The sequence below is a fragment of the Apodemus sylvaticus genome, chromosome 1 (genome assembly GCF_947179515.1).
Source record: "Apodemus sylvaticus chromosome 1, mApoSyl1.1, whole genome shotgun sequence".
Taxonomy (NCBI): domain Eukaryota; kingdom Metazoa; phylum Chordata; class Mammalia; order Rodentia; family Muridae; genus Apodemus; species Apodemus sylvaticus.
In genome coordinates, this window is record NC_067472.1 from 34804306 (window position 1) to 34875957 (window position 71652).

Consider the following 71652-nt stretch of genomic DNA (forward strand, 5'->3'; position numbering starts at 1 on the left):
TTAAAGAAAAGTCTGATATTAAATGAAATAAAGTGACCTCAGGGCAAGACCCCACCCAGGTAAGCCTTCAACTTGTGAAAAGGAATTAAAGAAAAGTTTAAGTCCAGGTCTAGTGGTATATGCCTTTAATCCTAGCACTTGAGAGGCAGAGACTGTTCGATCGATCTCTGAGTTCAAGGTGTGCCTAGTTTTCAGAGCAAGTTCCTGCCCAGCCAAGCTTAGGCAGTGAAGAGAACCATTAAACCAAGAATCTAGGGCGTATATAATCTGGTGAGGAGGCCATGTTTCAGCCCAGCGAGCAGTAGAACTTGACAGGTTTGGCCAAGCGGTTCCAGCTTTAGATTCAAGGATATAAGAAAGGGACAATGGAATCTTTCTCCACAAAAGCTGCTGAGGCCAGGTGTGTCCCTGCATGGAGGCCCAGAAAAACCAGTTTGAAGCTGGGAAGGTGAAGCCTGGATTGCCTTTGAGACACCTAGATATTGGAGATGCCACAGTTGAGGGATATCTGCCAGGGAGAGCTGCTAACAGGGAGTGGAGCCAGCTCAAGAAAAGACGTGTGCTGTAGTCAACAAAGCTGAATGGAGTTGAAATCTGAAGAGCTCTTTGACATCAGACATGGAGATGTAGAGTTTGGGGTTTGCCCGGCTGGTTGTTTGCCTTGCTTTGGCCCAGTGTTTCCTCCCTAGGTCCCCTTTCCTCCCTTGGGAGTGGCAATGTATAATCTGTGCCATCGTATGTTGGAAGGATATGATATGTCTTTTCAGTTTTAAGTTACAGTTAAGACTTTGCATGGTCTCAGAACAGACTTTGAAGTTTGGGGTTTTAAACAAGTTTGAGACTGTGGTAGACTATGGGAACTTGAACTTTGAAGCTGGACTAAATGCATTTTGCTTTACGATAGAGCTACAAGCCAATGAGGGCCAGTGAGTGGAATGTGGTGGCTTGAACAGGAAAGGCCCCCATAGACTCGTGTGTTTGAATGCTTGGCTCATGGGAAGTGGCACTCTTAGGAGGTGTGGCCTTGTTGGAGGAAGTGTATCACTGAGGGTGAGCTATGAGGTCTCCTATGCTCAATCAGACCCAGTGTGGCATTGCCTTTCCCTGTTGCCTGCCAATCTAGATGTAGAACTTCTCCATCCCCATTTCTGCTTGCGTGCTGCCATGGTTTCTGCTATGACAATAATGGGCTACATTTCTGAAGCTGTAAGCCAGACCCAGTTAACACAACTCAAGAGTTGCCTTGGCCATGCTGTCTCTTCATAGCCACAGAAACCCTGAGGCAGACAGGTGTGTTCTGTTCTTTTCCTTCTGGGGAGCTTTGCTTGTCAGGGGTTTCTAAGTGCTCAATAGACACTGAAAACCAGGCTCTTGTGGGCCTTGAATTCTGGTTCCTTATTCTTTCTTTGACATTTGTCAAATTACTAAATTCCAGTTAAAAAAGCAGTCCAGAGGCAGCCCATTGAATTTGTAATCTGACTCTTGGAACCAAAGCTAGTGCTTCTCCTTCCTGAGGAGAAAAAAGTCACCTTAAAAATTCCTATTTAATTCATTTCTTTTTAAGCTATCATAGAAACTAACTTGTTTCATTGTGAAATTTTAATACATATGTGTATATATTTATACTTTGTTCCTATGTGCCCCCCTTGGTGTTCTTCCCACCCCACCCCCCACGTTCTCTTTCCTCTCTTCAAATATTACTTCTTTCTGTTTTCATGTCACAGTTATCTTTTGTTCCCCTCTCCCTGCAAAGCTCTGTGCCCCATCAGCCTTCTCTGGTATCATGCCACACACACAGGGGCAGCAGGGAACGTGAATATATTTGTCACAATAAAGGCAGACAAGTATTGATGAAATCTGTGTGCACAGCAGTGGAATGAATACCTGAGAAGTAAGTGTGGCTTCTAAACTAGCAAACTGCACCATCTTATATATTACCCTTTGGAAGCTGAACATCTTAAAGAGAAAACACTGAGTTCAAAGATAAGACAATCTTAAGGTCAGTGTCTTAGTCACCATGCAGACACAAGCTGTGAAGACACGCCATGACCAAGGCAACTATTAGAAACAAAAGCATTGAATCAGGGGCCTGCTTACAGGTTCAGACATTTCGTCCTTTATCATCACAGCGGGCAGCACAGCAGAAGCATGACAGCACTCGTAACTAGAGAAGTAGCTGAGAGCTATGTCCTTGTTCTCAGGCAAAGAAAAGGAGAGAAAATGGCTTGGGCTTTTGAAACCTCCAGGCCTATCCCTCAGTGACACACTTGCTCCAACAAGGTCATACCTACTTCAGCAAGGCACACCTCCTAGTCTTTTTCAAACAGTATTCCCTTTTCCTTGACTAAACATTCAAATATATGTGTTTATAAGGACCATTCTCATTCAAACCACCAGTCAGTACACCAGGGATCAAGAACTAAATGTTCATCTTTTCCAGATGTAGTTGGCAGGTCTCTGTCAAAGATATCCAGACTTTAATCCATAGAATATGTAAATATGTATTTGGATAAAAAGGTCTTTGCAGGTATAATTAGGGACTAGAATATTATCCTGTTGGGTTTTAAAACAAGATGAGTTCCCTTTGTAGGTTCTTGGTCTTATAGACGAAAAAAATTGAAACTCAGACTCAAAAGAGAAGAACTCAAGGACAATTTTATTGGAGTTTGCTTCTATTGATTTTTAAGGGTGCTTTTCAAAAATCATATTGTGTGTGTACTTACAGTTTTGCATGTGTGGAAGTCAGAGGACAAGTTGGGTTCCAAGGATTAAATCATGTCTGTCCTCCAACTTGGGGCAAGCACCATCACCTGCTGAGCTATCTTAACAGCAGTGTGTGTGTGTGTGTGTGTGTGTGTGTGTTGTGTTGTGTTGTGTTGTATGTTTGAGAAAACAAAAGGGCCAGCAAGCTAGAGATTTTGACCTCTTCCAGTAAGAGGGAGCTTGGTTTGCTTTTCAAATTATTAGTCAAGAAAGTAGGCAGGATCACTGTATTAGTTTGGGTTCTCTAGAGTCACAGAACGTATGGATAGTCTTTATATAGTTAGGGAATTTGTCAATGACTTACAGTCTATAGTCCAACTCCCCAACAATGATCAGCAGCAGCTGTGGATGGAAGTCCAAGGATCTAGCAGTTTCTCAGTCCCACGAGGCAAGCAGGCAAGGAAGAGTGAGAGAGAATCTTCCTTCTTCCAATGTCCTTATATATCTCCAGCAGAGGGTGTAGCCCAGATTAAAGGCTGTAGGTCTCCAACAGAGGGTGTGGCCCAGATTATTGGCCTGTGGGTCTCCAGCAGAGGGTGTGGCCCAGATTAAAGGCGTGTGCATCCATGCCTTTAATCCCAAATGATCTTGAACTCGGAGATCTCCTTGTCTTAGCCACTATGCTTCAAGGTCTCCATGCCAAGATCCAGATCAGAAACTTACATCTCTGAGCTTCCAAATTAGGATCATAGGTGAGCCTTCCAATTCTAGACTGTAGTTCATTCCAGATATAGTCAAGTTGACAACCAGGAAGAGCCATCACAATCACTAACATTAGAGCCTAGTGCATGGCGAGGGGAGGGATCTTCAGAGAAAACAAATGTCCAGGCAGTGAAAGGTCATCTAGTCTGGGGTTGTGCTGTTCCAAACTAGGGAGATATGAAGAGGGCAGTGGAAAAGTTGGAGTCAGTTGTAATTCAGACAGCAAGAGTGCAGAGGAGAGAGCATCTGTAAGTGACTGCCTTGTGAGAGAAGCTTCAGGGATATTCATAAGCACAGGGTTCATTGAGGAGACAATCATGCCTCCTATCTTAACATGCTTTTAAGTTTATTATATTTTGTAAGGTTTGTAGAACATTTCCTGCCCAGATGTTTGACAGACTGATTTGGATTAACTGGAGGGTCTAATATGTTTTTGTAATTTTATCTTTTGATCAGTTTAGCATATATGTGTCTCCAACCATCAATGGAGGTATGACTCGGGTCTCATTTTTTTTCATTAAAAAAACCCTGAAGATATCTTTAAAATTAAAGTAAAACAAAATAATAAAATAGCCATACTTTATCAGGATATTTATAGCCTTTCCTTGATGGGTCACAATAAAGCCCCTCGACTCCACCCCTTTCATGGAGTATTTATGGATTTTGTTTTCATAAGCCTCTTGTAACTTCATAATATTATATATTGAGGGCCAGTTGTAATACACCCTTCATAGGGTACTTCTAAAAATGATCAACTGTGGTATCTTCCACTTCATTAAAATAGATATTATTGGCTATTTACACCAACTCAAGCAACAGGAGGCTTTTTCTGTCATGGCTTTCCTTTGTAAAGATTGTATACTTAGTAAACCCTCAAGGCACAGAAGTGGCCAGGCCCTGACCTCAAGAGCTCCATCAGCAAGAGTGTAACAGCTAAAACAGCTTACCTGCCTTTCCAGTTCTTCAAGACAGGGAAGTGGCCAGACCCTGCCCCATGCCCCCTTGACTTCCCTAATGGACATTTTCTAAAGGCTGTAATAGCCTTTCCACCAGAGGTGGAAAAATGGCCAGGTCTCATCCTATAAGGAAAAAAAAAATCCCAGGCCACCCTGGAAAGCCCCCCCCCCCCCCAGAAACCTGATCTATCTCCCCATCCCCCCAATCCTGCCTAGTTCTCTGCTGCTTCTCATCCAAGCAGAGGCAGCCACCCTCCTTACCTTTTCCCTCCAAATTAATCCCTTGCCTGAGGTTAGTTTTGCGGTGAGACTTTGTGGTGTTCCTTGGCTCTTGACTGCCAGGATACCTTTTGGAGCAGAGCTGTCACAGGGGAAATTTTCTCTGAGCCAGAGCAAAGCTTTAACACTTGCATCAAGGAAACTCTCCCAGCAGCCGGAGCAGAACTTCTGGAGCGGAAGGAAGCCTTCCCTACAGAGCCTCAACACCTAAAGATGTCTCAACACCTAAAGATGTGTTACCAGAGACACAAGAGGCAGGGTCCACAGGGAATTATAGTCTCTAAGCTTTATTTGCGAACTATCTAACATATTGACAAGTGTTCTTACAACAAATACAGAGGAGAAGGAAAGGCAGGGGCAGGAGGCAGGTAATCATAAGCCAAGGAACGCCTGAAGCACCAGAAACTTAAGATATATGGGAAGTTCACTCCTTGTTGCTTCAAAAGGGGGCCCCCCGCTCAATCAACTAACAACTGCATTTCAGAACTGTTAGGCAATAAGGCTCTGTTGTTTGGTGTGACGTGGGATCCGCTGGAACGGAGTTTACAGTAAGTGGACAGGAAGGTGCTAGGAATTGAACCCAAGCCCTCTCCAAGAGCAGAAAACAGCTTAGCCATCTCTGCAGCCCTCAAGAGCAAGTTTACTATCTCTATTACTTCCTCGGCAAAATAGAGTAATACCTTAAATATATATTCTGAAGTGGAAACATGGGGAAATGAATGCCCAAGAATGGGCCGACATTACAAAACGCCGCACATTTATGGAGAAAGCTTTTCACAATAATTCACTGTGCACCGTTCTTTACACTTAGGATTCCTGAGGGATCAAATATATCCAGAGATCCACAGCTAGGGTGGGAAATAAGGGAGACATGGGAGTTGGCAAACAGAACAGACTGCGGTACAGTTTTTATCCTCCTGGCTAGAAACCGACGCAATGAACACACTAACAAGCGAGCTGTCCCAACGCTAATCCAGACAGCTGACTGGTTTTTTAACTCCTTCAGGAACTGGGCGGCCCTCGCGAGAACCTGCGTTGTTCCCAGAAATCTGCAGGCTCAAGCGTCACTTTTCCGAGCCACTGACGCGTCTCCCTTCGGACGGATCCCTTCAAGGGCCAAAACTCACGCAGCCCTCTCGCGAAAATGGACCAATAGAAACTACGGATTTCTAGTTCTATTTCTAAGCTCCACCCCTTGACCCCAGTACTAGGACGGAACAATACAATCAGAAGATCCGGGGCGGGACAGAACGCGGAAGCGGAAGCGGAAGCTGCGGCGCGTGGGGGAACTCCGCGAGCTTCGGCCCCACGTGTGCGGTGAGTATTATGGAGAGTTTGGTGCGGGTTGTGCGGGGCAAGTGTCCGCCGGCAGCTCAGGAGCGGGGAGTTCTGCGGGGTGGTGGGCGAGCAGCGTCTGCAGACCCGCCTCCGCAACAGTCTACCCGGCCGCTTCGATGGCTCGGAGTTGGAGGATCCTGCCAGGGCTTAAGCCCTCTCTACTAAGTTCATTATTGTAGAACTAGAGGAACTAGTTTCGCTTTCAGACGGCCAGTGCGAGTCTCAGTCACTCCGCTCGTCCCGTGACAGACATTGAACTTCGGAGCAATGCAGGAGAACTGAAGTGATCCATAAACCGAGACCTAAAGCATGTTGGGAGGCAAGAGTTATTTTAAACAGAGGCGGTGGGCTGTCCCGGAGTGGGAGTTAGGAGTACGGAGCGGACTGGACAAAGAGGAGGGTAGAACTTTGGAGCCATGGTGTCGAGTTTCTTTATTTTTGTGTAGTGGGAAGCATTTTTCTTTGTGTTCCTATGCATATAAAATATCGAAGGAATATTAGAAAAAATTGGGAGGCTCATAGTAGGTCCTGGTTTTCTTAAGGAGTTTTTTGATGATTGCATTGCGTGTTGGTAATAGAGACAGGTATCTTTAAGGAGATTGCAGGCTAACTTACTGATTGGTACAAGATAACTGACAAAGTGAACATCAGAAGCAGTGCTCCAGTTTTCTCCCTGCGAAGTGGAGTAGATGACCCCCGCTGGCTACAGCAAGAATAGGCAGGGAGATGAAGATGATAATTTGTCGTGGAAATGCAGAGGATTATGTCTCAGACGTTAAGCATAAGATGCCAGTTATATACATAAGAAGTGTTAAGGACTCAGGTCTACAAGTGTAGGAAGTTGTCTTGGGGTCTGAAGACACTCTTGGCCCAAGGCTCCATGGTCTAGAAAACCTAATTTGCTTGTCTTGCTCTTGGGTTAGCCATTCATTTGATAGTGAAGTAACTTGGCAAAGAGTGCTTTAAGTGATCAGGGTTAACATCATCATGACTGCCACATAGCTTTGTCACTGTGAGAACAGCACTTTGCTATCACGTGCCACCCCCTGGCTCAAGCATAACCTCAATCTAATGATGAAAATCTTAAAGGGGATATAACCTGTAAAAAACGGACATGTGATGGCTGCATTAACTGTATCTTGGAATAGGAAGGACAGGAATGAGAAACTTGATTTCCAAATAAACCCTGTGCTATACTAGTGTTATTTTCGTAAGTATAATTATACTGTCTTATTAGGTTGTCAGCGGGGAAGCTGGGTAACAGATCTATAGGTTCTATATCATTCTAACTCTAATGTAAGATGCATAGTTTCAAAAAGAGTATGTAAATAAAGATATCTATAGAATACCTTTACACGTGAGGGCCATTGGCACAATTGCTTAGCATGTGGTAGTATATGAAGCCTACATGCAGAAATGCAAATGTGATGTCTTCCCAAGTGATAGAATGACTGTAAAAGCAAAATGCCCAGCAGGAGGCAGAACAGTTCCTATGCTGGCATTATAGATGTGTACCTTTTATGTACACTGCTGGGCATCAAACCCACCGCATTTTCCACAGTGTTTGCTGGAGAAATTTGGTTCTATTAGGTTTATGAAGTCTTGTGCAATGGGTATTTCATAGTAGCAAATTAAAGAATTTGAGAAACCTTTCTTTACTTGCTGACTATTGCTGTTTGATTTACTGTTTCTCAGTCTCAAATACAACCTGGAACCCTGCCCAAGATGTTCCAGTGTCCTGAGGATTTAATCCTGTTTTGTTTTGAGTTTTGAAACAGTATCTCCATGATATAGCCCAGACTGGCCTCTAGTTTATGTTGCCCAGCGTAGCCTTGGACTCATAGTGATCCTTCTGCCTCAGTCTAGGTGCTAGGATTACAACTGTGTGTCAACACAGCCAACAAGAAATTCACTCTTGAGTGTAAGTTTCTAATCTTTAAACACTGTCTAGGAATTCCTACAGGTGACTCTTGAGGTCATTTAGATATGGGTGAGCACGTCACTTTGGGGACTGTAGTCATGAGCCTGGTGATGCTTGTCTTTTGTCCATACGTGTTCTTCTTGCAGAGTTCTTAAATCAGGTGTCAGTATTGCAGAGTCGAAACATCCAGGCCACTTTCCTAAGTGGTCATATGATTCCCCTTGTAATGGTCTTAAGTTAGCTATTGTTATTGACATTTTGTTTGTTAGGTTTATGTAAGCTTTATGACTAAAAATTTTAACCAAACCAAATTACCTATGCTCAATGAAGGTCACTGGACCCAACAGGTGACATGTTAGGCAGATCCTTTGAAAGAAAGTATTACATAACTGTGTGTAAGTTAGAGGTCAGCCAGATATTTGGCTGCCTCTAAAACAGTTGGCCTTTCTTTTAGCTTTCTTGTGTTTTTGGTTGTTTTTGTTTTTCCGTTAAATTGCAGTATGTGCTGAGTGTAGCCCGTTGCTGGTTCCTGCTTTGTAACCTGATGCAGAGAAATTCAGTGGCAACATTGCTAATACTCATCCCCCAGGCTTTCTAGGTTAGAAGCTGCAGACAGTGGTATTTACTCTTACAGTGCTCTGTATTTAGCCAGTGCAGTTGCTTAAGTGTTGCCCCCAGCTGTGTCACGCACTAGCCAGGGTGTGCTTGGAAGGGGATCTTTTTTTGCCCTTCGTTTTAATGTCTTAGAGTATATAACTATATACTCAGTAGACTTGAAAGCCTCCAGGCTGTGCCTGGATACTTTATACTGCATCTGAACTCAAGGACTAAACGCTGTGCCAACTACTTAATGACTCTTATTGGATGAGCAATTCAGTGATTTCTTTGTGGTTTTGGGTTTTGTTTTTCAGAAGTACTATGATGGAAGTCAAAGGGAAGAAAAAGTTTACAGGAAAGAGTCGACAGACACCACAAGGAAAGAATAGATTTCATAAAAACAGTGGTAAGAAGGCCTTCCTCAAGGGCCCTTCTGGTGACTACTTAGATTAGGGAGGGTAGGTGGTATTTATGGGAGGTGCTGCTTTGTTCGTGGGTTGGGATTACATTAAATGTGGTAGAGAGAGGCCACTGTTATTGTCCATAAATTAACCTGTTCCTCATGGAACTTCTATGAGATTGCTAGAAGAATAGAGGAATTTTTTTATTTCTAAAAGATCCTTTGTGTCAGCAGTTGATGTGGCCTCATTCTCTGTACAATTCATTTTAATATTGGTGAGTTGGAGCTAGCTGATTCACAGCTTTTGCTTTCTGAATTCCTAATAGTGATGCCTCTGTTATTCCATCAGGTGTCAGTATTGCAGAGTCGAAACATCCAGGCCACTTTCCTAAGTGGTCATATGATTCCCCTTGTAATGGTCTTAAGTTAGCTATTGTTATTGACACTTTGTTTGTTAGGTTTATGTAAGCTTTATGACTAAAAATTTTAACCAAATAATTTTATTATAGGTGTTAAAATTTTTTCCAGAATTAGACCTTTTCAGAAATACACTTTAACTCATTTTTATGATATACTTTTTTTAACTTCAGTGATACTCATTTTGTTCTTAGACTCTTAAAGAACCACTGATTGAGATTTTTGTATAAATACTAATGGTAGAGCCAATAACCTCAAACATATGCTTAAAACAGCAGAAATATGCCAGGGTAACAATAGTGGTTGTTTCTAGGAGGTAAATTATAGTTTATTATGAATTCCTCTACTTTTTGGGGCTTACATCACTAGTCTATACTACAGTTTTATAATCAGAAAGTTTTTCTTTTGTTCTAATTGTTTAAATCCTAATCTATTCCAAAGGGTTAATGTCTGTTTGTACAGAGTAAGACTGTCTGTTCTACTACAGAGCACGCCATTCTCTGCAGCGTGCAGTTGAGTGGATGCTGGTGAAGGCTCAGGGTCAGTGAACTAACCTGTTCATTGTTACTGCCAGAGCCTAGTTCTTCAAAGACATTCCCAAGGAAAGCTGTTAAGGAAGGCGGACCTAAAGTCACATCTAAGAACTTTGAGAAAGGTGCCACAAAACCCGGCAAGAAGGGTGCGAAGCAGTTCAAGAACAAGCCACAAGGGGGCAAAGGACCAAAGGACAAATTTCAGAAGGCAAATAAATTCAACAAGAAGCGGAAATTCCAGCCGGATGGCAAAAGCGATGGTAAGCGACTCCTAGAGGCATTGCAGAAGCCTCCTGTGCAGAGTGAGTGGTGACTGAGCCGACGCGCAGGTCCTCCGCCTCCATAGAGGCCACCTGCCTTACTCTAAGCAGGCAGCATTTGAAGTAAAGGAAGGAAGCACATAAGGGTTTAAGTAAACAACAGCATGTTTCCTAACCAAAATCTCTCTTACTGGGGCTAGAGGGTTGGCTCCGCAGATAAGAGCGCTTGTTCTTAGAGGACCCAAGTTGGGTTGTCAGCACCATGTGGTCACACACACCCATCCAGAATTCCAGTTCAAGAGGATCAGTGTCCTCTTCTGACCTCCTCAGGCGCCAAGCACACGTGCTATGCACAGATATGCATGTAAGCAAAACATTCATGAATGTAAAAATAACTGGTATTTATACTTAGGTGTTGTTATGACTCAGTTTACTTTTTATTCTTTAGTTTTTTGCAGTGAGTCAATTTTATAATCAGAATGAGAGATATTTAGAAATAACTAATTTCTAAAGGACTTGGGGGAGATACTCGTGTAAATAATACTCATTTCATTTTTCTCACTGATCAGTATTACTGTTGTGTAACTGATCACATAAGCAGATTTTAAAGATTGCTATACAGGTCTAGGTAGAAAGGAAACTTAGAAACTTGCTGTGTATTGTCAGGAGTGAAAGGTGACTGTGGGTTGTCCTGGATTTGTATCTTGTTTCTGCCATGAGGCGGGTGTGAGGGGGGGCTTTGGACAAGGCACTTAATGTGTGGTACCTGCTTCCCTAGAGTGGAGGGGGTGATTAAAGTTACATCCTCTAAGAATTGAATAATGCATGACAGCTCTCGGAGCATGGAGATTTATTTTGTTTTTGATGTTTTGGTTGAATGAGGAATCCCACGCATGCAAGTGCCCCACCCCTGAGCTTCACTCGCTTTAGAACAGTGGATTTCTCAAATTGTTTCTCCTGTTCTAATCTGGACTGACTTGTTTCCATTGAGTGCTCTGACTTAGGCAGTTGTCTGTGCTCTGAGGTGGAGTGTTGTTTCACAGTTGAAGATGCTGCTTCACATTTGGAGGCACTTTTCATATTCCATTTTCTCACTAGGTCTCCTATTAAGAATAATAAGCCATTAAAATGGCTGGGCTGAACCCAGCCAGGGTAGTACCTGCACTTACTGAGTTTGAAGCTAGCTTGTGAGACCCTTGTTTTTTGTGAAGCTATTAAATAAATTGGTTTAGATACATTTTAAATGTATAGACTGGCTAAAAATTGTGATCAAATGTAAAATTTCTGGGAAATTATGTTTTCCTCTTGTAGCTTCTAGAATCAGTATTGGTTCTGGTGATTGCCCTTTGTACTAACTTCATACTCACTAATGCTAAACACATTGACTCTGGATCTAGAATCAGCTGCCAAGAAACCCAAGTGGGATGACTTCAAAAAGCAGAAGAAAGAGCTGAAGCAGAGCAGGCAGCTCAATGATAAAACCAACTATGACATCGTGGTCCGAGCAAAGCACATTTGGGAGAGCTTGAGAAGGTACTGCTGCCACGCTGCTTCTTAGCATCCTGTCCGAGACAAGGGCGGCAGGAAGGGGTGCCCTGCGGACAGACAGCATCCTGTCCGAGACAAGGGCGGCAGGAAGGGGTGCCCTGCGGACAGACCGTGCTCTAGGCATCAAAGAGAGCACCTGGTTTCTTTGTTGCATGTACACAGTCTGCTGTCACAGCAGCAGGATGGCTATCTGTTCAGTGCAGACATGTGTGAAATCATTAGGGTAGTGTCAGATAGCTTTATGGAAATGGAGAGAGTCTAATAGATTTGATATCTATCCTGACCGATTTCTTAGAAAATGAAGGACAATTTCTTATCAGCTAGGTTTTGAGATGTTGAAGTATTTGCCATCTGAGATTGTTTTATTATTTTTCTTTGCTTCTGAAGACTGGCTGTTAAGATTTAGACTGATGCATAAAATTATACCTTGTGAGATGAGTTTCTGTCTCTGAGAAAATTGCTTTTGTCTGGCTGCTCCAGAATAATAATTTTAATGTCAGAGATTTTGCTGTCTTCAAAGGCAAAACCATACTGAACTGGTGATCATATATTGCCTGGCGTTTGGTTTTCATGTTTAAAATAACTTCATCTATCCTTCATCTGCAGAAAAGATTGTGACAAAGAAAAACGAACGAAGCTCATGGGTGATTTGCAGAAGTTGATTCAAGGGAAAATTAAAACTGTGAGTAGTATCGCTTCTCGGCCTTTTGGCTAAGATCAAGTGTAAAACTGTGAGTAGTGTGTACTTACTATTCCATTAAAACAACGACAACAACAAAACCCTAGTTGCCTTTGCTCTTAGGAAAGAGTAGTTGGCTGTGACAGAGGCCCAACACATAGGCAAGTACTGTTTCAGTAGACCCAAGTGTAAATGAAATCTTTTATTTCATGAATACCTTATGTCTCGACACTGCTTCAGCTGTCTTTATATATTTTATTTTTAGTGTGCTTGAGTGTTGACTGTGACTCATGGCTCCCCATGTCCAGGTGTGAAAAATTTCCCCTTTTGGCATCATGTTAGTGTTCACAGCTTTGAGATTCTGGAACAACAGATATTAATGAGAAATGCCAGTCCAAACTGAGGGGCCATAACGCTGTAGAATTGTGACCAGATTCAAAAGCCAGTCAGCTGAGCTTTCTTCTCCCTGTGATTGTCGGTGCGCTGTTTGTATGTTATGGTTATGGTTACTGGTACAGCAATACTTCGGCATTGGCCAGTCCCATGTCAGAACCTGTTAATGTTCAGGAAATGACACTTTAGTCCATGCAGTCCTGTGGGTGTGGTTTTAGTTAGGATTGGAATTTGAAAGGTGGTGGAATCTTCCCATCTCTTGAATTTATTTTAGCTATCAAATATGATAAGCAAAGCCAAATAATAGTATCCTATATAATATCATAATATTGTTGGGATTTTTTGCCTCAAACAAAAATTTGAATAGTTTAAGTGCAGTTTAAACTGAGAAAAGTATAAATTATAAGAAACTGTAAATTGTAAGAAACATTATTGCTCAGAAATTTTGAGTTGAGAAAGCTCCAACCATTCTCCTCCAGATTGCCTTTGCACATGACTCAACTCGAGTGATCCAGTGCTTCATTCAGTATGGGAATGAGGAGCAGAGGAAGCAGGCTTTCGAAGAATTGCGAGGTATTGTCAATAGCCAGTTTGTTCACCCTGTAATAAAGTCACTTGTTTTCTCTTGGAATACATAGAGAGTAGTTAGTTCCATGTGTTCTGGGAGACAATTTTCCTGCTGTTTCTTTGCCTGGGGCTGGGACGAGGAGAGGTGGCCCTCCTCAGAGGCTTGCATGAGCTTGTCCCTGTGGGGTCTGCAGTGAGACCTCAGAGCACTGAGAGGCTTTGTTTTCCCTTGCAGGTGACTTGGTTGAATTAAGTAAAGCCAAATATTCCAGGAATATTGTTAAGAAATTTCTCATGTATGGGTAAGTTGTAATGTGTTGCTGTTGGTGGTGGTGGTTTTTAACTTTTAGTTTTATGGATTTTCCTTTTGTCTAAATGTTACTTTAAAATCTTTTGTCTTGGTGATCACCTCCAGAGACTTGTGGTCTTCCTAGGGCATGGCAACTTAAAACAGTAATTGAAATTAACTTAAAAAAGAAATGGTGCTGCCTTCTCTGTAGTTACATAGTAACTTACAGAACAAAGCATTGGAATACTGTTGGTTAATAGTATTTCTTAGTTGGTAGTTATTGGAATAATTTCAGTCAACAGTATTTAGAGGGTAGAAGGTGAAGAGGGGCAGATAAACTGACTGAATACTGCTTGAGACAGAAATAGGTTTAATTATTGTCCTTTGTTAGTATCTGCTGCTTTAGAGTAACTGTTTTTGAGACAGTTGAAGTTTATTTTTTCTCTGTCTGTCCCTTCTCCCCTTACTTTCCTTGTGGTCTAGTTGAAGGAACTGACTCCTGGCCACTGCTCTAGGTGTATTGTAGTTCCTCTAGTTTTCCTAGCAATTGTGTTTCTGATTTTTTTATTGAAGGTGAGACACTGAGAAGTTAAAGACTTCAGGGCTGGGGCTATAACTTGGTGGTAGAGCATTTGCATTGCATTCATGAGGTTCTAGGTTCTGTTTTAAAATTAAAAAAAAAAATAGCTCTAGGGGCTGATGAGCAGAGCCAGGCTTTCTTACTAAAGGCTGCAGCCTGCTTTGTCTTCTAAGTGTTAAAGTTCAAATACAGGGAGATTGATTTTTCCCCGCTCACAAGCTTTCCTGCATAGAGAGTTCCCCAGACACTGGTGGGTTGGCCTTTGGAGAAGTTGTAGGTTCATTGTCACCCAACGTCCTCCTGCTGTCATTTACTTTTTCTGTGCTCTTTGTGACTTTAGAAGTAAACCCCAGGTTGCGGAGATAATCAGAAGTTTTAAAGGTCATGTGAGGAAGATGCTACGGCATTCAGAGGCCTCGGCCATTGTGGAGTATGCGTACAACGACAAAGCCATTTTGGAACAGAGGAACATGCTGACAGAGGAGCTCTACGGGAACACGTTTCAGCTTTACAAGGTGGCACATTCGTTCCCAGTGTGTTTGTTTTTCTGTGGGGTCTCAGTTTCAGGGTGCTATATTTAGGATGAGATTTTACCAGGTGGTCCTCCAGGACACATCTCACATCCTAGTTATCTTAGATGATCTGTCTCTGCAATAGGAGCAAGTCATTCTGTGCTCTCACCTCAGAATGTTGCCTTTAAGTTCCCTCTGGATCTGTCCATTTTGTCCCTTCCCCCGCTGTGTGTGTAATGCCTCAGCACTGGTCTCTGTAGTCAGACTAAAGACTGCAGCAGTGAGCGGAACTTTTCTGCTCCATAGCCACCTCTGACTGGGGAGCACTTGAAGTCCTTCCTGCCTGGTCTCATGTTTATTCCTGGTTTTGCCTGGTGTTGGACCTGGAGAGGAAGGGGACCTGGCAATGGATAATGATAGAAGTCTGATGCTGGCCAGAGATGGGACTGGGACTGTGCTAGGACCTGTTGTCAACTCTGGGATAGAGTGTCCATGTGATATGAAAGGATACGGATTACAGTAGGGTTATCTCCAGTAGCTTCAATTCTTGAGTTTAATTGCTTTAGCATTTCTATTGTGACACCTAACCTTGGCAATATCCAGCCAATTATAAAACCTACTAAGGCAAGGATTTGTAATTAGGTACATGCTAAGTCCCTAATTTGTTAGTGGTTAGCCTGGCTCTTAAAGTACAGCCAGCTACCTCCAAACTGTTTTCCATGGCTTCTACATCCTTGGACTCAGCCAACCAAAACCATTAAGAAAAACCTATGTCTGTGTTGGACAAGAATAAATTTTGTTCGTATTGTTCTTTATAGTATAATCTATTTGTAGAACATTTCTGCTTTGTTAGGTGATGTAAGTAGCCTTGAGATGATTTAAAATATGCTGAAGGATCATGTGGGTTATGTATGAATATGTTGCTGTTTCTCTATGAGAGTCTTAAGCACCATCAAGTTTTTGTGTCCTTGGAGGTTGCTAGGGCCAGTCCTCCATAGGGATCACCACACGTGGGCAGATTATAAACAGGGAATCAGATCGTGAAGAACTTTTGGTACATGGTGGATATTTGTTCTATAAATGTGAGACATCGCAAATTTATTTTAAACTCAAGTTACCATGGCTGTAATTTGTGCTTGTTTTGAAGTGATTATGTTTGGAGGTGTTTGATTTTTCTTTCATTTCAGTCAGCAGATCACCCAACTCTGGACAAGGTGCTAGAGGCGCAGCCAGGAAAGCTGGAGCTTATCATGGACGAGATGAAGCAGATTCTGACTCCGATGGCCCAGAAGTAAGGACAGAGCTTTATTTATTTATTAACAGGTTGATGGGCATTTGAGGGAGCCACAGGTTATGTCATCCTTGCCAGAAAGGGAGCGTGTTTGCTCCTTCTGTTAGCCATGTGTCATAAGTAAGAGCATAAAACTTTGTTTGAAACCATTCTTGATGCAGGTAGACATTGTTCTTGTTGATACTATCTTTTTTTTGTTTGTTTGTTTTGGTTTGTTTTTTGTTGTTTTTGTTTGTTTGTTTTTGTTTTGTTTTTTTGTTGTTTTTTTGTTTTTTTGGTTTTTTTTTTGAGACAGGGTTTCTCTATGTAGCCCTGGCTGTCCTGGAACTCACTCTGTAGACCAGGCTGGCCTTGAACTCAGAAATCCACCTGCCTCTGCCTCCCAAGTGCTGGGATTAAAGGTGTGCGCCACCACTGCCTGGCTTGATATTGTATCTTATTGGCTAAAGTGTAATAGTGATTATAAACTTTCTTAAAGTGATAAAACCATTTTTTTCCAAAATAAAGTGCTATATTGAACCCTTATATGTTAAATAGTTTTATAAGTTCAACTGATTATTTATACCACACTAGTTTGAAGTTGTTGCCTTCATGCCTTTGTACCCTAACAAAATGGTTGAGCACAAAGCTTATGTGGCTAGGGAGGATGGGTGGGACTTGTGATGTCTCTATGAGCGTGGACAGCTTCACTTCTCTGGGCCTGGTTTCTGGACCTGTGGAATTGAGGTCATAGTAGCATATCCTCTGTAGAGTCTTATGAAGATGAACTGGGTTAATGTTTGCAAAGCCCTTAGGAGTGCCATGTGCATCAGGGTGTTCATTTCTGCTCTGTGTTTGCATGTTCCCTGTGAATGTTTAGGTCCTTGATCTTGGACACTGGCCTGCACTGAACTCCTGAGTTCACACATCACGTTAGAGGGGTATATATTAAGTAGGAGTTGTTGCTCCTGGTGGCACTGTTGTAGTCCATTCAAATCATAGTGCTGCTAAAATAATTTCTGGTTCTGAGACATTTCGAAGAATGCTTGACAGAAAATAACCATTAGGACTTAGGTCTACGTGTGAGTTTTTTAATGCAATGTCTGGTACTTGGGGAGGGGGTGCAGCTGATAAAACCTGGGGTAGAACATAGTGGTACTAGGGTATCAATCATCCTGCTAGAGAGCCTGGAAATTTGTATCCTAGTCTAGCTCATGGTGAAACTAAACCAGTATCACAGGCTCAAATTACTTAACCTCTTAGTACTGCTGAAAGATGCAATTGATTTATGACAGAGTATATTTAGTAAAAACTATTTCATTGTTAGATGATCTTAGGACTGACAAGGTTACCTGTCTTTGTGTGACTGTTTTGCTAGATCTGATTTTTGTTTGTTTCTTTTGTTCCCCACAGGGAAGCTGTGATTAAACATTCACTGGTTCATAAAGTATTCTTGGACTTTTTTACCTATGCACCCCCAAAACTTCGATCAGTAAGTTCTTTTTTGTTTGTTTGTTTGGTTGGTTGGTTCCCCCTTCCCCACCCCCACCCCCACCCCCAGGCAGGTTTTTTCTGTGTAGCCCTGGCTGCCCTGGAGCTCTCTCTCTAGACCAAGCTGATCTCGAACTCAGAAATCCACCTGCCTCTGCTTCCCAAGTGCTGGGATTAAAGGTGTGCGCTACCACCGCCTGGCCAGTAAGTTCTTGGTTTCTGCTTTTGCATCACTGTAAAGCCAGCTCGGTGGCACACCGAGTTTGGCACTTAGGGGCCTGAGACAGGAAGAGAACCACTAGTTCAAGGTTATCTTGGACTCCATAGTAAGTTCCAAGCCAGTGTGGACTGTAGTGTGAGGTTGTGTGTCAAAAAGCCAGTGTGGACTGTAGTGTGATGTTGTGTCCCTTATGACACCATAAGGGAAAGCAAGGCTGCTCTGATGTCCACAATCCTTTAGAATACCAGGCTTCCCTTCTCACTTAGGTAACCCACTAAACAGGCACTGAGCAAATCTGCTAAATCTCTTTAACGTTTTCTCCCCAGAAAATAATAGAATTGACCCTGGTTTTATTAACGCCACTGAATTTTTACATTTTAGTTGCAATCAGGAGAGTGTCCTCTAAATAATCCAAAAGGTAACTTACATTTGAACATTACTCAGTGTTCCAATAGTTTTAAATTAAAAAGAAAAAAAAGCCTGCTTTAAAAGGTTAAGGGAAGATACTTAATGTAGAACTAAATGGCCTGTGAAAACCTGGACCTTATCTGACGGAAGGCAGAGGAGCAGTGAAGGTAACTGCGCCGTCCTTCCAGGCAGTGGTGCGAATACAGATGAGGGCTGATACCTCAGCTCCCTGACCTTCGCTCGCCTCATCAAGCCGTGAGCTGGTGTCCATTGCTCTCATTGTGTGATCCCAAGGGCTGCCTAAATCACGCATCTGATTTCTCTGAATGAATATGCCTGTCCTGTCACACATTCCTGGGAATGTTGAAGCCCTCCAATTAGCATGTAGAATAATTTCTCTGAAGCAGTCCCCAAAGTTTGTGATGAGTTCAGCACTTCCTCTCAGGGATTTTCCTCTTCCCTGCTGAAATCAGTATCTTAGGGTTTCTCATGGTTAGTGTGTTTTGGTGACAGTTGAAGGCAGCATTCAGCTACAGCCAGGATTTGGGGTGGGTATAAAGTGACAAGGCTTCTGGAGATCCTGGAAACATAATTGGAACCTATGTTGTCCTCTAGCCCCATAGCTTTCTGTTAATTCTTTGAGAATTCCATACTTGTATATAATGTCTTTTGGCCATATTTCTCCCCCTAATTCCTTCCAGATCCACCTCCCAATTTTTTGTCACCCTTTTTAAAACAAATGAATAAATAACCCATGAGTTCAGTTTGTGCCACCATACGTTCACAGTTGTGGGGTCATCCTTGACATACTAGTACAGAGCAACTGTTAGTGGGGGGGAAGGCTAGTGACCCCTCCCCCCATGCTTTAGTTTTGACCGGCAGCCACACTACTGTAAGTTTGTGGATGCAGTGATCCTGTTCAGTCATGTGCACTCCAGTCCAGAGGACTGTTGGACCTCAGTTCTTTAAGCTGTGGCTCTTAGAGGCTTTCACAGTGTCCCCTAAGCTCTAAGGAGGGGAGCTGTGATTTAAATGCCCCATTTATGGTGGAACACTTTTAGAGAAACTCTTAAGCTTACATGTGTGGCCCGAAATCTGTCCTTGAGGTGTTCATCCCTGTAGAGAATGGTACTTTTCAGGTGAAGTGCAGTCTGCTGTATATGTTCACCTACTGTAAAATTTTAATTTGGGTCTCTGTAGTTCCTAGGTTACAGAACTCATCCATATGACTTGTGGATATCCAATCCTATGCTCTATTAACCACAGACACTTGAGTCAGGGGGAGGTTTGATTGTGTTTGTATATGCACCAGTAGGGGAGCAGTTTCTTTTCCCAGCTGTTCTATTAAACACTCCTCAGCACCACTACCCCCTGACTTCTTTTCCTATATTCATTAGAATATATCACATGCCACCTGTGAGCACCTTTAAAAATAGGGGAAGAAGTGGTTATGCTGTTTATTAGACGTTAGCTATGAGCTGTATTTGTTGATTTTGACTGTGCCAAGAAAGCGCCTGTCTGTAGAATTAAAGCCACAGTGTTTGCTGCTTGGGCTCACTCCTTTTCATTCTCCGCCTTGCTGTTCTCATGTACACAGAGAAGAAATTCCAACTGACCTCTTGTGTTCTCTAGGAACTAATTGAAGCCATCCGGGAAGCAGTAGTGTACCTGGCCCACACACACGATGGTGCCCGGGTGGCCATGCACTGCTTGTGGCATGGTACACCCAAGGTAGGTGTCAGACTTTGGGTCCCAGTTGACATAAGCGCTGTCTTCTGGAGGTTGTGTCTTGGGGCCCCCAGGGCGTTGGCATCTTCCAGCTTTGTGTTCTCTGCTTCAGCAATGCAAGGTTCACAGAAGGTTAGGACGAGATCATCTGTGCTCAGCTTTGGCTTCCGGGCCGTGGGCACTTGTGTTCTTGTACTCTACGTTTAGTGGTCGTTCCGAGGGGGAGAAAGAAAGGGCTAATTAGTGAGTACACCATACTCACCATTAGTGAGTTCTTGTGTATATTAAGTACTTTGAGAAAAGGTGAGCATCTGTCTTTCCATTTCCTATCCTTTAAATGGTGTTGTGCTTTATCTACCTTTTACTTACTGCTAATTTAACTGCACAAACATTAAACACATGTGTATGCTAGATTCTTGACATATCGGATATTGGAAGAGGGGTGGTTGTAAAGTGGACTTCACTAGGTTTGCAGGTGCCTTAGAATTTCATGGTTCCATATCTGTCTAAATTACGGTGAAGGTTATAGAGCTGCTTACGGGTGCCGATTGGGTCCCGCTGTGCTGTGTTTCATCCTGCTTTATAGCTTCTCTTCACTAATGATGCTGGTGAAAATGTAATACTACATAAAGCCTTAGCCATGAGGTAAGCTTAATGTATAAATAAACGTTCATTGATGCAGTTTTTCCTTTTTAAGGACAGGAAAGTGATCGTGAAAACAATGAAGACGTACGTGGAGAAGGTTGCTAATGTGAGTACAGCAAAAGCCCATTTCTTAAAGTCACTGACTGACTCGATGCTGACTGTGAGATGAGTGTGTGCCGACTGGGAAATTAGAACACTACAGAAAGTTGTGAGATTTGTTCTGTATATCTTTTCTATCTATTTTTCTAGGCTAACTTACACAAAATGGGTTTCATACTGTAGTTCCCTCTGTATGAGTTGTATATGTATGTGTGTTTTGTTAGAGATCAAAGGGGAGTGCCCTTCATGTTTTCTGGGGGAGTGCCCTGCCTCTGCACTACACCCCAGACCCTGTTTGGTTGTGATGTGTGGAGAGTGGTATTTATACCTGCTTTAACGAGTATCTCCAGACTAACATGGGATTACAGCTGCCTATTTAAGACATAGATATCTAAGTAAATAATAGATTATAGCTTAGAAACAGGATACTGATTTTTGCTACCACCAAAACCTTAATAAATTAAAACTTTTGTGTTTTCTTGGCATAAATTTATAATGTACTCATGAAAAGGTTAAGCTATTAAGCATTAAATATTTTAGCTCCTTGCAGATGTGTTGAAGGATTAGTGTTAGATACAAAGGTGTTTTTTTGTTTTGTTTTGTTTTATTTTGTTTTGTTTTTGAACTGGAGATTAATTGTTTCTAGGTGGGAAGCAGCCCAGTGGATAAACTACTTAGAGTTGAGGTCTGGCCTCCACATGTGTGTTCACAGGCAGTCTCATGCTCACACCCATAAACACACATGCACACACATGCATTACTGTCCACACAATAATAATAGAAGTCTGTGTGTATTTAGATGTTGAATAATTTTCTGTACTAGCATTACAAAGTAATGGTTAAAATAGTAAAAATACTAGTAGTCACGTCATATTAATTACATAGTTCAGTAAATTTGTCAGTTAACTGGTGAGTGAAAGTTCAACCTTTTCCTATTTAAAAAAAGACCCAATGAGAACAACTAACATTTGTCAAGTTCTTTTAGACCAAGGTAGGGTAGATGCCATGTGATGCCTCTGAGGTGTTGGGAATGATGGGAGTTGGTATGTAATCATTGGGGTAGATAGCTAACTTTTCTATAAGGGGAAAAGTACGTTCTCCAGCTTGTGGTCTAAAAGAATCTTCTACTCACAATTCACTGTTGAGTAAGTTCTGTGTGAGGTTTAATTGAAATTCTTAAATTAGGATTGAGTAAAAATGGGATGTTAATAGAAAGTTCTATCTAAACTGTATTGGTAAGGCACTTTTTAATAATAAAATTAGACTTTAATTTTAGGTTTTGACTACATGAAGTCATTGGCCAATTCATTTTTTTGAGATCCTTATCCTAGCTTGGCATTGTGGTGGTAGCAGTGCCTAGTGGTTTTACATCTTTTTAAGAATTACCTCTGAAGGTGGAGGTAAACAAATATAAATATCCAATCGATTTAAACTATCAGTTATTTAGAATCTCAAGTGTTACTGTTGGGTTTTGAGGCTTTTAAATTTTTATTTTATTATTCCGGTGTTTTAAATTTTATTGAGGCTTCTTTCTGAGGTTGGGTCTGTCTTAGTGTCTTGAACTGAACTATTATGGAGTACTTACGGAAGTCTGGAAATGTTGGTTGCATAAAGGTGGTGTTAGGTCATCAGTATTTGCTGGTTTCCCATTTTCTAGGACTCAGCTGCTGAGAGGTACATGCAGTTTCTAGATGTGATGTGGAGTTGCCTGTTGCTTGCTAGTATAACTGATAGGGAATGATTGCGGGGCTTCAGTAGATACGATTGTCGCTCTTTGCTCTGTATAATTGTGCCTTTACACGATGGTGCAGCTGTCCACATTTTAAACTGAGTTGTGGACCAGTTTCTCCATTCACACAGAAATGCCTTGCACTTCACATGCTGTGCCTGCCGGAGAGTGGCAACAAGTGGTTTGGCTTATGTGCACTGACCTTTACCTATCTCCCTCCCTCACCTCGGGAGCTGCTCTATTGGATTACGTCTGCTTGCCTCACTCAGGATGACTTTCCAGGATTCTGTTGCGTGGCTGTACCATGATTCACTTAACACAGTCCCTTCTAGTTGTTTCTAGATTCCTTAAATTACTAATACTCCAGCACACATTTTATGTGTGTCTGCTTTGTGGAAGCATGTCTGGGGTACATTCCTAGAGCTAAATTGCTGGGTGAGCACACACATGCTTGCTGTATTGAGGCTGCCAACTGCTTTCCGAAGAAGCAATCCCCCTTACATTCTGGCCACTGGAGAGATGCCTGCTTGCCCCACATCGCTGAACTTTTTCTTTTTTACTCTTATCTATAGGTTTGGTAGAGTTGCATGCATTTAATCGTTTTATTATTTATCCTTAGTATTTCTCTAATACTTAGTATCCTAAGTATTTCTTAGTATTAAAAATGTTTCACACATTTAAAGTCATTTGCGTTTTCTGTGAATCAAGTCATCCATCCTGTTTTAGTTGATCTGCAGTTTTTGTATAGTTTGTGTCTTAGTTATTTTCTTTTCAGTTAATTATTTTAGACAGAATTAGTAAATTCCTCGTTGCCTCTGACCTTTCATATTCCTTAAACCTAGTTCTGATTAAAGCCCCCTCCACCCCTCAAGCCGGCTGATGTCTCACAAGGACTGTGTGAGAAATTCTGAAAACTGGGCTCTTTTGGTTTCCCCAAATGTGCCAGGTGACGCTGTCACTGGTATAGGAACAGTTCAAGAGGTTATTATGAACACTCTGTGTGCGTGTGAACCTATTTACACTTTGAAAAGCAGTGATTTATCTGGTTCTCATGGTCATTGTGTTTGACTTAGCTTGTGCACTTCTGTTTTTGTCATTTTTTATTGGACATTTAGGGGCATTTGTTTGTTTTGGAACTTGTGAATTTTTTGCTGTTTGCTTAATGAGAGTATGGTTTGGATTTTTGTTTTATTTTTGGTATTTGTACTTATAGTTATTGTCAATGAAATTATACAATATATAATAAATACAATTGGACATAAATACAATACAGATACAATACAAATCATTTATAGTTCTTTGACCCAGAGGTGACTGTATTGCCTGAAGATACTCATTTCTATTTTGGTGATTTGAATAGTGTCTGTATGTGGGTAATTAACCTTATCTCTGATATATAATTAGCTAGTTCACTGAGTGGCTTTGACTCACCTTGCTTGCATGGAGGTTGGTGCTGACTCTATGGGTAGAGTGTATAAGAAGGAAACTTTTGTTTTGTTTTGTTTTGTTTTTTTAAGACTCTCAATATGTCATAATAATGTAGATCTCAAACTCAAAAGGGATCTATCTACCTGCCTCTTAGATGCTGAGATTAAATGCATATGCTATCATGTCTAGGTTTCTGGGGTTTATTCTTATTTTTGTCCTGTTAAATTTTATTACATTAAGTTCTTTAGTGTATGTATATGTTGGGAGATAAGTGGTCTGCACATGGATATAGGTCTGAGGAGAACATGGGGAGAGTCTGTTCTACCACGTGGGAAGATTGGACGCAGGGCATCGATCGGGCTTAGCAGCAAGTGCCTTTACCCACAAGAATGGTTTTGCCAGCTCTGTCTGAAACCCTGTAACCTTCTCTGTCTCCCCTTTCTTACAGGGCCAGTACTCTCACTTGGTTCTCCTGGCGGCATTTGATTGTATTGATGATACTAAGCTTGTGAAGCAGATAATCATATCAGTAAGTAATTTGGATGGGAGTGAATTGCTTCCATTGGTCAGTGACTGGTGTTGGAGTTTAATGTCATACACGTTATATAAACACTTTAACCTGTGCTTTCTGTCTATATTTTCCATGGCTTTCTAGTCACCTAAGTTATGGGTTATTTTAGAGGCTTGTTTTGTTCCTGTATGAATTCCAACCTCGTAATTAGATAGTAATTGTTTTAAATGACCACAATGAAAATAACACTTCTCTCTCTCTCTCTCTTCCTCCCTCCCTCTGCCCACACAGTAGACATCATCTCTTGAAATCCAATTGTTCCTATATCTGTGACAGATGTAGTGTTGACATTAATGTATTTTGGAATAATATTGATTAGATTCTTTTTTTTTCCCACAAAGCAGTGGTTAAATCTGATTGACAGTTGCCTGTGTATTGACAGCTCATTAAACACACTTTGTGTGGACAAGCAGCCTTGCAGCTGTCCAGTCCCTCCATCCCTGTGCTGGGTTATGCTGATGGAGATACCCAGCACTTACTCAGTTGTGCTTGGAACATCCTTTTATAGAATCAGGTTAATTAAGTGTTGCTAAAGTTGAAACACTAACTTCCTTCTTACAGCTTACCAATTATTCAGGTCTAGTACAATGACCAAGGTAATACGTGAGTCAATGTCTTTATCCCTGCACTTGGCTTTCAGAACTCTTGGGAAAGCTACTCCGAAGTAGATACTATAGTCAGAACTGTCTTTTCTCATTCTGCTTGTGTGAATCCTTCTTCCCTTTGTGTACAATGCATAAGGATTGAATGGATAAGGTTGAGATTGCCCAAGTGGGGAAGAGAAATTGTAGTATTGGTAACAAAGACCAAAACTGAAAATGATTTCAAAACTGCTTAGTCTATAAATGCTGTTATGATTGCACATGTAGAGCCTTGGAGACATCTTAGAGAAAAGACTGTGGTCAGGTGGTGTGCTGTGGCCCTCTTTATCCGGGTGAGAGTGGCTGGGTGTTCACAGATTTATCCCTAGTAGAAGGGAGGTGGGGAAGGTCTGCTGTTCCGATGGCGGCTGGAATCCCAGCTGCCGGTTCTCATGCCCCGGCTGACCCTTTCCAGCTTTGTCCTTGACTGTTGTAAAGTTATAATGACTTTTGTAGGGGACTGGGTTGTGGGAAGGAACAAGTTGGCAAGATTTTGTGTCACAGACTGAGTATTTTGACATGTTTCTTGTGACTTTAGTACCCTTTGACTCCAAGCAAAAGTGATTGTTTTTAATTCCTGTGACAGAGACGTGAGGCTGTAGAATTGTCTGTGAATGAAACTATTTCACAAAAATGGAAACCGGCTGGCCTATTGAAAGTTTGCTTTTGTGTAATATTTCACCAAATTGAAAATGTGCGTAACTGTTCCAAATGGATTTCAGGGGAAACAATCACCCTTCAGGACTTGCCAGAACTATCTGCTGGGTTGGTCTTTCCCAGTGATTTATCTCACTTCAGCTTGCTGTTGGAGCCGTTTTCATTTCTCCTGCTTATCAGTTTGAAGTCCACAACTCTGGAAGCCATGTTCCTAAAGATTCATGGACATGCCTCTCGCTGACAAATGCTCTACCAGTTCTGTGTACCATTAAGCCCCAAAGGCAGTGATAAAGCTGTACTTACGTTCATTGCTCTCGTGTTTTCCCACCCATCCATCACAGAGTCTGTTGTAGAGCTTTTTGAAAATAGCCAGAAAAGGTTCAGCATTGCCAAGCATTCCTCAGGGTATCCATACTTCCCAGAATGTTGAGTCGAAATTTCAACCTGGTCAGCTGTCTTTCTTTAACTTTTCAAACTAAATTTAAGCTGTTTCTCATCTATTTTCCTTTCCAAAATGAGCACATTTATAAATGAAATGTGATCCCATTTATTTTAATATGCACTGGCTGGTTTGATAACAGTGTTCTTAAGGAAGGGAGTAAGAAGCCTAGCCCATTGCTGTTTGAGGAGGAAGACGTATTAATGCATCTTTTAGATGCCTAATCTTCCATGTGCACTTCAGGTTCCAAAGAGCAAGGTGCTGAGTACTTGGCCTTCCATCTTGTGATGCACAGAAGACCTGACTGCTCTTAGTGTCTCGCGCCTCTAATCCCATCACTTGAGAGGCCAAGACTGGAGGATTGCCATGAGTTTGGAGGCTGTCCAGGGATGAAAAGTAATATACTGTCTTTAAAAGGGGAACTGGAGCCGAGTAAAATTTGACAGAGTTGAGACTTTTCTTCTTTCTTTTAAAGAGCTAGAGAGTAATCATTTGGGCCCTTATGGGCAGTATATGGTTTGTCTTGTGTGTTTATACTTTTCAAGAATGTTTTGCAATTAAAAAAAATAAGCAGAAGAAGAGGAGAAAGGAAAAAACACTCTTGGCTTCATGGGATTTGACCTGTGGTCCATAAGTTTCCCATCTTTGTGTATTTCATTTACTTTTCAATGACAAGTAGGAAATAGTCAGCTAGTGAATATACTGAAGTTTATTAGTCTTTATTTCATGGTGATAGTATTTCTTACACTCTTAAAAACTATTTCTGGGCTTCATCTGTGTAGTTCATTTGATAGAGTGCTCTTCTAGGGTCCATAAAGCCATGGGCTCCATACACAGCACCACATAAGCCAGGCAGGTAGCGTAGGGTTTAGTCATTCTAGCGCTTTGAGGGTGAAGGCAGGAAAGGGGAAGGCCAAGGTTATCCCCTGCCACAATGCAGCTCTGAGGCCAGCCCTGGGCTACATGAAACCCTGTTTGAAAAACAAAAACCAAACCACTTGTGGAGAAGTTTGTATGTAGTTCATTGTGGGAGCACTTGGGCAGTACACGAGGCTTGGCATCCGTCCCTAGCACTGGGAACCTAAAGCAAACAACAACACAAAGCAGAGGAGCCCGGCAGTTGTCTCCATTTGTAACGGCTTTCGCTGCCCCTGTACTTGCTAATCCCACATGTGTGCTCTAGTTTCATTTCTGTAGCTGTGAAAACTAAAAAACAAACGAAAACCAACCCTGGGAAGAAAGGGTTTATCAGTTGACAGGTTCGGCCCCTTATTGTGGAAAAGTCAGGGAAGGAACTGAAAGCATCACGTCCATCATCACTAACACGATAAAGGCCTGGGCTCTTGCTTGTTGTCAGCTAGTTTCCTCCTCTACTGGTCCTTACCCCTGTGCCCAGGGGATGGAGCTTCCCACGGTCTGCCTGCGTCAGTTGACAGACAAGACAGCTAGCCCACAGTCATACCCACAGGCATCCTGTTCTTGATAACTCCTCGGTAAGACTCTTCCCAGATGATTCTTGGCTGTGTCAAACTGACAGCAAAACTAAGCAGCAGGGTCCTTTGATGATATTCCCACCTAGACACTAAAACCCCAGTGATACTGGGCTTTCTTTTCAGAGGACTTGTCTTTACCAAAATGTCAGGTTGAAGTCATGGGCTGACAGCCACTGCTTTCCAAGGCCAGTTGCGAGTTGGTGCTCTCTGACCTCAGCCATGCCTCTACCTCGCCCTTGAAACTTTCCTTAGGTCACTTTTATTCATATTTAGCAGTTAACTGTGATCTGTCAGGATTTAAAACTTAGGAATGCCCATAGACCAGATGCTTGCATGAGCGAGCCGGACTAGATATTCAATAAAGAGGGAGGTTGGGGCTGAGACCGGAGAGAGTACTGCCCTGAGTGCAGCCAAAGGGTGGGCTGTGGAATAAAGTCGTAGTTTAAGAACTCGGGCTTCCTAGTCATCTAGCCTTCCCTTGGCTCTTCTGTGGATATCTCTTATTAAGTCTCTTCTACTTGTTTTTAATTTTCCATTAATTCTCTTGCCTGTCCTGCTAGGTTTTAGCTCCCTGTGGCTGAAGTAGTTTACAGTGTTTTGCTTTTTTCCCCTCACATATAACCTATTATAAAAATGTGTTTACTATAGGTCCCAGGCTTGCTCGGTTTCTGTCCTCCTCATGGAAAATGTGTGTGCACACCTCCATTGCCTGTGTGCATCTTTGCTTTGAACCATTTGCCCTCTTAAGCATGCCAAGGGGCCTGGGCAAAGGCCTGCTGGGTCAGAGCAAGCGACCTGGACATGTCAGTTACGGAAGTTGTTCATCCTGGCTGTGCCATTAGAGTGGTTCTTATGTGTGGGCCTGTCAGCGTGGTAGTTGGAAATCTGGGTGGGGCCTGCTTCTGGTGCCTCTTAACCTTTCCTCATTATGTCATGAGAAGAGTTCTGGTACACTGAGGACATACAAAAGCTTCCCTTTGGGTCATTAAATACCTCATCAAAAGCACAGATAATGATGCTACTTTGGGACTTACTTACTTTGAGATTACAAAAAGAATTCTATACTCCCTGATAAATTCTGTGTATTTTTTTCCTTTTCTTTTTGTTTTCCCACTTGTTACTGAAATTTTAAGTTTACTTTTTCCCTGGTGTGATTGACATTATAGATCCATTTTTAAGGATCTAAAAACCTTCATGTTTTGTGTGGAGGTAATGACTTCAGAGATCTGGGTGGGCACTGTAGTTCTGGGACCTAGACACAGTGCTGCGAGGAGGGTGATTCAATGTGTTAGATGGACAGCACGTGGCAATCAGTGTCTGCTTCCGTCTCAGCGGATAGCCAGTGGTGGTCACTCACACTAGCTATCAGAGGTACATAGACTAGTGGAAAGGTTGAGGGAAGGAAGCCTGGGATTTATCATCAGCACGTGATTCTGAACTTTGCTGTATTGTGATCCTGTGATTGATGACTGACTTTTTAGTTTAAGCCGTTCCTGAACTAAAGACACTAATTTAGTAATAAAGAGGTATTTTTTGTTGTTTGAATTGATTTTTTATTTTTTTAAAGAGCAGACTGGGGACTGGAGCAGCGCTTAAGAGCACACTGGCTGCTCTTCCAGAAAACCCAGGTTTCAATACCCAGCTCACAGTGCTCTTAATGCCAGTGGTCCAGTGCCCTCTTCTGGTGTCTGCAGGCACTGCATGCATATTGTGCACATACATACATACATACATACAAACGCAATACCCATATACAATATATATTTTTTTTAATTCTTAAAAAATAAAGCGGAGCCGGGTGGTAGTGGTGCACGCCTGTAATCCCAGCACTCTGGGAGGCAGAGGCAGGCGAATTTCTGAGTTTGAGGCCAGCCTGGTCTACAGAGTGAGTTCCAGGATAGCCAGGGCTATACAGAGAAACCCTGTCTCGAAAAAACTAGAAATAAAAATAAAGCAGGCTGGAGAGATGGCTCAGAGGTTAAGAGCACTGAGTTTAGTTCCCAGCAACCACATAGTGTCTCACAACCATCTGTAATAGGATCCGATGCCCTCTTCTGGTGTGTTTGAAGACAGCGGCAATGTATTCCTATGCGTAAAATAAAAGCAAAAACAGACCTGAGTATGTATCATTTCAAGAGAACTTATTTCAGAGGAGGTGTATGCTTTCTTTGGATCTGACAGATTTGTCATGTTCAGGACTAGTCAGATCCCTGCTTCTAATCCTGACCTATAAACTTAGCAAGTGAGCTAGTACTCTCTGTGGTTCCAGGTAACTTCTGCTCAGTTGTGTGTGGATTGGGAAACAATGTCATAGAAACAATGTTGTAACAAAGTAGTGATGGATTTTCTTTCATTTTCTCAGTTAATGGTTGGGAATGTGGTGGGTCATGCAGGTAACCCTAGCATTTCGTTCAAGATCTTTCCAGGTTACCTAGCAAGAACTTGTCTCTAAAATAAAATATAAAAAAAAGACTTCAGTGACTTTCTGCCATAGATTTTCTTAGGCTAAAGTTGGGGTAGAGCAGTGTCACTTCCGACCTAGCCACTGGTGCTGGTGTCCACTCGGGATGGGGGAATCCTCTTGCTGGGTTGTTTTCCCATCTCCCTGCTTGTAGTTTTCACGTAGTAAACAACCTTCATTTGCTGTGAATAAGCAGCTTAGTTAAGCTTTGCGATTAACAGAGCAGCTCCTCTCCTATCTCAGCAGGGGGGTTCTGAGGTGCGTGCTTCATCAAGGCTCATGCTACATTAAGTGCTCCTGCAGATTGACTGTCCACTGAGATCACAGCAGGTGCTGTCCTCAGTAATAGCTGCCCAAGACATACTCATGAGTGCAGGTAGCCCTTCCAACTTTAAAAAGTCCTTGGGTTTGATCAGTTAGTTCAAACAGGTTGTTCAGTAATGGTAGCCACAGGAGAGAACTGTTCTGAAAGTAATTCTTTGTGCTTTGATAAAACATGTCAGAATTGACATCACTAGTGACGTGAATGTAGTGAGGAAAATACCCAGGGTGTGTTCTTCATTCCTATCAAATCTCAGCGGCGCTCTGGAACGTTACAAACAGTAGACTGTTTTGTTTGCATTATCTAGGAAATCATCGGTTCCTTGCCCAGCATGGTTAATGACAAGTATGGAAGGAAAGTCCTGTTGTACTTGATGAGCCCCAGAGACCCTGCCCACACGGTGCCAGAGATCATCGCGCTGCTGCAGAAGGGGGACGGCAATGCGCACAGGTGAGGGCCAGCTCATGAGGAGAAATCCTCATAGGTGCACCCCTCCCCCTCCATGTCCCTGAAGCTTCTGAGTGAATTCCATAGTCTCAAGAGCCTGAAAGAACACAATGGAATACCTACTTGGCACACAGTAGGCATTCAAGTGTATAGTTTGCTTTTTGTTTTACTTTCAAAGCTCCCAGTATCTTAGACTTTAATGTCCTGAGAGTGTCTATAAAGTACTATGAACATGTCCTTGTCACTGTTTGGTGTAGGATTGGCTGGATTGGGATGTCTGTGGTGTAGAAAGCAGCTTCCTTTATTGAAGCCTTGCTCCATGTCAGGTAGTGTTCAGATCCTGGGAATGGAAAGATGACTCCTAGACTGCCCTTCACTCTCTCACTCACTGTCCACATGCTCGGCAGAAGGACAGACAGTTACAGGAGATGCTGCCCTGGGCTGTGATAAGCTCCTGGAGGTTTGTGATAACAAGATTGGTCACTTACCACCTCATTCTCGCAGTAAGAAGGACCCTGCAGTCCGACGGCGTGAGCTCTTGGAGTCCATCTCTCCAGCTTTGTTGAGCTACCTGCAAGGGCACATCCAGGAGGTGGTGCTGGATAAGTCGGCGTGTGTGCTGGTGTCCTACATCCTGGGATCTGCTACTGGAGATATTCAACCTGCTATGGAAGCCATCGCCGGTATGGCAGCAACACAGCTGTATCCTGGTGGCAAGGACGGAGAGGTGATATATCGTTGATTATCATACCAGCAGGAGAGTCACAGGGCCTATAAAATCCCAAGTTCTGCAGAATGTTAACAGTACTGCCAATAGTACATTTAAAAAATGATAGTTCAGAGCACCATGGAGGTAGCACTTCTTCCCCAGATCGCAGTGATCCTGTAGTGCCTACAGACACATGCTGTGACTCAGGGTTATCTGTGATCGCCCCTGAACTACCTCTCCAGAATAGTCCCTGCCTGCTGTGGCCGCTGCTTCCTAGGTATGAAGTGCTGTTTTTATTCTTTATTGTCCTGTGCCCCATCAATTCAAATCCTAACTCATTCCTGTGCCTGTAGTTCTCCTTGAACTCTTCCATAATTTTGTTGGACTCATTAAAAAAGACTCAGTCAGCCGGGTGCATAACCACAAATCTAGACTTAGACTTGAGAGATTGAGGTAGGAGAAATAGGAGTTCAAGATCATTCTATTCTATATATGGAGTTCAGGGCCTGACTGAGCTAGATGAGGCTGTCTCAAACAAACAATATAGTTAGTTGTTCTTTCTTGTTTATATTTCTGTGGGCATGGTCTGATTCTATATTGCATCTTAAGTTCACTGATTGTGTGTACCTTGTTAGTACACACAGGCAGCACCATCCTCCGCTGCACTCCAAAAGCTTTCAGAAGATGCACCGTTTAAGTAAAATAATTATTTAATATTGAAACAAAGACTCTGAAGGACAGCTGTGGATCCTAAGGGGTTGTGTAAGACCCAGCTTGTCCCCAGGTAGCCTTCCTGGAAATGGAAGAAGCTGCGCTGAGCCCGGAAGGGTTAGCAGCCCAGCCAAGAATGGTGGAGAGAAGAGCGTGGGCTGCAGGCAGTGTGTACTGCAGCCCTGAGGAACGGAGCACTAGGAGGCCAAGACTTCGGTTTGCATGTCAGCAGGCAGACAGGAGGAAGGCAGGGCTGATCATATGGCCTTTGTCCAGTGCTGGCTTGGAAGCTCCGGAGCTCTGAACTAGCAGCTGGTTACAGGGAACCTCCATGGTTTTTTTTTTTTTTTTTTTTGAATCTTTGACCTCTGCTGTCAATTAGTCTCACAAAAGCCTTTATGTGCTAAATAGAGTAGCCTTTCATTATGATCCCTGGCATTGCCCAAGGATATAAAATAAGCTGTTCAAGTTATAAGCCTTTCATTCATTAACTGAAAAAGCAATAAATCTGTCAGGAATGCTTAAAGAGATACTCAAAGATGAAATGACAGTCTCTGCCCTTAGAATTTGGAGTCCGTTGGATAGGCATGTGCATGTCACTTTTATGTATACCTTTATGTTAGCTGAATGCTAACATGCATTTTAGTTCAGTCCTAGGGACTTTAAATGGGTGATCTGTGTAGTTTTGTGACCGTCCATAGGCTACACAGGATGGACTGCCTTGTAGCAACACAGAGTCGGCACAGTGTGAAGGCTGTGCCGCACCGGGCAGAGCCGGCCTCCCCGGTTGAGCTCCTTTGCTCTGCCACCGTTCCCTGTTGAGTTTTAGTCATAGCTGGCTTCCATAGCCGCAGCACCGTCCTCACAGCAGAGTCTCGGGCAGGAACTTAGACACCATGTCGAGTCCTCCCCAGTTGCCATGGCAAGAGTGCACAGGCTCACCTGAGTTTTAGATGAACATTGTATGTTGCTATTCAAACAAACTCACTAATTCCTGAACTACCTTATAGGGGCTAGGATCTCCTACTTAGCTGTTTGTTGCTCCCTGGGTATGTGATGGACATGCTGGGTAAAGATTTCTTAAACTGAAACTTAACTGCATCCATGTCTACACATCAGTAGAGATAGGCTCAGGGACCAGAGATATTTGGTAGCCTTTGAAATAACGGTTCCGGTTCTCTTGTAGCTTCATGTTGCTGAACATCCTGCAGGACATCTAGTTCTCAAGTGGCTAATAGAGCAAGATAAAAAGATGAAAGAAAATGGAAAAGAAGGTAGGTTGTGTGGCTTATCTTCTTTGTGTGTCTTATGTGGGATGTTTGCATTTCCTGGCTTGATACTGACCATTTAGGTTCAGGTACAGTTTGCCAAGTATGTAGAAATCATGCCTATGAATAAGAAAGTAATGGTTAAATTTCAAGGGCTCTGCTACAGCTCACTAGTAGACTGCTTGCTTACCATGCAGATACTTTGAGCTGTTCTAGTGGCTGGAAAAGCTTTGAGCTGAGGTCTTGAATTTGTTTCTGGAGGCAGCTTCCAGTGCAGAGTCATCTCTCACTCTCGCTTTTAAAATAAACACCAGGGATTTGGTTTTGCTACAAGTTCATTATTGAACACATTGATGTTCAGTTTAGGTGAGTTTGATAAGTTACTAATTTCCAAACATTTTTCTAATGATTTTTCATAATTAAAATGCCAAAAGCCCTAAAACGTGGTTGTTGGGCTGGGAGCCGTTGTTGTTTTCAAGCACGAATAAGTGTATCTGTTTATCCCAGCTAGGTTTTGCTGTGTAACAAGCGACCTCAGCTTAGTGGTTTACTGAGCAGGGATTTGGGCTTTAGTGGAGCTTGTTTCTGTCTTCCTTTCAAGGTTCCTTATTGGGGACTGGAGTGTGCCCACCGTTACAGTGGCTCAGACACAGGACTGACAGTGTTAGCTGCACTTCCTCGTCCTAGACTGCTTGGGCTCGAACACATCATGGTTGTTAATTGTTTTTATTTTTATTTTTTATTTGTGGCACGTATATATTTGACTGTGGACATAGCATGTCATGGCACATGTGTGGAGGGCAAAGGACAGCTTCTGATGTCAGTCTTCCTCTACTTTGTTTGAAACAGAACTTGCCTTTTGTTTTTGTTTTTTTTTTGTTGTTGTTGTTTTTCTGTGTAGCCCTGGCTGTCCTGGAACTCACTCTGTAGACCAGGCTGGCCTCAGACTCAAATCTGCCTGCCTCTACCTCCCAAGTGCTGGGATTAAAGGCGGCGTGCACCATCACTGCCCAGAAGAACTTGCCTTTTGTGATCTGTCGCTCCATATGCGAGGCTAGCTGGCCCCTGTGCTTCTAGCGGGCCTCTTTCCACATTTCATCCCACATAGGGATGGAATATTGGAATTCTAGGCCTGGGTATATAATAATTACAACCTCGCCGCAATGCATAGGTTGTAAGAATTTGAGTTGAGGTCCTCAGTGCTTATGCAGAAGCACTTCCCCAGCCGGGGGTGGGGGTGGGTAGGGGGGTCTTAGATTGAGTATTCCAAGGAGACAAAGCCCATGCATGCCTATGCCTCAGGATTAATCCTTAGAGGTCTTCTCAAGTCACTCCTACCGTTTTTTGTTGGTCCAGGCAGCGAGGCCACCAGATTCAACAGAAGACTTACATTCTACCCTTAATGGGGGACTGGCAGCATCTAGAAATGCGCACAGTGGAGAACATCTTCTTTTTATCACCTTTGGAAAACAAGCAGCCTCCCTAGTTGTGCCCCTGTTTACCGCGAAGAGCTAAGGGTGCTCCATGCGTATCTTTGAATTAATTATTACGTATACATGGTACCTACTTGAGATTTTTGCCATCAGCATAGCTCATACTTTCCTTCCCAAGTCCCAGTCACTAGAACTCCCCCCTGGCTGAGAGTGAGCTGCACCCAGAGGGCACAGTGAATAGAGGTGCAGATGAACTGTGTTTGGGATGGAGGACTCAGCCAGCCTGAAGCTAGCTCACGGCAGTCCTCTTGCCTGAGCCCCAGAGCTTCGACCACAGGCTATGTGGCTGCCAGAGCAGTGGAGAGAGAAATTGGCCTGAGTAAGCCAGATGGTCATTCTTTGGCCACCAGCCATGTTACTGGTCCCCTGTAGTTAAATTTTTTTTGTAAGGGGAACTGACTCAGGCTACAGGTGAAGTGATACTGTCAAACATTTACTTGCTGAGTAGGTCAAGGTTAAATCATTAAATATTACAAAGAAATACAGATGTGACCAAATGAGCTTTTTAAAAAATAATTTGTTTTTCTTGGATAATTATTGCTAGAAATAGTTGGAAAGTTGCATCAGAGTTAAGGAAATTGGAAGTATTAACATAGTACTAGATCTACACTAAGATTTTAGTGGTTATAGGTGAGGTTGTTTTTATTAACCTAAGGGGATAGAGGTGAGGGACGGGAGTGCGTGGAGCCCACTAAGTATCGGTCTCCTTTACAGGTTTTGCAAAAGCCCTTGTAGAGTGCGTTGGCGTGAAGAACCTCAAGTCCTGGGCCAGCATCAACCGAGGAGCCATTATTCTTTCCAGGTTGGTAGCTGTGTCATGCAACACACGCGAGCACTTATTTCATTTCTTTCTTTTTCTAGAATCTGTTCCCAGTACTGTGGGGTTATTCCATCACCCTTGGTCTAGACAGGTATTCCAAAGTACTTGTGATAGGCAGGAGAGGCAGAGGCAGAAGCTCAACTACCAGATTGCATCTCCAGGCTCCACAGGACACAAGGAGAGAACTAACTCCTGCGAGTTGTCCTCTGACCTGTACTCTCACACCGAGGCAAGGAGCTTTGTGCGCTCCCACAAAAACAATAAACACATGGGACTTAAAGTGTTCTTTAAAAGCAAATACAGTTCTCAGATTTCAGTGTCATCTTTGGATGTCAGGGGTCACGGAATTTTATGTTTACAGTGTACATAGTTTCACTGCATTTGTAAGTTTGACTAAAATATAGGGTTTTTTTTCTTAATGAGTAAGATGTGTGCCACTGAAAATTGTCACAAAGCTGTTTAAGTCAAGCCTAACTATAGTTTATTTTCTTTTGTTGTCTTTGGTGATTCCAGATTGATAGAGGATTTGTTAAACTACAAGAAGTTGATGTGTAAATGGAGGCACTGCTTATTGATCACTCTCTGGACTGGGTTATGTTGAGTTTCTAATGTCTAGATCATTGTTTAAACTGCTGATTTTATAATATCTGTGTGCTTGTTGAATCGGTTAGCTGGTTTTTCTTCTGCTATGTTGCTGTCCTGGATTGTTTCTCCATTATAAAACACTGGCCAAAATCAACTTTGAAGAGGAGTTTATTTTATCTTAGAAGTCCTGGGTCACAGCCCATCACTGAGCAGTGTCAGGGCATAAGCTTGAGGCGTGGAGCGGAGACAGTGGGCAGGGCCTTACTGTAACCAGGCTTACCTTCAGCTGTTCTTGCCCTGCCCAAGGCCACTGATGGGGATGGCCCTTGCCATGGTATGCTGGTCCCTCCTGCATCCATTAACAAGAAAGTGACCCATGGCCAGTCTGTCCGAGGCAGTCCTTCAATTGAGATTTCCTTTTCAAGGTGACAAAACCAGCCACATTTACAGACAAGGAGAAAACAGGTCCTCCAGTTTGAAGCTTCCTTCTTATTTGTAGAGCTTGCTGTCCAGCCTAGCTGTGTGATTTGTAAACATTAGTCTCAATATCCCAATATACTATTTCATCTACTATAGGTTCATGAAAATTCATTTTTAAGTCAGTCATTTTACTGTGTGGTGATTACATGTAGATTAGGCTGCCTGTTTCTGAGTTAAATAAGTTAATATTCCAGGGGATGTTAGAGTCAGAACCCATCAGTTGCAACAGGAACTTTTTTGACTTGCATTTCTTTCTCAGGCCTGTGGCGTGTTAACGCCTACTGACACATGCTTTCATTCTGCCCAACTAAGTGGAAATTTCAGTGATGCCATGAAATTAATGTGTAAAGTTTGCTTATCAGTCAGCACTCCCTCGGGCAGATCAGACATAAGAAGGATCCAGTGCTGCTTGTGGAGCTCTGCCTGACACTCTGGAGACACATAGTGTGTAAGGTTCAGCTGTTAGGCGGCTTCAAGTGCAGTCTTCATGTTTGCTGGATACTTGAGTAGCGCGTTTCTTTGCCAAATTTCCCTGACTGTTTACATCTTAGTTGAAATGTGTGTTTTCTTTTGGGACTATTTGATGTTGTTGTTTGTTGTTTGCTCTCATGTTCATAGTTGGTATTCGGTTGGTATTTGGGTGGAAAGGAAAAGGCCTTGTATGCTGGCTGAGGACAAATATTATGGAGATCTTTAGCAGCTAAGAAAGTAGGCCGTCATCAGTCTGCCTGGGCCTCGAGCCCTGCCCTGCCTACTGTATGGTTTGGAAAGGCATTGAGCTTTCCTGTTTTTACCTTGGTTGTAAAGCAAAAAGTTAATAATCTTAAAGTTGCTTTGAGAACAAGGCGTGTAGAGTGTTTTTCACTGTATGTGACATACTGAATAGCTGCTAACTTGTACTGTGTGGCTCTTCAGTCAGGGTGCTAACATAAGGACCCAGAGTGACAGACAGGTCCGTTACAGGCACTCCATTAGCATCTGTTGTCATCTCCCGTGAGCTGTAGGATGCTGCCTGTACTGCCTAGTATACACCTTCCTCTTTACTGGTAAAAATGAGAGTTACCCGGACCATGGGCTTTAGAGAATGCCAAGTGATCTCCTTATAGAATATATTTCAGAGGTCGACATTTAAATGTAGTCCTAAAGAACTTGGAAGAGAAAGGAAATTTGGGCCTGGTGGCCTGCAGTCAGGTGCCTATGACCCAGCCCTGTATAATGGTTCTCATTTATTGAGTGTTTACTAAGTAACACTCTAGCTTTAAAAAAAAAATTTCCCTCTGGGAACTGGGATTCTAGCTCGGTGTCTAAATGTGGGCTTTGCGTGAGTGTGGCTCTCCTTGGCAGAGCAGCCATGACTGTACAGTCAGTGGTACAGTCTCTGAGAGCCTGCATTCAGTTCTCCAACCAAAAGCCAACCAACCTGAAGGAGAAGGTGAATTCACTTGTTAATCCTGTTCTGCAGACAAGAAAACTGAGTCTAAGACAATCACCGTGCTCTGAGTTACAGTGCTCTGATTTGGCAGTTTTTGGCCCAATCAGGGACGTTGTAAAAGCCCTTCAACTTCCACAGCATACACAGTATGTTACAGGTGTACAGCTCAGTGACAAAGCTGCCACAAGCTGCTTTCCTCCCATGCTGTCTGCCACACCCGTTCACTAGGGTGAGTTCATTTATGAAGCCATCTGTAGCCATCCAGCGCCATGGTTTCCAGAGATGAGTGAACCATGTAGTCTCTGCTTTTGAGATTGTCACCAGGATAAGACAGTGCCCTGCTGTCTTAGTCATTGTTTGTTGCTGTGGGGGAGGAGAGAGGAGAGAGAGAGTACTCGAGCGAGCCAGCCATCACTAAGACAACTAATAAAAGAAAGGGGGCTTTGGAATGGAGATTGCTTCCTTTTAGAAGGTAAGTCCATGATAATCATGGCAGCATGCAGGCAGACATGATGCTGGAGAAGTAGCTGAGAGCTCACATGTAGTCACAGACATGACAGGACGGGCAAGGCTGAGTCTAACCTGGGCTTCTGAACCACAAAGGCTCTACCTCCTGATCCTTCCCAAACAGTTCTGTCAACTGGGAACCAAATATTCAACATATGAATCTAAACCACTTCGCCTGGCAAACAGTGTTAAGGCAGGATGCTAATAAGTCAGAAGATAATCAAAATCAATCAAGTCTTATCTTGGTGACTCTACCCCACAAGTTCATAAAGCATTTTCATAGTTTCAGAAGGTGTATTTCTCTCATTTGGTGAATTTTATTTATTTTATTTTTTTATTTTATTTTTTATTTTTTGGATTTTGTTTTTTCGAGACAGGGTTTCTCTGTGTAGCCCTGGCTATCCTGGAACTCACTCAATAGACCAAACTGGCCTCGAACTCAGAAATCCGCCTGCCTCTGCCTCCCAGAGTGCTGGAATTACAGGTGTGTGCCACCACCGCCCGGCGAATTTTAATTTTTTTAAACTACATTTACTTGTTCATTTAGTGGGTGTGGGTACCCGTATACACATGCCTGTCATAGCACATACCTATGAGCCAGGAAACAAGTTGCTCTAGCCAGCTTCCCTCTGCCACCGTCTGGGCTCCACCTGCTGAGTTGTCTCGGTGGCCTTCATCTGGTAAATGTTTATAAATCTGTGTAATATACTGCACGGGAGGTGACTCAGCAGTGAACTGGTTACCCTGCCAGTGTGGGTTGTGTTGCAGACTCAGGGCTTGTGTGAAATTTAATTTTTTAATCCTTTTCTTCCCTCCAGCCTTCTTCAGAGTTGTGACCAAGAAGTTGTAAACAAAGTCAAAGGTGAACTGAAAACCCTGATTCCTACCTTGGAGAAAACCAAAAGCACCAGCAGAGGCATGCAGACTCTGCTTGAGAAGCTGACTGCATAGCATAGGCCTGCAGGATGAGCAAGCGGGAACTCTCGCCCCAAGGAGAAGGACAGAATCTATCACTCGTAACTGGATGCTCTATGCATGTATTTGTTAAAGGACCTATTTATATAAAATTGTTTCTTAAAGAGACCTTTGGTGTAATGTCAACTGTCTGACCTGTCAGACGGAGTACTACACAGATCGCAGTGTGGCGGTGTGATGCAGAAGGGCTATGGCGGGCCCAAATGGGTGCTCTGTGGTTGAATGGCTTGATTTAGGAAAGGAGACAGCTGTGATCTGAGAAGGCTTCCTGGAGTAGGTGGACTTTAAAGATATGTTACAACAAAAGAAGTAAGGGCAGGAAGTTCAAACAGAGTGTATAGTGAGGGCAGTAAAGCAAAGCACTGAACTCCGGGAACCTGTGGCCAGGGCAGCCTGCCTGGGGACAGCTGCCTCTTCAGCTGCTGTGCAGACTGAGTTCGTCAGGTTTGCTTTGGAAGCTGCTCTGGTAAGTCTGGTAAGCACATGGAAGGAAGCGTGCTAGAAGACTTAGATGATGGGTCCTCGCTGAAGTCAAGGATGCTGGGAAAGTCTTTGCATTTGGGCCTCCAGAGTAAATACCTTCCAAGGAGAATGAGGACATTGCCCCTTGGAACAGTCCCTAAAATAGTCATAGCCCATAGTGTGGCTAAAAGGGGGAACTGCGGAAATATGTTAGTGCGTAGAGGTTTGAGTGCGGGTAGTGTGTTTGGACTTTAAAAGTACAGTTGACTTTGAGCAACAAAGCTGGAGCTCTGTAGACCACGAGAGCTCATGTAGCTGCGTTTTCAGTCTGCAGGCCTGTCCTTGCTGCTCTGGGTGTCTGATGATGTAATGGGTGGCCATCTGCTCTGTACGTGCTTCGGCGCTCTGGGGAATTGATTGTGCCTTACCTGTCCCAACCTAAGGTTCCAGGACTACTAATGTAACCTCTGAGATTGTCCTGCCCCCACGTGCTGAGGTGTAGTAGGCCCTTTCCGGAGGCATGACACCTGTCACTGTTGGTTGGATCCTCAAGGAAGATGGGCATGAAGTGAAGAGGAAAATGGGGAAGAGACAATTTGATTTGCTTCTGTGTGATTAACATGTCATGATTTGTGTTTGAGTTCTCTGTAGAAAGGACCATTTATAGATGAGAGTTGGGGGTGCTACGTGTTTAATCGTTAAAAGTGAAAAGATAAACATGTACACAACTCGAAAAGTGCTTTTGGGCAGCTTGTAGAAGAAGCAGCCGTTTCCTCTGCAGCCCTAACTCATACTCTCTGGAATGACTTGTGTTCTTAGCGCTGGTGGATTTCCAAACATACAGTATGAAGTCCCAAGTACCTAACACGTATATATTCAAATACACAATAAAGAGCATGTGTGTTTTTGTTTTTTTTTTTTTTCAAGTCAGGGTCTCACTATGTAGCTCAGACTGTTTTGAAATTTATTATGTAGACCAAACTGACCCTAAACTCAGAGATATGCCTGCCTCTGTGCCCTGGGAGCTACGATTAAAGGTGTGTGCCGCTACATCCAGGTGAGGACACAGTTACTTGCATGACCAAACTCAAGACAGGAGTTAGCATTTATATTTTCAGTGAAATTTTTTTCTTTTCATTTTTTTTTTAATTTGATGTATTTTTTATTTACATTACAAATGATTTCCCCTTTTCTGGCCCCCCAATCCCCAAAAGTCCCATAAGCCCTCTTCCCTCCCCGTTCTCCCATCCACCCCTTCCCACTTCCCTGTTCTGATTTTGCCCTATACTGCTACACTGAGTCTTTCTAGAACCAGGGGCCACTCCTCCATTCTTCTTGGACATCATTTGATGTGTGGATTATGTTTTGGTATTCCAATTTTCTAGGCTAATATCCACTTATTAGTGAGTGCATACCATGATTGATCTTTTGAGACTGGGTTACCTCACTTAGTATGATGTTCTCCAGCTCCATCCATTTGTCTAAGAATTTCATGAATTCATTGTTTCTAATGGCTGAATAGCACTCCGTTGTGTATATATACCACATTTTTTGCATCCATTCTTCTATTGAGGGATACCTGGGTTCTTTCCAGCTTCTGGCTATTATAAATAGGGCTGCTATGAACATAGTGGAGCACGTATCCTTATTACCTGCTGGGGAAATCCTCTGGGTATATGCCCAGGAGTGGTATAGCAGGATCCTCTGGAAGTGGCTTGCCCAGTTATCTGAGGAACCGCCAGACTGATTTCCAGAGTGGTTGTACCAATTTGCAACCCCACCAGCAGTGGAGGAGTGTTCCTCTTTCTCCACATCCTCCCCAACACCTGCTGACTCCTGAATTTTTAATCTCAGCCATTCTGACTGGTGTAAGGTGAAATCTCAGGGTTGTTTTGATTTGCATTTCCCTAATGACTAATGAAGTTGAGCACTTTTTAAGATGCTTCTCCGCCATCCGAAGTTCTTCAGGTGAAAATTCTTTGTTTAGCTCTGTACCCCATTTTTTAATAGGGTTATTTGGCTTTCTGGGGTCTAGCTTCTTGAGTTCTTTGTATATATTGGATATCAGCCTCTATCTGATGTAGGGTTGGTGAAGATCTTTTCCCAATTTGTTGGTTGCCGATTTGTCCTTTTGATGGTGTCCTTTGCCTTACAGAAACTTTGTAACTTTATGAGGTCCCATTTGTCAATTCTTGATCTTAGAGAATACCTGTTGGTGTTCTGTTCAGGAACTTTCCCCCTGTACCGATGTCCTCAAGGGTCTTCCCCAGTTTCTTTTGTAATAGTTTCAGTGTGTCTGGCTTTATGTGTAGGTCCTTGATCCATTTGGAGTTGAGCTTAGTACAAGGAGACAAGGATGGATCAATTTGCATTCTTCTGCATGCTGACCTCCAGTTGAACCAGCACCATTTGTTGAAAAGGCTATCTTTTTTCCATTGGATGTTTTCAGCCCCTTTGTCGAGGATCAAGTGGCCATAGGGTTCATTTCTGGATCTTCAATCCTGTTCCATTGATCCACCTGCCTGTCACTGTACCAATACCATGCAGTTTTTAACACTATTGCTCGGTAGTATTGCTTGAGGTCAGGGATACTGATTCCCCCAGAATTTCTTTTGTTGCTGAGAATAGTTTTAGCTATCCTGGGTTTTTTGTTATTCCAGATGAATTTGATAATTGCTCTTTCTAACTCTGTGAAGAATTGAGTTGGGATTTTGATGGGGATTACTTTGGATCTGTATATTGCTTTTGGCAAAATGGCCATTTTAACTATATTGATCCTGCCAATCCATGAGCATGGGAGATTTTTCCATTTTCTGAGGTCTTCTTCCACTTCCTTTTTCAGAGTCTTGAAGTTCTTGTCATACAGATCTTTCACTTGTTTGGTCAGAGTCACACCAAGGTACTTTATAGTGTTTGTGGCTATTGTGAAGGGTGTCATTTCCCTAATTTCTTTCTCAGCCTGCTTGCTTATCCTTTGAGTATAGGAAGGCTACTGATTTGCTTGAGTTGATTTTATAACCTGCCATTTTGCTGAAGTTGTTTATCAGCTGTAGGAGTTCTCTAGTGGAGTTTTTTGGGTCACTTAGGTAGACTATCATGTCATCTGCAAATAGTGATAGTTTGACTTCATCCTTTCCAATTTGTATCCCTTTGACCTCCTTATGTTGTCTAATTGCCTGAGCTAGTACCTCAAGTACAATATTGAAAAGATAAGGAAAAAGTGGGCAGCCCTGTCTAGTACCTGATTTTAGTGGGATTGCGTCAAGTTTCTTTCCATTTAGTTTGATGTTGGCTACCGGTTTGTTGTATATTGCTTTTACTATGTTTAGGTATGGGCCTTGAATTCCTGTTCTTTCCAAGACTTTAAGCATGAAAGTATGCTGAATTTTGTCAAATGCTTTTTCAGCACCCAATGAAATGACCATGTGGTTTTTTTCTTTGAGTTTGTTTATGTAGTGGATTGCATTGATGGATTTCCGTATATTGAACCAACCCTGCATCCCTGGGATAAAGCCTACTTGATCATGGTGAATGATCATTTTTATGTGTTCTTGGATTCGGTGGGCAAGAATTTTATTGAGTATTTTTGCATCGATGTTCATAAGAGAAATTGGTCTGAAGTTCTCTTTCTTTGTTGGATCTTTGTGTGGTTTTGGTATCAGCGTAATTGTGGCTTTGTAGAAGGAGTTGGGTAGTGTTCGTTCCATTTCTATTTTGTGGAATAGTTTGAAGAATATTGGTGTTAGGTCTTCTTTGAAGGTCTGATAGAATTCTGGACTGAAACCTTCTGGTCCTGTGCCTTTTTTTGGTTGGAAGACTTTCTATGACCCCTTCTATTTCTTTAGGGGTTATGGGACTGTTTAGATAATCTATTTGGTCCTGATTTAATTTTGGTATTTGGTATCTGTCTAGGAAATTGTCCATTTCCTCAAGATTCTCCAGTTGTGTCGAGTTCTCCAGTTGTATCCAATTGTGTTGAGTTGTAGTTGTAGTAGGATCTGATGATTTTTTGAATTTCCTCAGTTTCTGTTGTTATATCCCCCTTTTCATTTCTAATTTTGTTAATTTGGATACTTTCTCTGTGTCCTTTGGTCAGTCTGGCTAAGGGTTTATCTATCATGTTGATTTTCTCAAAGAACCAGCTCCTGGATTTGTTGATTCCTTGTATGGTTCACTTTGTTTCCACTTGATTGATTGCAGCCCTGAGTTTGATGATTTCCTGTCTTCTCCTCCTCCTGGGTAAATTAGCTTCTTTTTGTTTTAGAGCTTTCACGTGCACCATTAAGCTGCTAGTGTATGCTTTCTCCCGTTTCTTTTTGGAGACACTCAGGGCTATGAGTTTTCCTCTTAGCACTGCTTTCATTGTGTCCCAAAGATTTGGGTATGTTGTGCCTTCATTTTCATTAAATTCTAAAAGTCTCTGATTTCTTTCTTCATTTCTTATTTGGCCAAGGTGTCATTGAGTAGAGTATTGTTCAGCCTCCATGTGTATGTGGGCTTTCTGTTTTTGTTGTTATTGAAGACCACTCTTACTCCATAGTGATCTGATAGGAGACATGGGATTAGTTCGATCTTCTTATATTTGTTGAGGTCTGTCTTATGACCAATTATATGGTCAATTTTGGAGAAGGTACCATGAGGTTCTGAGGAAAAGGTATATTCTTTTGCTTTAGGGTGAAATGTTCTATAAATATCAGTGAAATCCAATTGGTCCAAAGCTTCAATTAGTTTTACTGTGTCCCTGTTCAGTTTCTGTTTTCCTGATCGGTCCACTGAGGATAGTGGAGTGTTGAAGTCACCCACAATTATTGTGTTAGGTGTAATGTGTGCTTTGAGCTTTAGTAAAGTTTCTTTTACGAATGAGGGTGCCCTTGCATTTGACACATAGATGTTCAGAATTGAGAGTTCTTCTTGGTGGATTTTTCCATTGACCAGCAAGAAGTGTCCTTCTATCTCTCTTTTGATGACTTTAGGTTGAAAGTCAATTTTATCTGATATTAGAATGGCTACTCCTGCTCATTTCCTGTGACCATTGGCTTGTAAAATTGTCTTCCAGCTTTTTACTCTAAGGTAGTTTTTGTCTTTGACACTGAGGTGTGTTTGCTGTATGCAGCAAAATGTAGGGTCCTGTTTCCTTATGCAGTCTGTTAGTCTGTGTCTTTTTATTGGGGAATTGAGTCCATTGATGTTAAGAGATATTAAGGAATAGTGATTATTATTTCCTGTCATTTCTGATGTTATTTTTATATTTGAGTGGTTATCTTCTTTTGGATTTGATGAAAGAAGGTTACTATCTTGCTTTTTCCAGGGTGTAGTTTCCCTCCTTGTAGTGGAGTTTTCCTCCTATTATTCTTTGTAGGGCTGGGTTTGTGGAACGATACTATGTAAATTTGGTTTTGTCATGGAATATCTTGGTTTCTCCATCTATGGTTATTGAGAGTTTTGCTGGGTATAGTAATCTTGGCTGACATTTGTGTTCTCTTAGCATCTGCATGAGATCTGCCCAGGATCTAATAGCTTTCATGGTCTCTGGTGAGAGGTCTGGTGTGATTCTGATAGGTCTTCCTTTATATGTTTCTTGATCTTTTTCTCTTACTGCCTTTAATATTCTTTCTTTGTTTAGTACATTTGGGGTTTTGATTATTATGTGAAGGGAAGTATTTCTGCTCAGGTCCAGTCTGTTTGGAGTTCTGTAGGCTTCTTATATATTCATGGGCATCTCTCTCTTTAGGTTAGGGAAGTTTTCTTCCATAATTTTGTTGAACATATTTGCTGGCCCTTTCAGTTGTAAATCTTCACTCTCGTCTGTACCTATAATCCTTAGGTTTGGTCTTCTCATTGTGTCCTGGATTTCCTGGATGTTCTGGGATATAAGCTTTTTGCATTTTGCATTTTCTTTGACTGTTGAGTCAATGGTTTCTATGGTATCTTCAACATCTGAGATTCTTTCTTCCATCTCTTGTATTATGTTGTTGATATTTGAACATCTATGGCCCCTGATTTCTTCCCAAGGTTTTCTATCTCCAGAGTTGTCTCCCTTTGTGATTTCTTAGTTGTTTCCACTTCTGTTTTTAGATCCAGGATGGTTTTGCTCAGTTCCTTCATTTGTTTGTTTGTGTTTTCCTTTAATTCTTTAAGAGATTTTTGTGTTTCCTCTTTCATGACTTCTGCCATTTGACTCACTTTCTCCTGCATTTCTTTAAGTTTTGTGTGTGTGTGTGTGTGTGTGTTTCTTCTTTATTGGCTTCTATCTCTTGAGCCTTATTCTCCTGAATTTCTTTAAATGATTTTTGTGCTTCCATTATACAGGTTTCTAGCTTATTCCTGTTCCCCTGTATTTCTTTAAGAGAGTCATTTATGTCCTTTTTGTGTTCCTCTAGCAGCGTCATGACCAGTGATTTTAAATCCAAATCTTGTTTTTCTGGTGTGTTGGGGTATCCAGGACTTGCTGTTATTGGAGAGTTTGGTTCAGACACTGCCATATTGCCTAGATTTCTGTTGGTAGAGTTCCTACATTTGCCTTTTACCATCTTGTTATCTCTGGCATTAGTTGGTCTTGTCTCTGGCTGATTTTTGAGCCTCCTGTGAGGCTGTAAGGCTATTTTCGCAACACTGGATGGCTGGGTTTCCCCTGTAGCAGATTGCTGGTGTGCTGCCCTCCTCTTGGGTGTCCTTGGAACCCTTAGTGTGCCTTGCCCCAGATTGTCTCTGTGAACCAGGTGATGCCTGTTTGCTCCTTCAGGGAGTGCTGATGGTGTATGCTGCAGGACATTTTCTGAGTGCTGATCACTCAGCTGGGCAGCCGATCCCCCAACCGGGTTGGTGCACACAAGGCTAGCCTAGCTGCTCAGGCCTTGAGTCCAGGCCTTGAGTTCGCCTTGGGCTATGACTGCTAACTGGTTCTGTCAGGTAGCCAAGATGGTGCTGCACGCGCCTCCTGCAAGTCCCGGGACAGACTGCCGGGCAAAGGACCTCCTGGCCTGGTTGGCACACCGATGCCTCCCCCCCCCCCCCAACAGCCCAGGGCCTGGGTGCAGGCCAATGCCTGTCGGGCTTAGAACCCTGTGATGTTGGCTAAGTCTGCATACCTCGGGCTGTCAGTTTTCTCTGGCCTCCAAGAGCAAAGGGGGCGGAGAGCCTCTTGTAACTGACTGGCGAGAGGCAGAGTTCTGATGTGGCTTCACCTGCGGTGAAAAGCACTGTAACTCCACCGCTGCTTGCAGCCCAGTTGGCCAGCGATGGCCAGTGGTAGCAGGCGCAGGGCCTGCCAGGACCCTTCTCAATGAAATTTTATAAAAGATTGCATCTTAATTAGAGCAAGTTAATCTCTTGTAATAGTAAATCTTGGGCCAGCAAAATGGCTCAGTGTGCACTTGGAACCAAACCTGACAACCTGACTTTGTTTCCTGGGACCAGCTTGGTGGGAGGGGAGAACCAACTCCCCCAAATTGTCTTGTGACCTCCAGACATGCACTGTAGCATGACTACATACTCACTGATGAGTGTAAAACCTTTTAAGTTGAACCTTGCCGAGGCATGTGCATTAGTTGAGAATAATGGTGACCAGGACACAAGGGAGGCTGGCTTGTGTGAGCATGCCTGTAACCCCAGCACCTGTGGGGCTTTGGCAGGAGGATCATGAATTTGAAGCCAGCCTATGCAGAGTAGAAGCACGTGATGTCTTAGAGCATCGGTTTCTATGGAGCCGCTTACAGTGAACTAAACCATAAGCTCTACCACTCGAGGCTTGCAGTGTGGCTCCATGGCAGACAGAGAACTTGCCTGGCATGCAGGAGGCTGAGTTCTGTTGCCAGAGCCCAAGAAGGAAACTGCAAAGCTTGGCCACTTAGCTTTGTGATGCTGCTTAGCCAGGAAGACAGGTCCCACCATGCTCTCTCCCCCATTCCCTTCTAAACTTGAGACACCACCAAGGTGCTCCAAATCCCTTAGCCTAGGTTGTGGGGAGTGAAAGCAAGTATTTTGTTGACATGGGTTGGCCAGGTCAATGATCCCAGTGTCTCAGCCCCATGGAAGCTCCAAAGCCTGCCCTGGAGATCGCTCCTAAGGAGATTAGACAAACCTGCCTCCTTATTCAGCTGTAAACTGATGTATAAACACCCCCAGCTTCCTGGGTGCTGTGGCGTCTCCATCAGCCATCCCAGTCCACCCACCCGATCCCAGCCTTTCTGTGTTTGTCTTCTCTTCCCTCACCATCCCTGCTCTGTTTTTAGGACCTTGCTGCACAGAGCAAAGCACTGTGTCTGGATAAATGCTTAAGATTTTCACATGAGTGGTCCCACCCAGGAGATGCAGTGTGCTATTTGTCTAGCCTGCATTTTATGGGTAGTGCAAAGTGGCTACTCTGCACTCCAGCCTGCAAAACCACACAGTGCCTTGCTGATGCCTTCTCTCTCAGAGCTGTCAAAGAATGATGCTATAGAGTCTTTCATAAAAAGAAAAATGTCTTAATCATTTACAAAATTTTATCCAACAAGCGTGTTTGTAAACCCGTGATGAATAGGGGAGCTTCAGAGGATGTGGGAGTGAGAAATTTTAGCCCATGTTCTATTCTTGATTACATCCTGGGAAGACATGATTATCTCTTGGTGCCTCGTGTGTTGAGTACTTGGGTGGGAGGTGATAATGGTCTGGTAAGGTCGTGAGAATCATCTGACTTTGCACTCTTAATGACTACAATTAAGCATTATGAATAATTTAGATATTTTAAATCACTTCCAGATGCTTGAAACACTCCTTTTAAATAGAACATGTGATGGGGCTCTTGAAGACCAGCATCACAGAGCAGGAATGTGCCCCTTGGGAAGCATTTGACCACATAGGAGTTTTGGTTTTCTTGCCAGATCAACCATTCTGCCATTTGCATTTCAGTATCTAATCCAATTCTACATATGGATCAGCTGGAAATAACAGCCTTCTGGGCATATATATTTGTCCATCTGGCACCCTGCCAGCAGTTGGGTTGAATTGTCTTCATAGGTGAGAAAGAGGAGACCATTTATGACCTGCCCTAGCCTAGGAATCATGACCTCATGTTCCCCAAATCACAGTTGATTCTTTGGGGGAACAGTGATTGGTTAACAGACCAAAGTACTTTGCCTAATTGAGAGCAGTCAATCAGAATGTAGAACATTTGAGTTCTCCAGCTTAGGTGAGCAAAATAGTGAAGGATGCTCTCTCCGAATCACAGGCTCCCTGGACCCTGGTCTGCAGCTGCTAGCCTAAGCATGACCGTACTCCATCACTTCACTCTGCACGCTTGAGAACTGCAAATCTCTCAGTTGTATCTTAACAGTGATCCAGAAGATGCACTGGGCTGGAGGTGCGTTAAAAGCACGGCAGTCAGCCCTTCCCTGCCTTCTGTGCAGCAGTCTGCTTTCCTCGGCCTCTCAGTCCTCGAAATCTGGATCTTCCTATCAGTTCGCAGGGTGAGATGGCATGGCTTCCGAAACATTTGCTTGCACACGAACCTGCTGCTTTGGAAGACAAAAACCAGGTGAAGTGAGAGGCGGTAAAAGTCATTGACTGAAGCCTAACCGTGTGATTTGGTCATCTGGGAAGTTTGCACAACTTCAGCTTCCGTTTGCTCAGTGATGGAATGAAGGAAACCTCTCCATATCCTTGTGAAGATTAGATGAGTTTGTGTATGTGAGGTACGTAGAACTGGACCTAGCCAAATCCAAGTCGGACCTTTCACAGCCAGGCCTCTTACACAAAAGTAGGGTCACTGGAGTTTGGAAATTATTCTAAAGGTCCTGGGACAACTCTGAAACTTGTGACTTGCAAGCAAAATAAACTCTCCAGCCTTTGGAGGTGGATCATTTCTGCCTCCTCTTTCCTGCACACTGGCGTAGCTGGAGCTAGGCATTCACTGCTGGAGCCATTGTCTAGGGTAAGAATATCTGCAATCCCTCCAGTCACTTCTGCCTGTGGGTTAGGAAGCCTGGAGGAACTCTGAACCCAAATAGAATCCTTTTGAAATGCAAATGATCTTGATAGAAATAGCACTTTGAGCTGTTGCTTGTCACAACATCTTCTTGTGAAGTCTATCAACCCCGTTATGTAGATGGCTTAGTGCAAGACTTGTTACGGGTTAGAGGCTGTTTCCATGGGGAAACGGATGGGGGTAGGATGAGGTCTGTCACCTAGGCTCAGGTGAGAGTACAGAAGAGAAGTGGGGCCTTCCAGCCATCTTGTAGTCTTGGCCTCCAGAGGTCAAGTTTCAGTCAAGAAGCAAGGCAGGGATAACCCTAAGTGGTTTTGCAGCAGAAATAACAGGGATTTTTTTTTTTTGAGAGGGTTACCATAGGGGTCTGCCTACTGGCCCGCAGGTGATCTTCATCCTCATTTTTCTTCATTTATAAAGCAGAACACCAGCTTTGAGCTGTCTGCTTACTTAAGTCTGTCTTCAGAAGATCTGTTAGTGTAGTGTGGTCCTGACTCTGACTAAGAATGTGGGCAAGTGTTCATCTCCAAGGCATTCCACTCATCCCGGTGAAGATAGAAGTAATGTCCGAAAGCTCTCAGGATGCCGGGTCAGGCTCGAAGAGGCTGTGTGTGCACAGATGCCTTGTGAAACATTAGGGAGTCACATGTTCCCACACTTGTGTTAGACCCATATTACAAGGTGATAGATTTCAGATTTAAAAGAGATTGGGAGAAAAAAAAAAACAGACAAAAAGTCTCTACTGTCTGGCAAAAAGATCCATATTTGCCCCATTCAAGATCTGCCTGTCTATAGGACAACAGTCTTTCTAAGGGCTGCCTTGTCTAGCCCCGATAGAAAATGTGCCTAGTCCTATTGCAAATTGATATGCCAAGGTGGGTTGTCAGCCATGGGAAGCCTCCCTTTTTCTGTGAAGAAAGGGAAGACAGGAGGGTGTATGTGTGTGTGTGGTGTGGGTGTGTATGGTGTGTGTTGGGGGGGAGTGAGAATGGAAGGAGAGGAGGGAGGGAAGCTGGGATCAGGATGTAAAGTAAATAATTACTCAGAAAAACAACGAAAAATATTGGGGGTTAAGATGGTGTGTCAAACTGTAAGCATTAGCTATCTAATAGCATAGGAAGCACCGGAGGTGAGTTGGCCAGGAGAATTTACCCAGGGTGATGTAAATTTGTCATCTTGTTCTAGGAGCTTCAGTGTGTGTGTGAGATTTCGATCTAGTGTATCCTTTTACTGTGCCTTCCTGCTTTTTAATTAATAAAGTTATATGTAAATCATTGTATGCTTGTATAAGGATGTAAGCTTTGTCTCACATCACAGTGCTGTGTTTTGTTGTTTGTAGGTTTGCTGCTTTAAGTGTAATTATGTTATTTTTCAACCATTTGGTTCAACCAAACCTAGACAACACTTGGCCCTGATAAAACATAGTATCCAGGCAATAACTGATGGTCAAATAGAGAAGGCAAGCGGCCCATTGCTATTGTGTCATTAGCAGTACAGGCATGGGTATCTATGGATAGCTGTTGATAGCTATTTCTTGCATTCAGATTGCATTTAAATTTGTTTTGAAGAAAATGTTAAGAGTAGCATTTGAGTTCCTGAGTGTCCTAGTTACTGCTCTGTTGCTATCATGAAACACCATGACCGGGCAGCGTATAGAAGGGAGCATTTAATTGGGGGCTTCATTGCTGTTTCAGAAGGTTAGTCCATGATCATCATGGCAGGAAGCATGGCAGCATCCAGGCATGGAGTTAGAACAGTAGCTGAGAGCTTACATAAGATCCACAAGCACTCAACAGAAAGAGTGAGACTGGACCTGGTTGGGGTTTTGAAAGTTCAAAGGCCAGCACTTCCAACAAGGCCACACCTCCCCCAATGAGGCCACACCTCCTAATCCTTCCTCAACAGTCCATCAGCTAGGAACCAAACATTTAAAGACATGAGCTTGTGGGGACCTTTCTTATTCAGACCTCCACAGTTATGAACATTGAAACTTCTTGCTGGGTTGAAATTTGTTCCTTGACATTTTAGAATTGAGGAAGGAGACTCTTCTCTCATTAGAAAACCTAAGTCAGGTAACTTTGCCCATATACAACTTAACAGTAGGATTGTTTTGAATCAAGAAAAGCACACACCATGCAGGGAACATTTGTCTCAGGACTCAAGTGGGCAACAAGCAAGCTGATATTCTATGAAAATGAGGAGTAACTTAAAATATCTCTCCAGAGAAGCTGTTTAAGGCCAAGACCAGAAGCACAATCAAAAAAAAAGACATCAAGTCCCACCAAGTGGGGAGGAATAAGTTTGCAGCCCATATGTAAGTCAGTCAGCAATAAAAATGAAAGATAGGACAGCAAGTGTCTCCGTGCCTACATATCCTTCCTTAGCTCTCCCTGGGGCTTTTTGAATGGTTTCTTTCATCTCTGTATATGTAGATTCAGCCAACCCAAGATCAAAAATAGTTCTGAGACTGTAGCATGCATCTCTGACTAGTCTGTAACGTCTGATTCTCCTGCCTCCACTTCCCAAGTACTGAGATTACAGGCATGAGCACCATGCCCTGTTTGTGTCTTTCTGGGGCACAGATCCAGGGACTACTAGTCAGCTGTTAACTGTTTTCCAGATAGGAAAAGCATGATCCTTTGTATGCATGTCTGGGAAACACTGCCGACTGAGCTACGTTTCCAGCCTCAGAAAACATGTTTTTTTAATGTTTTAATATTTCTTGTACAGGACCTGGGGGTGGGGCTTTCCACACAAGTGTGAGGGCCAGAGTTCAGATCCCCCACCATCCATGTTTAGAGCTGAGTGCGGCAACACACCAATCCCAGTGCTGGATGGGGTGTGAGGTGACGACAGGAGGATCCAAGGCTTGTGGGCCAGCTCGTCTTGTCACGTTGATGAGCTCCGGTGTAGCAAGAAGCCCTACCTCAGACAAGAAGGTGGAAGGACTGAGGAAGACACCTGATAGTGATCTCTGGCCTCCACTCCTGTCATGAATATCTACACATAGGCGTGTACACACATGTATGTGTGATGTGTGTGCTGAACATGTATAGACCTTTTTGTTGTTATTTCTTAAGTGGTAAAAAGGTAATTATTTGCATGGCATTCACATTATGATGTAAACAATGTAAATCTTTAGTGGTCGACTTAAAATGTTCAGGGTACGTATGCTTCAGTGAGCATGTGGATTCAACAACATAGCCGGAGGAGGGGCCTATGGCTTATGGCCATACCTGTCTAGACATGAATTGTAGTTCATGTTTCTTGGAGCTGATGCCACCCACTGGTTTCCTTCTCAGTCTCTTGAGTCCTGTGTGTATGCCATAGACTTAGCCAATGGCACAGTATGAGGTAAGGGCAGACAGGACCTGGACAAAGCAGGGGCTTCACTGTCGTGGCTGAAGGGAAGAATACTCACTTTCCTGGGCCACAGTGGGAGAAATTTTCTGACTTATTCCATATAAGGCATAATATCTGTTGTAATTCTATCATGCTTATCCTATTAATAACCCTATTCTCGGGATAAGGTTGGAGACAACTTGATAAAAGGGTTTGAAGTCTGGGTTCAGAGTCAAGGTGTTGTTATGGTGCAGTGCAAGATCTGGGGGTAGACAAGAGTTCTAGGCCCTCTCACCCAACACTTAAGCAAGTGACTTAGGCTGAGCTATCCAAACTTTCCGGGTCTTCACTCTGTCCACCATAAGAAGCAGACCTTGAGATATGTCAGGTAGTTTTCAGACCAGATCCTTGAAGCCATAGTTTCTGCACAACACATGAGCAGCTGAGTGGAGCAGGATCATGGCAGAGCAGATAGAACTATAGAAAACTCACCAACCCTCAACCAAGTCACCGAATCCTCTGCTTCATATGTTCAGATGTGGAGTCAGACTCCCTTTGTAACTGCACTGTGGTCAGGAAACAGCAACCCAAAGTTAGAAAACCTTTCATCAATGTTATCACAGTGTACCTTCCAGGCGAGAGTCCCTGACTTCCCTATGGGGACCTTCCCCTTGTCCTTGGTGCTGTCCAGCAGACAGTGCTGGACAAGAAAGCCTTAGGCTGTGGAGCCAGCTAAGCCCTTCTGTGGATAGCAGAGAGTCCATGTTACCTAACAGTGTATTCCTGATTTAGCATTTCTTTCCAAAAGACGGATCTTCCATTGTGCAAATCTCTAGGCTCCACACCCCCTTGTACTACTTCCATGCTTCTTACCATACAGGCACCATCACTGGAATCACAATCAGCCTCCATCACTCTTACAACTTTATTCATTAAAGCAGGATCACTCAGTGAGACCTGGAGTTCACCAAGACGGCTAGTGTTGCAAGGCAGCTTGTTCTGGTGATCCTACCTTTGCCGTCTCAAATTAGAATTATAGGCAGGCTACCAGACCCAGATAGCATTTATGGAGGTTCTGGGAATCCAGATTCAGGCCTGGAAAACATTTTTAACTGCAGGCCTGTTTTCACAGCCCACCCCACCCCTACACAAGCATACACACACACACACACACACCATGACTGCATTTTTTTCTTTTTTAGAACCTTAAAAACATTTTTAACTGCTGGCCTGTTTTCACAGCCCACCCCCACCCCTACATAAGCATACACACACACACACACACACACCATGACTGCATTTTTTTATTTTTTAGAACCTTGCTCTTGAACTGGGTAGTTAAGTGTCCAACCAACAGTCATTTTCAGTTTTCTTCACGGAAAATAAAACAAGGCATGCCTTGTTTTTGCTGTTCTTTGAGGCTTTTCTGCTTGCAGTGTGATATGAGGAGCAGTGCTGTGCTCTGACAGAGCCGTGCTAAAGTAGGACGCGTGCTCTCTATTCTCCCTCAGAGGCGGCGGTGATTGCTGGACCCCGACAGCTGCCCTGGTGAACCTGTGCACAAGGTTCATATGTGGCTGTGGCAATGGTGAGCAGAAGGAAGCCCAGGTCCCCGGCAGTGTCTTGGTTCTCCTGGACTTTGCTTGGGTGGCCTCCTCAAATTCTTAGGGTAGTACTTCTTGAATCTATGGAGGACTCATTAAAAAGTTCTGTGTCCTACCCAAAAAGTTTCTAATTGCACAGATTTGGTTTGAAGCCTTAAGAAATGACATTTCTGTGGTGCTAGTGAATGCTGAGACTATATACAATAAGAAGTAACTCCTTCCTCATGTGAGCCTGCTGTCCAGGATGTTCTGTCAGTAACAAAGAATCTTTTGTTGTTGACAATTTATAACTCACTCTTCTTTGTTCTGATGAATAAAATAAGCACAGCAAAATGGCTAAACAGAAAGCCAAGGCCGACCTCAAATAAAGTCACTGACCTCTGCGCTAGTCATGCGTGCAGTGCGCACTGAGAACCATGGATGTGCTAGGCATGTACAAAGATGACCACGACGGGCAGTTGGTGCCTAGCAGATACTCATGGAAGTGTGGGTCAGTCAGACTGACAGCCAGTGTGCTTTGTTTCTTTCTATGACAAAAAATTCCTGACTGTAGCAACTTAAGGAAGGAAGGTTTTATATTATGGCTCAATAGGTTTCTAATTGCACAGATTTGGTTTGAAGTCTTAAGAATTGACATTTCTATGGTGCTAGGTTTACTCCATGGAAGGGAAGATGATGGGGTGGTGAGAACAGCTCTCACTGTGGTGGCAGAGTGTAAAGATGGAACTGGTCCCCGTGCCTCTGCATTCAGGAGACAGGACTGCTGCTGCTGCTGCTGCTGCTGGGCTGAAGCCCTCCTTCGCTCCTTGTATTCCGTCTAGGACTGGCACTTGAGTCTTCTCAGTTAAACCGCTCCATTCTCAAATGTACCCAGAAGTGAGTGCCCCAGGTGCGAATTTCAAATCCAGTTGAGGTGACAATGAAGCTCTAAGTATCACAGCTAGTGCCTGAACCAGAAAGAAGGGAATGAAAGAAGCCAATGGCTTCCCATCATTCCATCTAGAAATGGGGAGATCAGAGTCCTCTCAATGCCTGAGTAGTCAATCCCACCTGCATCTTGAACTCATCTAAAGAACGTAGCCTATTTATCAGGGATTCTTCTGTAATTGCCTGGGGTAGGGATCCAGAATCTGAAATATTAAAGTATGCTTGATGAGTTTGCTGTGGCTTCAAGGTTGAAAGCCAGTGGTCTAGCCCTCCAGAGAGGCTGGGTGGCTGGACCCAAAGTTATTGGAGAACTAGAGGCGGCTCTGCTGCTGTGCTGTGCAGTGTTCTTTAGATGCTGGGTGGTGCTTCTGACCGAGGCCAGGTGCAGGTTAATCCTCCTGCATGTGTGCTCAACAGGCAGGTCTGTGATCATGTGTTCCCAGCCCACTAACAACTCGATGCAGCTCATCAGTTTCCCTAACAAGATTTTCCTCGGTGACAGAGAAACAGATCATTTTAATTAGCATTAGATAATGAATTTAAATGGCATCGCAGTAATTCTGAAATCTCCCTTAACTGTCCTAAATAACATCATGCAGGCAGTGCTCCAGTGGGATTTATTGCTGAGAACTATCCATGGCAAGAACACAGTTCTTTAAAGGCTCCTTACATGAAATTATTTTCTCCCGATACAGTCAGGTTAGAACTACGCTGGAAGGATTTACATGTCATCTGGTGGCCTTGCTTCTTGGCTCTGTGAATATCTCTGCTCATCCGTTTGTTCTCTGTCTCCTGAGGAGCCCCTGTCCCTTCAGAAAGTCCTTTCTACTACTCAGCTAAGAAGGTCCCTGTGTCTTCCACCCCCATTCTCACTTCTGCTGTCTGGGAATTCAGTCTCTGCTTCTCCATGCTAAGGCAATACTTCTGAGAGCCCCATATTGGGTTCGAATAGATGGTGCTTTGGAGTGAATACTACTGTCATCAGGTCTGGGACTGAGAGAACCAGGAGAATATGTGCTAACCTTGTGGCACTGGAGGATCTCGCAAGTCATTCCTCTAAGTAACATGGCTGTGAAGTTGGTTGTGTATTTTTTGTTTGCCTGTTTGTTTTGTTTTTTGAGACACAGATTCTCTAGCCCTGGCTATCCTGGGACTCACTGTGGAAACCAGGCAGGCCTTGAAACCACAGAGCTCTGCCTGCCTCTGCCTCCAGATTGCTAGGATTAGAGGCATGCATCACCATGCCCACCTTGTGAATATTTTTGATTCACATTTCTTAAAAGGAAGGCAAAGAAATATGAGGAATATGCTTGCTACCCTCAAGCCATTAAACCAGGAGCTTGCTTGTGCTGGCTGGTTTTTATATCACCTTGGCACAGTTGAGAGTCATCTGAAAAGACAGAACTTCAATTGAGAAAATGCCTCCACAAGTTTGGGCTGCAGACAAGACACTAAGACATTTTCTTAGTGACTGATGTGGGAAGGTCCAGCCCATTATGGGTGCTGCTAGCACTGGGCCGGTGATCCGGGGTTCTATAAGGAAGCCAACTGAGCACAGAGTAAAGAATACTCTATGGCCTCTGCATCAGCCCCTGCCTGCTGCCTTGAATTCCTTTTATCCGCTTTGATGATGATGGACTGTAATCTGGAAGTATAAGTAATGTAAACCCAAGTTGCTTTTGGTCACAGTGTTTCATCACAGCAATAGACACCCTAACTACAAAAAAAAAAAAAAAAAAAAAAAAAAAAAAAAATTCCCTCTTGTTATTGTGCTGTTTACGTCTCAGGCCGAAGACTGGGTATGGTAATGTATGTCTGTGATTCCAAAACTTGGAAGGCAGTAGAAAGAGGATTGATATAAGTTTGAGGCTAGTCTGATCAACATAGTACTTTCCAGGCTGGGCAAAAATATATAAAAAAGAAAACCCTCACCTAAAAATAAATGTAAAAAAGAAGCTCTGCCGTCTCTACCTAGCTGGCCTTGCCTTCCTGGGAACAGACTGGTCATCAGTAGACTTAGCTATTCTATGATAACACAGGTCAGTAACGTGCTGTTCATGGACACATGGACTGATGAGGTTTTTATCACTTACATAAGGTAAATGGACTAGAGGGCTTTAGTCTCTGAGATTCCAGGCTACAATTCCTGATTTATTGACATAGTCTGAGGACAGTCTTCTCTTTGGGACTTAAAATCTCTTGGGAAGTATAGTATGAAGAACTGGATACTATACTCCAGGAGTGGTTAAATAGAACATAGCAGTTACATTTCTTAACTTAATAGTCTGCCTATTGAGTCCATTGTCCCAAATGACACTTGTTTGACTAAGTTACAATTTGTTGGTCTTTTTCATAGAGTAAATGCACTTTGGTTTGCACCCCCAACACACACAAAAGAAAGAAAAATTAGAACAAATATCTTGGAACAGTTGTAAATACAAAGTCATTAATTTGCTTGACAGTGATTTCTCGTCTGTCCTAACATCCTCTCAAAATGCTCTGTTAAATGTTGTAATTCTGTCAGGTAACAGGGGAGAGTCACTTCCCATTCTAACAGATATTTCTTGAATCACTTATCTCTGTATGTAGTCCATTAACAACATGGAATGACAAGACCACTTTATCAGCTCAGCCAATAAGACGGTGCTGTTGATATATTCTTCTAAATGCATAGTAGACTGCGTGCATGTGTTTGAAGAGTGGACTGTTTATTCTTAAAGAGAAAAGCTAAGAACATTCTTAAGATTTACTTTCCTACTTTTCTACCTCTTATTGATCCATCCTTGGAGACATGTTGCATAGAATCACCACAAAGTCTAGTAGGACAATTCCAGTCTAAATCAAGGACTATCAAATAGACAGATTGCAAGAATCAGATATTCCTGGAGCTTACACACAAAGAACTTCAAATTTCAAATGATTGGTTTGATCTTTTTTCAGGTCTGAAAAATACTTGACCATGGCTCAGAATTTGTCTTGCGACCAAGGTTCCAGTCCTGCTTAAGTTGATACCTCAAGCTCATTACTTTACCTTCAATGGCATTTGGTGTGAAGAAGTTCATGAAGAAAGAAAGAATCAACAGTGTTAGTGTATTCAAAATAGGCAATAGAAGTAACCAGAGGATAAGTGAGGGGGCCCACTGCATCTAATCTGATTTTAGTCTTGAATTTATTAGCACATTATGAAGATTCTTATAGAGAGAATTGGAGTGTAATTCTTCTAGAAATCTTTATATGCCAATTAAATGATGCATCCCATGGTTTGGGGGAGATTTTATATCCTATTTTCTCAAGGGCACTTCTAATAAATGACTATTTTATCTAAGGGAAAGCTCCCCAAAGTGGCCACAACAATTCCAAATCATCCTTACTGAAGTTCACCAATTTTTCGAAAACACAAAATTCCAGTCTTTAGTGTTTAAACTGCAACTGGCCCCAGGCCTTAGCACAGCTGGTCCTACTCAGGCCTTGGAGCCCAGCATGTGAGCGGCAATGCCAGCCAAAGCAAGAACAAAGATCCAGTCTACCTGCCAAAACAGGAACAAAGGCTAAATCAGCGATCCCAGGTCGGAGCTGGGAGAGTCTCTAAATGCACTAACCTTGCCTTTTGGCTTTTGTGCTTCCATTTCTTCCTAACTGTTCCTGTTAACTCAGGTTCTTCAAGCCAGGATATGGTCTTTTGTGCTTAATAGGCCAAGAACAGTAAGGCTCTTAGGGCTGCAAGATTAGGGCAAGTTCCCCCTGCAGCCTCTGGCTGTAAAGGCTTTCTGTTGGCTTCAAGAATTTATGTGTTCTCTGAAGGAGTTACCTCACAACAAAATTTCTAAGCAGCCTAGTGCCAGATGAAGTAATACTAGAACTCCACACAGCCAGGAAGAAGTAAGCACAATGGGCTCCATGGGTTCCCCTGGCTTTGAAGCTTCTCTAGACTGTTTATGTATCCCTCCTCCAACACAAAACTAGGCCAAACTTATTATGATACGGTAAAAGTAGGTCACTGGGAATACATGAAAAGGAAAGACAAGGGTCTCCTGTTCAGATGCGGGGAGAATACTTCATCTCCACCCAGACTCTACATTGGCCAACCCCTTCAGGGACTTGGTACATGGGAAAACAATCCAAGGGTCTTTCCCACACAGATCATGCTCGGTAGAAAGAAAACCCTGTCCTCAACTCTGATGGTTTGAATGACAAGGGTTCCCATAGGCTCATGTGTTTAATACTTGGCTACCTGTTTGTTGGAGCTGTTTGGGAAAGATTGGGGGGGGAGAGTCACTGGGGGGTGGGCTCTGATGGGTCAAAGGACTTGTACCATCTCTCTCTGTTTCCTACTTACCCATCAAGATGTGACCTCTCAGATGTTCTTGCTGCCATACTTTTGCTCCAGCATCATGGCTCTAACCCTCTGAAACAGTAAGCCTAGTTACATGCTTTCTTTTCTAAGTCATCTTGGTCATGATGTTTTGTCACAGCAACAGAAAAGCAACTACTGTATCAGCCAATTTAACTTATTAAGCAGTGAGGGTTTCTTTAAGACTTAATATTTAAGTCTTAAACATACACACACACACACACACACACACACACACACACAGATGCCCACAGAAGCCAGAAGTGTCAGAAACCCCTGGAGTGGTGCTGTGGATACCATGTGGGTGCTGGCAACTGAATCGAGGTCTTCTGCGAGAGCAGTATATACTTTTAACTTCAGTTCAAACATTTTGGTGAGGACCACTTCTTAGGAGCCTTTAAAGAGGACCATGAGAAGAAAGACTCAAGGAAGGAAATTCATTCCACTGTAATTTGAGAGGAAACAGCTATCTTAGCCCAAGTGGCTATCCGGTCCACCACAGATGTAGTCATTAAAGCCTCTGAAAACAAACCAACTTCTTGCACTGCTGCCTCCCTACCCACCCCCTCCCCCCAACCCATTCCTGAGCCATTTGGAATGTACTTTAGCTTTGCTAAATAAACCTCTGCTTAAACTGTCCCTATCTCTCTGCTGAATTCTTTCCTCTGAAAAAACACAAACCAAGAACCCTTTACCTGGCAGCAATATGATAAGAGAAGGACAGAGTATGATTCAGAAAATTCCATGCTAAAAATGGCCAGAAACTCAGTTAACAGTAGGTACAACCCTACTTCATCATCAGAGGATAAAGGGCATCGCTCTCTGCCGCCCTCACTGACTACTTGAAATGCACGTTCCTTTTAGGGTAGCAACACTGCATAAGCTTGTTGTGGCTGACTGGCTAGGAATTATAAGGTCACTCTGACCTGGGAAGCCCTGAATTTTGTTTACGGTTACGACTTGCAATTTAGGGAGATAAGAATAGCTTTTAGCTTGTTGACTACCCAGTGACAATGAACAGTTATTCTTGGTTTAGTCCAGTAACAGTCTCGAAAAAAGTTTATCATTAGCAAGTTACTTGGAGGGACAAATTTCCAGGTAGGGTGCTCTTGTCTAAACTACTTTGAGCCTAACTCAAGACACCTAACCAGTTTTCTATGTAGCGGGGTGCTAGTAACTGCTTACCAATCTATTCTTTTTGGAAGGGGAAAGGATAATGCATCATGTGTTGTGCTTTCCTATTTTACAGTCTATGCATTCCCACGGTGAGAACACAAGTGACTGTCCTGAAGCCTATATGCTTGCAGATACTCTGAAAATGTAGCCTTCAGCTTTCTTAAGCCAGATTTAAGACACTACCTTTTTCGTGGATTTGTCAAGTTCTAGTTCATCTGTTTGTTTCACTTTGTTTATCAAGACCAAGCCAAAAAAAATCATCAACTAGAGAACCTTCCTCTCATAGCAACTTGTCATGATACTTCAACCAACACAATTTGGGGAAGCCCAACAAACTCCACATTTGGCTGTTTATACTGCCAGCCAACTTATTTCTATTTGGTCCAACATAAGAGGATGAGAGGCTTTGGAGAACTGGTCCTAAGTGGGATTTCTTCATCAAATCCTCTTCCCTCCAGGTTCAGATGTCTGTGTGGCAGAAGAGGAGGAAAGACTGCAAGAGCGTGAGGTGGTGGATTCTTGTCTAAACTTCTTTGATGCTTACCCATCCAAGAAACAGCTTCTTCCAGACACAACAAGGATGTACATATGAACTCACAGACACAGTGACAGCACACATAAAACTTGCACAAGAGTAAACCAGACAAACTCCCAGCACTAAGAAATGGAAACAGACATGAAGTCCCACCACAAACATGAAACTATTCAGAGCTGATATTGGCTAAGAAGGGAAAAATCAGTTTTCTCCAATAGAGTGCCACTGACTATACCAACTACATTCCAGGGCAGGCTCCTTGCCCAGAAGTTGACTGGTGTAAAATGAATTCCATTTTGTTTGTATGCTTTTGGTTTGGGTTTTTGTTGTTGTTGTTTTTGTTTTGTTTTTTTGTTTTGCCTTTAATGGTTTTTGCCATTTGTTTTGACTTTTGTTTTTTATTTGTTTCACTAGCATGGGAAAGAACATGAAAGCAGGTACAGAGGCAAGTGGGATCTGGGAGGAACTGGGGGAGGGGAAAATATGATCAGTATAAATCCTATGGGAATAGATGAATACAAAATGAAAGTATGTCCAGTATCCTGTATCATTCTGTCAGCCCATCATCTTGTTGGAAACAGAAATGAAGAGCTTTATCTTTACCATGGCTGATTTTTTTTTCTTTTTAGGAATCCATGTTGCCTCCTAAAGACCACTTTCCATTCTGAATGGCCCACCACACACTAAGCACTCCAGGCTAGAGTTTTGATTACACAGCAATGGTCTCACTACCTTTTAAATCTAGTAACATTTTTTTATCTCTGGAAACTTTGGTGTGTTTACAGCCAGTCTTTGTTAACATCTCCTTCCTACCTTCCCCCACTCCCTCTTTTTAAGATGGAGTCTCATTTATGTAGTCCAGACTGGCCTCAAACTGGGATCCTCCTGTCTCATTGTTTTAGATGCTAGAACAACTTGTACACACCACTGCTTCCATGAATCTGTTAACTGTCATCAAATGTTCTGCACATGCATAATGGGGAAAAACAGAAACAATTGGAGTTGCAATTTCATATAAGCTTACCATTTTCATCTTTATAATTTTGCCAATATCTGATTTTCCCCCAACAGATTCTCAATATCAAATGTTTCTAGAAGCCTGCTCTACTTAAAAAAACTGGGGTTTTTTTCTAATCTTCCTTCAATCTTCATTGTGCTTCCACTATAAATAATATTTTCTGGAGCCCTTTGATAAAAGCATACTGGTGCAGAGATATATATTTCCTTCTTCCTGTCCTTTGCCAAATGCCCTTCCCTGTCACAGTTTAGTCAGCGGATTTCCAGCCAGGATAGCATCCTTTTACCATTTCCCATTCAACTCTCCAGTAGGTCACATTTTCCACAGGATACTTGGGTCTACAGGAGCTCTGGGGTGAACAGACCTTACCGACTAATATCTGATCCATTAAAATTATTTTATCCAGTGTTTATTCTTTCAATACCTACCCTCTTATCTGGGAGAGGCTCTCACTGTATAGGCCCTGGTTGCTCTGGATCTTGACATGGGGACCTGGTTGGCTGTGAACTCACAGATCCATCCGCCTCACACTCATCATGAACTCACGCTTCCATCTGTAGTGCTGGGATTAAAGGCATGTAGTGTTATGCCCAGCCAATGATGCTTCTTTCTTTGCCTTTACTCATCGGTGTGAGGAGCTCTGAGGTTTGAAAGGCTGTACTTGTGTGTTCCTCTCCATCTCTGGTGATATGCCTTGTTCTTGACTGAGACTTAGGAGTCTAAAAGTCTTGCCGTACCCCTGATGCGCCAAATCCTGTTCGTGAGCATCATCTATCTACACTGTCAGCTCTTCACCTCCCAATTCTTGTTCCAGCTGTTCTTCAGGACCTAATAAAGCCAAGCCTTAGGAACTGTCAAGCCAGAAGCTGCATAATCCCATCATTCCAAAGGGGGTTGTTCTTAGAGTCTTAGATTGTACTCTCTCCTTTGTTACCTGCTGACTCTATGACCCTGGGCATACTGTAACACCCTTCCATTTTCTACTCTATGAAGCCAGGGGAAGCATGATATTTCTTCCTCAGAGATGTTTCTGAAATGGGATGAGAGTGTTTCAGAAGGGGTTTGTGACACTGTGTACCCGTGAGATTGTTGGCGACATTCCAAACGCTTCTTGTAAAATGTGGGGGTGTGACACTGCTCTACAGTTGTGGGATTTAACCAAGTCATCAACCATTCATGACCAAAAGGATTTACACGACAGATCCTGCACCACAGTGAAGGAGAAAGGAAGCGAATGCATCTGCCAAGCCATTGATCTTCATTTCTCTTAATCGACACCTTCCCTGGTGAGGTTTAAGGAGGCATTCTGACTGGTGGCACTGTTTGCGCCTTGGGACAGCTTAAGTGAAACACTAGCTCATGAGAACCACGAGTTAACTACTTCTATGTCACCGCCAGCAAACTCTTCTCCCACTCCTGGCTTCTGGGGAGTAGAGGGGGAAGAGGAAAGAGAAAAATTGGCTTGTCTTCCTGTTGGTAACTTAATGTTGGTAATTTAGAACTGATACAAGTAATTGCCGTCCTTATCAGCATGTTGTGTAGAAGTGAGTGTGTATGTGTGTGTGTGTGTGTTGTGTAGCGTTTTTTTTTTAAATTTCACTGGTTACTGATAAAGTCTCAAGAAAAGAAAGTGGCCAGATTTGGGCTTGGCCTATGCCATACTCCCTGTCCTATTTAAAATAAACTTTTAGAAATAGGATTTTACATCAGATTTAATAAGTTTGAAGAAGCTTTTTATCATTAATTATGTGTGGATATCATTATGTAAATATGAGGGAAAATATTATTTAAAAATTCAATATGTATGCCAGCTTGTGTCCTCCCTGGCAAGGCTCTCAGTGCCCCTGAGTCTGTTGACCACAGATCCGTCATTAGGTTTTCTGAGGCACTAACCACTTTCCTGGGGACCACTTTGCATCACTGTATATGGGGGCACACACAAAGACATGGAACAAAAAGATACAGGCCGGGCAGATCATGGATGCTTTCTAAGAAAATACAGCATGCCTTTATTGATCTGTCTTCTCTCCTTTCTTCTCTGACTGGCTATTTGTCTTATTAAAATAGAATATAATATGCTTTCTCCCTATTTGTTAAAAGCACACTAAAATCCTTCCCAGGCAACTGGTGTAAGAGCCGGTTCCCTGCTCATGTGCATTCCTCTCTTTCCCTCCTTCCCTTCCCCCCATTCTCTCCCCTTCCTTTCTTCTGTGATCCACACAATTTATTTTAATTAGCATCGTGAATAATCCTTTTACAAATAAATCAGATCATTACATTTCTGCTCTCAAGACCCTGAAGGGACTCCCCATTTCACCACCAATTGACAGCCCTAATATTTACATAATGATATTCACATGTAATCAATGATTTAAATTGCTTTAAAAAAAAAAAAAAGCTTGTAAATATGTTGTAAAAAAAAGCCCACCTCCTTGCAGCTGTGGCCTGGAGCCACAGAAGTTACCCACATGTTTGTGCAAATTTAACACCAGGAGTCTACCACTGTTCAAGCTAAGAATCAGTTCTGAGGTGAGATTGTGCCTGGCTTGTCAGAAGGAGCCAGGATAGGTTTGCAAGGTCAGGGGAAGGCAAACATGGAGGCAGGGCAGAAGACTGCTGTATGTCAGAGGGCAGGGGAAGCAGTACCTTCCCAGGCCACATTAATTTCTCAGGGCAGCCGACCCTGAGACATCTGGTCTTCCTGGCTACACAGAGCTTTTGCCCACAGCAGAGACAGACACCATCTGGAAGCTGGCTGTTCCTCACTGACTTGTACAAAGAGGCTGTCTACCTGCTCCTGAGGGGTGGTCAGTCATGGTGGCTAAGTTCACAGAATCTCCAACACTGATGTGCTCATATCCAGATTCTACACTGCTGTCCATCACTGCAGACACCTTCTGTAGATCCAGACACTCAGGGTCTCATATAGAGCTTTAGTCACTTGTGCTGGACTCTGAGTCACTCTGTTCCTGGTCACAGCTGTCTGCACCTACGTCATCAGTGTGGGACATGTTTTCTGTCCTTCACTTTGGCCTGCTCAGCCTTGGAGCCGGCTGGCTTCTCCAGCTGCTCTGTGAATTTTAACAGGACTAGGGTGTGGTCCATGGCCAGTTGGGCTGCATAGGGGTGGCCCACTGACATGTTTAAAGTAGAAAGTGTTTGCAAACATAGAGAGGGAAAAGCAACCACAAACAAAACCTGTGACACATCCTTTCAGCTCCTGGCCACACATGCAGGTTCGACCTTGTTCTGGAAATGGTTTTCAGCAATACCATAAGAAGACTGTTGTTCTGGGCGAGCTCAACCTGACATCAGATTAGCATTATCAGGGCTCCTTGGATTGCCAAAAAATAACAAACGTAAGAATCCTTAGTGTACCTGGCACCAGGTGATGGATGGAGCCTGGTTCTAGGTATTTGGTGGCCACAGCCATTGCTACAGGCTCTGATAATTCTACCATCTGACAGACACTCTCCCCAGCCAGGGGACCCAAGGAGACCTTTTCGGTGGTTCCTCATCTGACCTTTAATCCTACTTTAAACTTCAGTGCTTAGACTCCAAGACACATACACCCCGTATCTTTCCTCCCTCGGAGGCGGAGGCTCGGTGCGCTAGCAGCTACCTGAACCACAGGCTTGTACTCTGTTTTCACACAATGCCACTCCCACCTTATTAACAAAAAGCAAACAGCTTTCATCCTCTCTCTCTCTCTCTCTCTCTCTGCACACTCACTCCCCCAACTTCCAAATTATTTATTTTTTGGTTTTGGTTTTTCGAGACAGGGTTTCTCTGTATAGTCCTGGCTGTCCTGGTACTCACTCTATAGATCAGGCTGGCCTTGAACTCAGAAATCTGCCTGTCTCTGCCTCCCGAGTGCTCCAACTTCCAAATTAAAAAAAGAAAATTAAATAAAAATAAAACCGCCAGGTGGTGGTGGTGCACACCTGTAATCCCAGCACTCTGTCTCGAACAAACCAAATCCTAAATAAATAAATAAATAAATAAAATAAAATAAAAAATAAAACCAAAACATTTTGATGGAGTCTTGTTATAATTCTTAACTTTGATTCTGAAATAGCAAAATTAAAACTTACCCACTCTTAGAAAGATTCAAATATATTAAAAATCAAGAAAAGCATTCTAAAAAGCATCTTTTTATCTTATCTAAGGCAGAAACAGTAGTAAAGAGAAGTTACAGTTAAAAAATAGATTATCCTATCTTTTATAAACAAGTGCACACCAAGTAACCCTGGCTCTTGGTGCCCTGCCCCGCCGTTTGAGAAATAAGACAGAAAGAAAAACGTCAGAGGGACTGCAGCTTGCAGACCAATCCCTGCTCCCGGGAGACATGACCTTGGCTGTGTCAGAAAAGTTCCTGGGCTGGCAGCTTTGTAAACTGTGAGTCATAATCCTGTCACCAACCAGAGAGAGGGTCAATCATTTAGAGAGGAGAGAGGGGGATGGGACTGGAGAACCAGGTTCCCAGGGCCCGGTCAGTAACCCAGAATGGGAATTTACTGATTTGTGCCAGGGACGTGTAACTTTCAAGCCTCAAAACTGAAGTTCAGTCTCTAGTTAAAGAATCACAGAGCATCTGCTGAGTACCAGATGCTGTGGCTAAAGCAGTGAACGAGACAAACGGGGTCTGGCCCCTGCACGGTTAACATCTGTTCGTCTTCCCCCTGTAGGGAAACTGCACACGAAGTCAATTTATGATCAGAAAGTTGGGTCGGGACTCTGAAACCAAAAGCAAAATTAAAATGGCGATGCTCAGTGCAGCTGTTCGTGAAGCACGGCTGCCCAAATGTGGCTCAGTGGGGCTAGCCATCCTCTCCTGAACAAATGTTGAATAGGGAAATTAATTTGGGGGTTTTCAGGTTTTTTTTTTTAACCCCTTGTGTGATACTGGGGGTTGAACAAGGATCTCAGACATGGCAACTGGGCAAATGCTGTGCCAATGATCAAAGTCGGCAGCATTCAAGCCCTCTCTCTCTCTCTCTCTCTCTCTCTCTCTCTCTCTCACACACACACACACACACACATCAGGTATGGAGGTAGATGCTTAGAATTCTTGTACTCAGGAGGTAGAAGGAGGCAGATCTGACATCAAGATCCAAAAGATCTAGAAAGTGAGTGTCGGAACAGCCAGAGCAGAGCAGTGAGTCGCTGTCTCAACAAAATAAAACAACAACAACAACAACAACAACAACAACAACAACAAACAAATTGAAATGAAATAAAGTTGGTAAGAAGACCGTAAATGTCAACTTGGTGACAACCATGAACACTTGCCTAGTCCTGGTTTCTCATACTTAACATCTTACCTCAAATATTTTCAGGCATTTTTCTCTTTTAAAGGAAAATCTTTTTTTGTTGTTGTTTTAATAAAAAAAAAATAACGCATACTTTGTTTGCTTGTTTGTTTTGTTTTTTCCAAGACAGGGTTTCTCTGTATAGCCCTGGCTGTCCTGGAACTCACTCTGTAGACCAGGCTAGCCTTGAACTCAGAAATCTGCCTGCCTCTGCCTCCCAGAGTGCTGGGATTACAGGCATGCGCCACCACCGCCTGGCTAATGCATACTTTGTACGGAGAGTGAACATAACTAAGAGTAGGACAAAGGTCAATGCTTAAAAATATTCAGCCAGAATATGGCGCCCAGACATAATTTACTATTGATAGCTGAACTCTTGTTTATTTATTTATTTGTTTGTTTGTTTGTTTGTTTTATATAGTCTTAGTTTGGAATACAGACTGGCTTCAAATTTGCTCTGTATCCATGCTATTCTTGAATTCCAGATCCTCCTGCCTCAGCCTCCCTAATGCTGAGATTATAGGCATGCACCACAATACCCACCTTGGTCAAACACTTCCTTATAAACATATTCAGTTTGAAGACAAGGTAGAGTGAATGGCAGCAATACTTTTGTTTTTTTTTTTTTTACAAAAAAAAATTCCTGCTCTATGGGATTGTTTTATAAGAAAAATAAAAATACAGAAAAAGAAACAGTTGAACTTCAGAATATTATGTTTTATTTACAAGAGAAAGATTATTTATGTTTAAAACATATGTGAGAAACATTGGCACCAGAGCTTATAAAACATTTTGTTAGCATATCTAATGACTTCATGATGATATTTTCACACACATACACACATAGAGTGTATCTATCACACCTACTGCCTTCCTCCTCTCCTCTGACACCCTTCTTCAGTGGATTTTATAAGTTGATGTCAGTTGCCTTTATCTTATGGGAGTATGGCATTGGACTACACATTTATCTTTCTCCTTCTCCAGATCTCTGGTTTTGTTATGTTAACTTCTGTATCTCTGTATGTTTACACATGCAGATGCACATACATGTATTGACTGACTGGCACTGCATATTTGCTGTCACATATCTGACCACTGCATTCTGTCTACACAGCCTCTATTCCCTTTACTGTCTATTATGAGCTTGAATTTGACTCAATACTTAGTCTCATTTTTTTTGTGTCTATGTTCCTGAGTTTTCTTTAACATTCTTCAAATTAGCTGGGTACGGATTCCCGATTACTGTATATTGGTCCTGTTCTTGCTGATTCTTTCATTTATTAATATATACACTTCAAATGTGAAGCACTCTCCCTGGCTGGGTATGACCTCACCAAGCCCTACTTTCTTTTCCTGGGAACTTTGTAAAACAGCTTCCGTATCTTCTAGTATAAAAATCATGTTGTAGAACTGTCTGGAGCCTGGGTAAAAGTTCAGCTTCTGCAGGGCCTTTTTTCCTGCCTGCAAGTTAAGCTTTTAATTTTCAATGGTTAAGTAGGCTATGTCTAAAACTTCCTTGCTTCTGACTTGCCCCATTGATCTAAAAATTACTTTATATATTTATGTGTTTTGTACATTTTCTGCTGTCTAAATATGGAATTTTCCAATTTTCATAAGTACTACTTATGGGACTGTTTGATTGCCTTTGTGTCATTAGTTTCTCTCTCACTGATTTACTAGCTGCCCATCTCCATGGAGATTAGCCTTGTCTTCCTCTTGTTTTTAGTGTTGTCTGCTTGCTTCTTTTCTACATCATTATGTCTATAGTTGGTTTGCCTCCTACTGTGTTTATAGTCTTATTCCCTATTTTATAATCTATCTTTTAGTTTTGTTTATCTAATCAATAGAGCCTCATTTGGAGCCTCTTCTATAGGAATAACTGCCCTGCCCTCCTATTCTACAGGCAGAATAACTGCAGTACTGCCCTCTTATATTGCCACTTTCTCTCTAGTCCAGGAGTTCTGACAAGAATCATACCTTGCATTTGGTTGTTATGTCTCTATTGTCTCCATTTAGGCTGCTATAGCAAAGTATCTGGAACAGGAAGCTTCTAAACAACAGAACGCACTCACCATTCTGGAGGCGGAGAAATCCAGGATTGAGATGCCATCAAGTTCTGTAGGAACTGTTTCTTGGTTCTATAAGTCATCATCTTCTTGACCCCTCACAGGGTGGAAGGGTGAGGGGAGATGTGTTAGTTAGGGTTTTACTGCTATAAAGAGATACCATGACCTTATAAAGGACAACATTTAACTGGGGCTGGCTTACAGTTTCAGAGGGTCAGTCCATTATTGTTATGGTGGAAAGCATGGCAGCATCCAGGCAGACATGGTGCTGGAGTTGCTGCGAGTTATACATCTTGATATGAATGAAGGCAGCCAGAAAAAGACTGTCTTCTACAGGCAGTCAGGAGGACAAAATAATGACACACTTCATCTGACAGGGCCACACCTACACCAAAAAGGTCACACCGCAGTGCCACGTCCCATGGGCCAAGCATATTCAAACCACCACAGGATGTATCATGGAAATATTTTATTTCTTTTAAAATTATGTGTAGGTGTATACATCTGCATGTGGAAACGTGCATGTGAGTTGAAGGGTCTAGAGATGCCAGAGGCATAAGATCCCTTAAAACTAGTGTTATAGATAGTTGTGAGGTACCATGTGGGTGTTAGAAACCAAACTCATGTCCTCTGGAAGAGCAAGTACTCTTAACCACTAAAACATTTCTCCAGCCCCTTTATTACGATCTAATAATTCTTGTTCAATGTCATCATCTTCAGCTACGGGCTTCTACACGTTTTGTGTGAGCTGAGGTTTTTTTCAATCTCTTGATCTGGAATAGCTTTCGAATCTCTTTGCCCACCTACTTTTCCCCCTCCCTAATTTCCTCCCATTCCTCTCTTTTATCACTGAGAATCAAGCTCCGGGCCTTGCATATGTTAGGTAAGTGATCTGAATTTTGTCTCCAACTCTACTGTGCTTGACATTGGTAGAATAGAGGCTAGTTACTTTAGAATGTGGATAACCTTGAATTTTTCTGATAATGAATAGTTTACAATGTGGGCAATAATAGCATAGTTCTTAAGTGACACTTGCTTTTAATTTCCCTAATGTTAGTGACATTAACTTGGACTACTTAATTAAGAAGGATCTGCCACCACCAGTCTGAAGCCACTTCTTTCCCTTTTTGAA

At 42.8% G+C, this 71652-nt stretch overlaps 1 protein-coding gene across 3 annotated transcripts; it reads left to right on the plus strand.

Moving 5' to 3' along the window:
- Nucleotides 1-5926: 5926 nt before the first annotated feature.
- On the plus strand, nt 5927-41122 carry Pum3 (pumilio RNA binding family member 3). Of its 3 annotated transcripts, none has more exons than XM_052187775.1 (18): nt 5927-6017; nt 8871-8962; nt 9948-10166; nt 11564-11699; nt 12321-12396; nt 13266-13359; nt 13589-13655; nt 14563-14737; nt 15922-16025; nt 17418-17496; nt 19756-19854; nt 20549-20602; nt 24201-24281; nt 30644-30786; nt 31288-31510; nt 33390-33477; nt 35679-35766; nt 39607-41122. In XM_052187775.1, exons 2-18 carry the CDS (start codon nt 8878-8880, stop codon nt 39737-39739), a joined length of 1944 nt encoding a protein of 647 aa, XP_052043735.1. In that variant the 5' UTR covers nt 5927-6017; nt 8871-8877; the 3' UTR covers nt 39740-41122. The 3 variants fall into 3 exon arrangements, with proteins under 3 accessions (XP_052043735.1, XP_052043742.1, XP_052043749.1); XM_052187782.1 differs by lacking the exon at nt 5927-6017 and adding an exon at nt 6065-6357; XM_052187789.1 differs by lacking the exon at nt 5927-6017 and adding an exon at nt 7939-7959.
- The last annotated feature ends 30530 nt before the right edge of the window (nt 41123-71652 follow it).

What these genes read in the sequence shown, in the direction of transcription:
- Pum3 (XM_052187775.1), top strand. Translation starts at nt 8,878, where the DNA reads ATGATGGAAGTCAAAGGGAAGAAAAAGTTTACAGGAAAGAGTCGACAG. An exon ending in GCCGGATGGCAAAAGCGATG is followed by an intron (nt 10,167 to 11,563) that starts GTAAGCGACTCC and finishes CTCTGGATCTAG; the next exon opens with AATCAGCTGCCAAGAAACCC. An exon ending in TGAAGCAGATAATCATATCA is followed by an intron (nt 24,282 to 30,643) that starts GTAAGTAATTTG and finishes TGCATTATCTAG; the next exon opens with GAAATCATCGGTTCCTTGCC.